The following is a 51,908-nucleotide window of genomic DNA, read 5'->3' on the forward strand; positions in this document are numbered from 1 at the left end:
CTTCTTCCAAATCTGCAAAATAATCTTGCCCTGTGTTCTAGTCTCTTTGTCATGTACAAGTTGCATGGTATTGGCTGTAGCTGAAGGACTACTGCACATTTATTTGTAGTTATTATTGATTAAGCTCTCCTCTTTAGTTGCTGGAAGGTGAATTATTGTGGAAAGCTTTAACATCTGTCTGTAACGTGTAATAAAACTCTTCCATTTGCAGAAATACCATGCAGGCTGCCACGTCATTCCCAGAAACTTTACCTGTTATCTAAAATTGTGAAGTATAGCAAGTGGGGAAAAACATCCTAAATCATCTCATTTGCTGAGAAAAGCAGTGATCTTAAGGTAATGAAGCTGTAGAAAACCACAGGAGGGTCATCGCAGTGACTTCTACAGCTTTCGGCAAAACAATCTGGATAGAAATAAATTGTCTGTGTGCGTTTATTTCAAGCAGATGCTGGATGAAAGATGCCCTTGTGCTTCCTTTATCCGGTTCCACTGAGCCTTTAGCAGAGCAGCCTTCCCCACCTCATGGGAGGAAAAGAACGAGCTCGAATCACGAAGCTATTCCTGCCTCCCTGCCTAGGCTAGCAGACTCCACTGTTTCATTTTTCCATTGAACTGTCCATCAGTTTTTTGAGTCACACCATTTCCCTTGTCTTCCCAAATTCCTCCCTTCCCTGTTCCTCCCTTCTCCCTTGTCATCTGGGTCATTCCAGTAACTTTTTTTTACACCACTGATTCTTCTTCGTCTATCCTTCAGTCCTCAATCCCAAACTCCCAGTGTGATGTCTCACCACTGAGCCCTCTGGATTTTGCAGGAGCTACCTAAAGCATGGTAGCTTGGGGGGATTCAAGGGAAAAATGTCCCTTGATGAATCATCTAGGACTGGTTTTTAGAATGAGTAATGAAAGGGCATTTGGGGTCAAATGGTATCAGTACAAGGAATGAGTAACTACTGTCTTTAATGGAAATCACAGACCTTTGGTAGTCAAAAACTAGTAAGTCAAGGTAGAAAGGCTTCTCTCATATCTAGGTCTGGTTTGTTCTTTCATTTTCCTCCATGCCTTTCTCAAATTGTGCTGTCACAGGCATGATCCAGGAGGCTACAGCACCCCTGCTCTGCCCCTGCTCGGCTGCATGTCTCAACACTGCAGTACAAAGAGGGCTTCTTATGGGTACCAAGCAATCCATCCCTTTCCTCATTCGTGGGTTTGAACTGTGCTTGACTGCTCGCAGCAGCCAGCTCATACAAACAGGGCGAATAGCTCTCATTGTAGTGGCCGTTCTCATGGCAGGGAAGTCATTTTGCTCCTGGAAATCACCACTGCTGCTTGCACAATCCCTGGCACCCACAGTGCGTAATGACGTGCCATGCGCCACCTCTTGCGGAAGTACTAGGGGACAGCTATGCAGCAAGTCTGGAAGCCGAGGGCAGCCCTTCCTCACTGGGATGACTGCGGCTCCCCAGCCGGCCCAACGCTGGCTTGTGCACTTGGGGTGCACAATTCACCTCCATGGTCATTCAGGGGACCGTCATCTTTGGAAAAGACTTTCAGAAATGGCTAGACAGCTCTGTGTGTTTCAAGGCTGCTGAGCACTTTATTTCAAAGGATTTTTATTGAGCTCCCATGGAAAAGACTGTCTGAAATAACAGTATAAAGTGCTGTCATGTACGTATGTCTCTAGCATCTCTGTAGCAGCATGTCCAATTGAAGGTGTTCCAGGAAAACTCAGTGAGGATTACTAGAGGTGTGGAGAATGCAAGCAGCATAAGGCATAAACACAGATGGAGTGTGTGGCTAAAAGATGATTACAGGCTTCTTTGAGAGCTGGCTACAGTTACTACATAAAATGCCCTCGAAAGGAGGAAAAGGACAGAGCACTGACCTACAGCTTCAAACTGTGCATTCTGCACCGGCCAGTTGCTTTGCTTGTCTGGGCTTTGAATTTACAATAGGAAAATATGGGCTATGATACTGGGCTTCTTATTTGTGAAGCACTTGAGGATTTAGTCAGAAATTGTTATTACTATTATTACTAGTATTACTATTGTTATTATTGTTATTATTATTAAAGTAGATTTCTTCAGTAACAGGCATTTCTTAAATGCTAATAATGTTTTCACCTGTAATATCAATGTTGTTTAGATTAATCTCTGTACTCTTTAAGGTTGCAGCTGTAGTGCGGAAATACTTTCTAAGTCTCCTCAGGCCATGTAACGCAAAACTTATGCTGTCTACCATAAAGACTGGGGAGAAGGGAACAAACACAACTTTTTTAGAGGAATCTTTTTTTTTTTTGTACTGATGTTTTACGTTATTGGGAAACCAGCCGTGTTAATGTGATGCTGCTCCTTGGTGCTAATGCAGTGACGCTCATCTGGAATGGTTCTTATGTAGCGTATTTAGTTGCTTTTGGAAATTGTGCTTGATCCCTGACAGTGAAATAGGTGCTGAAATGCTGTTAAAAATCTAGCCACCACACCACGGTCTCTGCCTCAATGCTCAGCTTCAAAAAATTCATGTATATCACCTCTCAGGTCCATTGCAAGACCACTTGAACAGAGATTGTTTCACGCTGTGCACACAAATCAAGCAGCACCGAAGGGTTATACCGCGGTCAGTGCAATTATAACATAAAAATAACAAAATGTGCCAGGATGGAAGGGAAGGAGGACTGTCCAGGACAGAGGGGTGGTAGTAACTGAAAGGAAACTTGGGCTGGCAAAGCTAAGGGAAATTTCTTGCAACTTAAGATCAGTTAGCTCATGGGTCTCTTCTATTGGTCTGATTGGAAACCCCTTCGCTGGAGTTAATAGAGAAATCTGCTGAGTTCCAGGCAGGCCACTTGCTGCCTTTGCCATGTACTGGAATGATCAGCTCATCTGGCACCCAATTAAAAAACATGAAAGAGCAGAGAAAATGAGCACCATAGACCGAGGCACAGCACAGCCTGCTGTTATGTAGTTCGGAGAGCTAAGCTGGATTAGTGCAAAGAGGGTGAGATGCAAAACTTCAGCCCCAGGGTGCATCCATCCCTTGACACTTCACTTTGAGACATGTCAGATCTGACCAGAATATTTCTGATAAAAATATTTTTCCTCTGGAAGGAAATTTTGCTTGAATGAACTGAAAACTCTTGGAGGAATGGCACTGCCTTTGTCAAGAATAATCATCCATAGGTTTCATTTCAATGATGTTTGATTGTCCCATTTCAACTTAATTTGACTTAATTTTAAACTAATCTAATCAAGATTTTTTCTCTGTCTTGGTCAAAATTATAAAGAAGCACCTCGACTCTTCTGAAGTAAAATCTTAAACAAATTAAGGAATTCTATTTAAGAAAAAGTTTTCAGCTTTTCATTCTGTACTGAAAGAAAACAAAGTGAAACATCTGAACATTGCCCACAGAAAGGAAATTCCAAGTATCATCTCAGTTTAGCAGTGACAAAATAAAACCTATGGCTGTCATAGCATGAGACGGTTCCCAGGAGAAAAAGAGCCCTTTTTGTAATACAAACAGTATTTTGTGCACAATATGCACAAGCACGTTTCCAGAGTTGTCTACTATGTCTTGATTTCATTGCTCAGAAACAGTTGTTGCATTATTTTCCTGTGCATTATCTTTATTTATCTTATTTATTTAGAAAAGAGATGTGCTAAAAATAGAAGCAGGATGTTAAGCTGTTCCATGGTAAATTTGATATGAATATGGTGCAATCAACAGAATGTTTGTGAGATGAACCCAATGGTACAGTCATGTCTACGTTGCTGTGATGTGAACGCCTTAACTTCTAAGTATTAACCACTTCTCATCTGGCCTTCCATTACTTCTTCCAGAAAAGCCTAGATTAGAAATGACTAAATGCAGAAATGTGAAAGCTTGGGTCTGAGATAAGGCTTAGGCATTCTCCACACACATCAGATTTTGCAGAGGTGGATTGCTTTACCTTTTGATACTTCCCCCTATACCATTTCAAGCAGATCTGCTCTCCTTGGCAAGCTACAAGAGCTCGAAGGCTCCTCCAGTATGTGCTCGCAGCAAGCAAAGCTGGGGACAATGTCCGGACCCAAGGTCTGCAGCCTGAGAGCTACACAACTTGCTGTCTCAGCGCGTCTGCTGATACCAAGAGGTGTTGGTCTTTGTGTAGTGGTCCTCCACAGGGCTTTTGCTGAGAAATCTAAGAGAAAAAACTGTCCTTTTCTGCTCGTGCGTGGTGTTGGCCTCCTTCTTTTACAGCTGGCAGCCTGCGCCACTGCTAAGGAAGCCCGGGAGTGCCAAGACCTCTTGGTTGCACTCTTGCATTGAAGCAAGTCACATCTGATCACTCCAGCTTTGAGACCATTTGAGATTTTGGTATGGTGTTTCAGGTCAGCATCACAGCACCCTTCAACTGCCTCCGTACAGGTGCCACGAGTTCACGTCAACACTCCTCCCCCACCATTCAGCACCATCAGAGGGGTGGGTTATGTCTGAGCTGAATCAGAAGCTTTAGTGCCTCAAAAATGTCCCTGTGGTCAATTTGAGCAACCTGAACTTTACAGGGAGGACACTTCATGACAGCCACCCATTGCACATTTCCTGAGGGAAATGCTTTGGAGACAAAGCTGATGAGCACAGTGCGCTAGGACTTCGTCTGGCCCCTAGGGAGGACTTGGTCCATGATTAACAAGTATCAGAGAATTGATTAAGTCAGAAAATGTTTAATTGTAATTTTATTTTTTCTTTTGGTCAAAAGACTACATTTAGTTTTCTTACTTTGCTGATGGAGCAGAGCCTGGGAAGGAGGAGCAACTCTGTTTAATTCATAAAAGTCTTCAGCCATGATGGCAAAATTCCCAAGGAGGAGAGGAAAGTTCCAGAAATATGGCAAAGCTTTATGTTCTTGCACTATTATTCACATTTCCAGTGAAAAATACCTGCTTCCATCTCTCTAGATAGTTTGCGTAAAGATGCAGCTGGGTGGGGGTGGGGGGGAGAAAAAGTAGAAATCTGGAAGCCCATGCATGTCACCACATGGGATGAAAGTCTCATTGCTTGCCTCAACACACCCTCTGCAAAGTGTTTCCTCCCCTCCACCGCATCTGGAGGCGGCCGAGAAGGCCACCTCCACACACAAAAACTGCTCTGCATCTCCTTGACAGAAGAGGTACCAAGGAATGACGTGGGCGTTGCAGCTGCAGGGAGCTTCGTAGCTGCCAAAGGAAAAAGGGATCTAAAATAAACTTGTTTCCACATACTTGTGCTTGAAGGCATTGCAGCGAGAGAGAATGTTCTCTGTAATCCCGGGGGGGTGACACTGTTCTTTTGGCCCAGGGAGAGGAAAACACCAACAGCCAGGGAAGATGAATTCAAACTCATACTCTGTGGGCAGCTGGCAGTGTTGTCAGGTTTGTGGCAATGCCAGTAAAATATGAGTGCCTGATCCCAATCCAGTGAAATAAGTGGAGGGTGTTCTACAGCTTTTGATGAACATTTGACTCAGGCCTCATTACATGAAATTAGGTGTGGATGACAAAACAAGATGGTTTCTTTATATCTTGATAAAAGTCGGGAGGAGAGTAGCCAGCAGACCAAGGGGCGTTTTTAGACCCCCCCGTTTGGTGAGAGTGAGACTGTATCTGGAATATGGTGTCCATTTTTGGCTCAGGAGAATAGAATAAAACAGAATAGAATAGAATAGAATAGAAATTTCAGTTGGAAGGGACCTACAAGGATCATCTAGTCCAACCGCCTCATCACTTCAGGACTGACCAAAAGTTAAAGCAAATTATTAAGAGCATTGTCCAAATGCCTCTTAAACACTGACAGTCATGAGGCATCGACCGCCTCTTTAGGAAGCCTGTGCCAGTGTTTGACCACACTCTCTGTAAAGAAATGCTTCCTATTGTCAAGTCTAAACCTCCCCTGATGCAGCTTTGAACCATTCCCACGCATCCTATCACTGCATGCCAGGGAGAAGAGATCCGCACCTCCCTCTCCACTTCCTATGGGGACTATGAAGATGCTCAGGGTCCTGGGCAGCATGACCTGTGAGGAGAGGTGGAGGAAGCTGAGTTGGTTTAGTTTGGCAAAGGGGAGCCAAAAAGCCTTGGTAATGCCAGGTAATATACCCAGGGGCTATTCACAGCCATCAACTGCATTTTAGGAACTTGATGATGGATGTCAGGATGATCTTTTTCACTCAGAGGGTGATACAGCACAGGAATAAGCCATCGGAGAGGTGCCTGAAGCCCTTCCCTGGGAAGCTGTCAAGGCTTGGCTAGAGAAAGCCATGGTGAACCTGATCTAGTGCCAGTGACAGTCTCGCTTTGAGCAGGAGGGTGGGCTAGAGATCCCCAAAGATCCAGTTCAGCCAGTATACATACATATATATAACTCTTTCAGCCAAGGACTCAGATTAATTAAAGACGGGAATGTTATTAATAATCATTTAAGTAGCACCTCTGTAGTATCAAGTTGCTCACGTCTCAGATATTGTGCAAAGTGAAAAACAATCCTTGGTTATGCAGCCAAATTCCTGCTGTTTCCTGAGCTAACTTCCTCCAGCTTTGCTTAGCTTAACTGTGAGAAGTGACCAGCAAAACAACGCTTTTTCAACACATAGTTCCGTTTATTGGTTCGGGATGGGTCCGATTATCACTGCATAAAAGTTTGTATAACAGATAACTTGCTTTATCTGAGATTTTCTGGGGAGATGTTTTGGTGTCTTTTGAGATACAACGGTAATGATAACAATTGCTCCGTGTAAGAGGAGAGATGGCCACAGGCCATTAAGAGAGAGCAAGGACGAGAATGAAGCAATACTAGTCAGCAGGGCAGGCAGCAATACGCAATGTTATATACGTCATTGTTTCATTTTTCTAATTCTGAAATGATGACCATGAGCAGAGATGGAGAAAGCAGAAGGAAGAGTAACAGCAGCTGCTGTGAGTCACCAGAAACAGGGATTTAGTGGAACCCTGCCTGCACAGCTTGCTAGCAGACTTGCAGAGACCCACTGGTACATGCAGAGGACCTCCAGAGACCAAGTGAGGTTTCTCTGCCTTTGGTAGTGTGTGTTGGGCAGAGCTGCTGAGAAGGCGAGGTTTACCTCACCCTCCTTTTGAACTCTTTTGGGTCAAGGGAGATATTCACTGTGTGGATGCTGAGCTACACTCAGCCTTCCCCAAGGGTGGTACAGGTCCAGAGAGGCAGGAGGCTTCACCTAGCTTGTGGGCTGTGTGATGGCAATTGGACTTCCCTGCCGTAGGAGCCCACATACCAGATATGGCTGGCAGCAGCCCAGGCACATGAGAGTGGGGACCTGGAAGGATCCCAGGAAACATGTGGGAATGGGTTGTCACCAGCAGCACAGTGAAGCTGTAGGAGAGCGGGGTTCACTGGGGCAGGGGAAGCCCAGTCCTTCCTGCAGTGCTTCCAGATCTGTGGTTGCCCACAAATCAAGGTCCCTTCAGCAGGAAAGCAAGCGTGGAAAAGGCTGGCCGTTTCTGGCAGCTCAGCAGCGGCACTAGGGCCAGGTGAGGCAGCAAAACCCTGTCTCCAGAGCTGAAATACCCTTTTGCTTTTTCCCCCTCCTTTTTGGTGGGTGCAGTGTGAGGGCATGCTGAGCTATGTCGCGCTGCTTAGGATGGCTCTGGACCGAAGGGCCGTGCCAAGTGATATATTTAACTATGTTCAGCCTTTCTTTTCAGCCTTTCTTTTCTTAAAGTTTTTCTCCCCACAGCAAATCTTCCCTTCCTGCCAAAAACAGGCTAATTGTTTGCTGGATTGGCCCAAGTTCTGGATTCATTCAGATCCCTGGCAAGATCCCATTCATTTTGCAAAGTCTGGTAGTGTCTGGTCAAATGTCATCTTTCTGATTAAAGAGCCCAATGTCTGTGTGTTGCAGAAAGAGATCAAGAGCAGCAGGAAGCATGTGCAGGGCTCCTTAATGTACACAGCGCAGATTTAGGCGCAAATGAAAAAACTATGCTCAGAAATGTAATAGGACCTTGAGGTCTTGCACTGATGTTAACGCAAATATTAACGTAAAGCAATGTCAAGTGGGTTGTTGGCTATTCCTCTGCATTTTTTATTAAAGTCAAGATTCTTCTTTATTTAATATTTCAAGCCCTTTGAAAAGAGGAGGCACTGTGGTTGTGGTGGAAGGTGGCAGAAGTTAGATGCTGTACCTCACAGGCATGTCTAAACACATGTGAAATGGGAATGAGCAAGATCTGCACCGTGAGGACGTCACTGTGCTGTTAGGAGATTATGTAAGTCGGTTTATTTGATCCTGAGCCAGAAGCCAGGCATAAAAGGGGAGCGTGGAAAATGTCAGGCAAATTGTTTTAGCTCCTGGGCTTGAGGTCTTCCCCCTGGTGCTTCTCACACCCCTTTCTTTGTAATGGAGCTCCTTGCTCAGTTTCGGAAGAAAGTGGCAAAGATGGTATCACTGCCTCTTCCGTCACAGAATAAAGCCTGAAGAAGAGTGAACACATTTAACCGACCTTTTAGCAGAATGAATAGCAATTGCTGGCTCATGTCTCATAAGATACCCTCATTCTCTAGTCACTTTTTGCTTTAAGCGGAGTAGTACCTGGTAATGTCAAATGTCACTACAGGGCTCTTCATTGCCTGCGTTCAAACACATCTTCCACTTGCACAAGACTTGGTCATAGGCCTCTTTTCATCACTGAGATGATCAGAGATTTTGGACAGATTTACAGGATCCTCTCCTGCATGGTGTGCAAGTTGCCACAAAAGCCTTGCTGTTGAATTGTGACAGGCTCTGATCGCCTCGATGCCTGATAAAATGTCTATAAAATGACTGCTCAGTGGTCTGCCTGGAGTGGTTTCCTCCCATTCCTCACCCAAATGATTCGCTGTATGAATCAGAGCCTGGGTTTTTTGTTGGTTTATCTGGAAACCTTGCATTGGTAAATAAAGATTTGCCACTTAACCTTGTGGCTTCATTTGACCCACTGTGTCTGTCGGCATGTACAGGGAACAGGGTACAAAAAGCTCTTTCCTTGCCACTGTGGAGAACCACGACAGCAATAGGAGAAATGCCAGCAGTCCCAAAGAAATTCTCTGCGTGGTGTCATCTGGCTCATCAGGGGAAGGGAAAGGCACAGTTCTAGGGGTTTTCCCCTCCTCACCATGGCCTTGGTATGTCCAGGCCTGACTGTACTGAAAATCAGGCTGTATGACTTCATTAGTGCCTTGCCACAAACAAACGATGTGCTGAGCTTGTGTCGCAGCCGAGAATCGGCTAGGAAAGTTGCTCTTCTAGATTCGACTGCAGCCTGGGTTGGGATGGCTTCGCACGGCGCTGTGGCAGCTCTGCTGCTGGGGCACCAACTCGGGGAGGCTGGGGACTTTGTGCGAGAGAGCGTGAAAATCAAAATGGTTCTTGAACTGGGAGACTGTGCTTGATGTCTGGTAACTGTGAAGGGAGGGGCGCTTTTCCTTTTTCGTAATAAGAAGGAAAACCAAAGGGCAAGGAAAGTAATGAGAGTAATGCTTGTAATGAAGCATATGAATAAATGCATAAATGTTGTTTGCAAGGTTTAGGGCATTCAGCAGCTCCAGGGGAAGTTGATGAGAGTGCTTATGATTGCTTAAGACCTGTGATTAATTTTTCTTAATATTTTCTAGAAAATAATTAAAAGAAGATTTGAAAGATTTCCCATTATATGATACAGATAATTATTTTCCAGCATAAGGTTAGATTTTTTTGGCCATTCCTTCTATCTCATTATATTGAGTCCTAACTTCTGATACCCCACATGTCAAGATTAAATTATTTCAAGTAAACGGAAATATTCTGAATATCAGAAACCACGATTAAATAGCAACACTTGGAACAGAGGAATGCACTGCAATTTAACTTTCAGCCTAAGAAGAATAGTAGACATTAGCAGAATTAAACTTTTTTCTTTACAAAACTTTTCCTTATGATTTGTTCCTTGGAAGACATCTCTTTATGCATTGAAGCACATAATCCAATATGTGATGTACGATTGAAATGTCTCCAAACTATCTTAAGTCAAAGCTGCCATACTGGATTGGTTCTGCTTTCGTAGTACAGTATTTGGATCCTGATCAATGATACTGGGGAACTGCCTTATACCACTTTAGTCCCAGGGGCTGTATCCCATGGGGCTGGTTCGTACATATGCAATAGTGAAACTTGCCTTTTAAAGCCTTCTATGTCTTCTACAAATGCGTCTGTCATTGTTATAAGTTTCTCTGTTGATGTCATTGCTGTAATTTTGGAGCATCTATCTGATGATGCAGAACTAAAGTAATGTTAGGTATGTTTTATTGTGGATCAGGAAACAAACCTCAGACAGGATATGGGCAAATGTTCTCAGAGATGGTAGCTCGTTTTGTGCAAGTGCTTTTGGAGGGTGATGAGGGCAAGGATACACCTCAAGCCGGGCTTGTGAAAATGGAGACCGCCTAAAATGGTTGCCCTTGACTTGCCAGAGCTTGCAGAGGATGCGTTTACATGCTGAATGTGGATTTTGACTGGATCCTGAGTCCAGCTTTTCTGTTCCGTGTTGTCAGTGCATAGTCTGAGAAAAACCAGAAACAAGCAACAGTGTGAGATTTGGTAAGGGCTGGGAAGGAAAAGTGAGCCTTAACATGGGTCAGGAAAACATCTGCCTACAGGTGAACCTGGCTAGCCACACTGCCTGCCTTGTAACAGCATCACTGGTCCCAGAATCCTTCCTGGGATGGCCGCAGCCTCGCGCCGGGTGTGGGATTTGTCATACCCTGACCCCTCCGCGGGTGTTGTGCCGCCAGCATCCAACGCTGCGATTGCCCGATGCCAGCACCATGCCCAAGAGAAACCCTGCCCTCAGGTTGGTGGAGGCACAACCATACCAAATCAGTGGCAGAGCTGGGAATGAACAGGAATATGATATTTTTAAAAAGCTGCTATTCATATATCAGTGAATTTCTAAGAAAGCTGTACATTCACTGTTTTGGACTCCTCAGAAAACCCCAGCCAAAATCCATCCTGAGCTCTGGCAAGTTAAAAGATCATTCTTTTCAACTTGCAAAAACAATTTTCTTCTTTCTTTAACTCCCACAAGAGTTTCTCCTAAGAAGAGGAAGCAGGCAGTTGTGTCCCAGTGCCCTTCTACTAAAGAGTTTCTGTCTGCCTCCATTTTTGAGACAGGGTACCTCTCAGTTGCGTGACGCTCCCCGAGCAGCCGGAGCGGAAGGCAGCAGAGCCTGTAACTGGCACAAAGCACATCAGCGTAGGAGAGAAACGTACTCGAGGAAATGGAAAGAGGAAGCGCTGGTCAATATCTTGCACTTTCTGCCTTTCTGTGTGGTGAAAGAGAATAGCAAAGAAAAGGCCTAGCATGGCCTTTCCAGGCATGTCTTTGTTTTTAAGAGAGGAGTAAGAGCCTGATGTCAAGAAGACAGTGAGGCATAGCTGGAAAATAAGTATGTGAATGAGGGTGAGTACTCTCAGTGCTGCTTAGCTGACTGATGCTGTTCCAGGCGCTCTTCCAAGGGGATGATTCGCAAAATCCGGAAGGGATGGGTACCGCCTCCTCTGGGGAGTTACACAGCGATGGATTTTCCAAAAGACTCCAACTATGGACTGTAATGCTGATCTGGGTTGAAAATTGCTCCTGTGTGTTGCAAGTATTTGTAGCTCTCCAGGACTCTCTTCAAAGCTTCTCCCATCACCTTCAAGACCCCAAACCAAATAACTGAAACCCATTTACTAGATCTCTGATACAGGGTTAAGGCATTCTGGTTCCCTTGCGTGAGATCGGTCATTTTTGCACCACCAACCCTTCCAGCAGAGGAGTTGTATTGGGCCATCCCGAGCAGCGGCTCCCAGATTCGGTCTTCAGCACTTAGCTCCTTGCTTAGTGTTTTGGGGATTTTCAGAAATAACCTGTTGTTAGCAAGGAAGCATCTACTCTGCAGCCAAGGAGAGGGACACCCCAACAGATGTTATTAATTAGCCACAATCAATTTCTTGTATTAACTAACAGAAATCTGAGCAGCGGGGCTGTGTGGTTGGTGGTAACGGGGAGCGTAGCATAGGGGACGGGGGCCGTCTGCTGGGGCACTCCTCCGTCAGAGGGGACCTGGTGTAAGGCTTTGCAGCCGCGTTCTCCTGCCTCTGGGAAGAGCCAGATCCCCTGGATATTTTGTGTTAGTGTCTTGGTCTTTCTGTGGTTTTGATGAGAAATTCCAGCCTGGTCTTAGCAACTTCTGCTGATATGCGTTTCAGTGAAACCAGTACTTTCCAGAAAAAGAGAGAAAAAATGTGGCTTTGTTGAAAAAATGATGGCTTGCACTTTCTGGGACATTGGTTTTCCTTGTGGGGCTAAGCCCTGCGAGCTTTGGGAAAAAAGAAAAAAAAAATTATTTGTTTCTTTTATGCGATATTCCCTTTTGTCTTTAACATAATTATTCATTTTGATTCTCTAGTGGGCAATTGCTAATGTAAAGTTGAGAAACAGATCTTTTTCTTCCCCTTTGGAGCCTGTTCTTTCAGAAAAAAAAATAGCATTATGAATGATATGAGTTTACATATTCAGTAATACAGGTCCCCATCAAACAGGGACGCATATTCGATCTGAGTAGGCTCAGAATGTTTTAGAATCCTGGAGGATAAATCAACTGTAGCATATGAACTTCTAAAAATTGTTAAGGAAAAAACTTCCTTGCTGTTAGAAGCTAGAATTTTTGCTAATGAATGGGAGTAGATGTGAGTTTTATTTCCTGGATTATGTGTTGTAGTTACTGTTGTTCAACACATTCATTTTGTCCATTTGACAGGATTTGGGTTGTATGGTAAAAACAGATAGTTTCTAAGAAACATTTATGATGTATAAAACCAGATTAGCTCAATTATCTCGTAAGTTAAGTAGGAAAGTGTATGACTTGGCTTTTTTTCACACTGAGTTTCACTGTTTTCTCTTTCATTCTTTAGTTTTTTCTGTGTACAGTTTAGTTACAAATCCCTGTATTTACCCACTTTCCTTTGTTTTTCTGGATGGCTCAGATAGCAACAGGAGAGAAAACAGGTGAAATGGAGTATAAATAGAACAGAATCAGCTATGACACCTCAAGTGAGGGATGCGCGAGTCATTTCTGCTTTGGGAACACATTAAGGAAAGCCAGGCAACGGTGTGTCACTCTGAGATAAAGGGCATAAATTAAAAACCAGCAAAAAGACTGATTTTTTCCCCCTCACATTTCTGAATAATTAGCCTGTGGTTATGGCACTTCAGGAGGTTTGTGAGTTACAAGATTTTAATGTGGTCTTTCAGAGTGATGGGGTGTTGATATACCTACAGCATGTTAAGAATAACTGAAAAATCCCATTTCAGAGGTCCAGGTGATCTCCAGCAGTTGCTGGTGGGACAGGATGGTACGTAGGGACACGGTCTTGCCCTTTTACCTGGCGTAGCCATGCTGGCTGCTGCTCTTGGTTTTGACTCAGGCCAGCAAGTTTTGCTTTCCTCTGCAATACATAAACTGTCTTTACTTCACCTTTTAAAAGGATCAGTCTTCTAGCTAGCAGTGCTGCTAATGAAGTGTATACTTGACAATTAATAACATCCTAGTGAATCTGCTACAATAAATCATATTTTTGTTTCATTACAGTCCTACTGATGGTAAATCTCAGACTTCAGTAAAACAAAAAAAATTACCTTTTGAATTGTACATGGCATGTACCCCATGGGGTAGATTATTTATAAAGCTATTTTCTAATTTCTTTATCTTTTACAATAAGGAAGTGACTTTGTCTTATCTGCACAGAATTTAATATAAGAGGTCTTGTAGAATGAGTCATGTCTATTGTGTTTGCTTATGCAAACTTATAGTTGCTATAGTTTTCTTTATTAGTTTTATTTAAAGTTTTTTTAAAAATCAGCTTAAGAATTTTTTTTATCTTTGGCTCTTCAATTCCTGTTATCCTTTGAGTGACTTTTTATGTAATACCTAAACAAAATGCACGCTGAAGTCCTTGTTGCGTATTGAGTTTTACAACCTTTAAATTGAATTGAAGTTATTTGAAGCCTAAAAACCCCCTAATTTGTATGGTAATGAAGGATCAAAGTCTAAGGAAAAGCTCAAGTGACTCATTCAAAATATTGACACTGGACAAATGTACATTACTGAATTGTTCATATAATTCCATGACCCAGAATTGCTTAGGCACCTAAACTCATGCACTATGTCTGTTCCTGCTTAAAAACACTCACGTATTTAAGTGGCCACATATTTTTAGAGCCTCTTGGTTGCAATTAAACACCTGCTTGAAGTGAGGTCTGATACTGAAGTGTTCCTCTGAGTCAGAGCAAAAGTACTGAGCACTTTCCAGGCCTGAATTCCAAAACTTTAATTAGCATTCAACTAAAATGTTTAAATCATTAAATCTTCATACAGACATTTTAATCTCATCTGAGAAAAACAAAAACCTGCCAAGCACTGAAAGATCCTGCTAACTTTCTGCAAACTTCTCTGCATCTGTGAAATGCAGCTCTGTTGTTACATTTTCAGGGCCAGATCTGCCTCTCATCACCGCCCTATAACATGAAGAGCACTGTAATACTTTCAGTTGTCTTTACTCAGATGCCACTGACTCAAGACAAGCACAGAGTCAGACCCAGCCTCTTGCTCCAGTAATTGCTGCACAACCTCATCCCACTGCTGCCGGTCTGAAGGGTGCATCGAGGGACTGGCCAACCAGCCCCCATTCACTCTAAGCTGTATTTCAGCTCACAACATATTTAAACCAGCCAAAAGTTCATAAACACTTCCCTAGCCTCACCACCTTGGTCAGTAAAAGGCCAACTAGACCCGTGCATGCATGTTCCTACGGCTGTTACAGGGGTCCACGCTCCTGGAGAAGGGCAGATGCTCGCTGCAGCCCCCTGCCCGAGCAGGTAGTCCAAAGGGCTGCTGTGGGCCAGCATCAGGTGAACTCGCCCATCAGGAATAGGTTTGGGTTTGGCTAGGCTGCAGGATCAGGTCTGTACGCACATCTAGCTGGAGACATGCTCTGTGATGCGTCCGAAGATGATTAAAGACACACTCACCACTGTGTTATGAATCAGATGTGTTTATTCAGGAAAACACCCATGCCCCCAATATTTAAACTGCAATAATTAACATAGAACAATTTCATTTTACATGATATAATTATTTTGACATTTCATATGTGTCTATTGCTAAAGCCCCCAAAGAACTGTCTCACAACACAGTCAGGTTTATACATGAAAAAAATACCCTTTAAATATAAAGGCTCTGCTATACTGCACACAATTCTGCTTGCCAGAGGCAAAAGTCCGGCTCTTCTGCCACTGTCAAGCTTGAGGAACTTGGTTGAAGCCCCTGGAATTACATTCATATAAAGTATTAAAAAATTGCATAAAATTCTCATTTTTAAGCATTAAACTTACTCTTCCTCTAAAGCATAAGCTGTAGAAATACCTATTTTCAGATTGTTGCATATGCCAATATTCACTCACATCCTTGAAGTTAGAGCTTCTGCAGAGCTCATTTAACTGTTCACATAGGTGGGGTTTTTTTCCAATTCTTCACACTTCTTTGGTTTCCTTCCTTTTTTCCCCTTTACTTTATATTTTATTTGCTTTTTCCCATCCACTTTTATGCAAAAATAGAGACTGAAAAATAAAAGCAAAGAGAGGAAGAAGCAGAATAATAGAAAAACAAGGAAATGAAAAATATGTAAACTAAAGGAATGAAAAATTTGTCAAATATTTACTGAACAGTTTTAGATGAGAAAACAGTCATTTCAAAACCTAAGTACTGAATTGGTGCCTAATTCCAAAATGTTGCTCTCCCTCTATCAGTTCTGGACAAGTCCAAGAAATAGTTGCTGGTGGGAACGAAAATGACCTAAGCAGGCACATCGTATTCTTTTGCATCCATAAATCTAACAGCTTGCTCAGTTGGTATTTGTGTTTTACCTTACAAACGTATTCTGCTGGAGAGCCGTGGGCTTTCCATGAGCCTCACACAGCCTCAAAGCACAGGCAGCACTCCATGTGAAGCTGTAGAAAGTGTCCATAAATTATCAGTAGAAAGTGTCCATAAATTATAAATCCGCAGATTAAATAATCTTTTATTTATCTTGAATTGAATGAAGCTGTTGAGACCAAGGACCCGGTGACCGGACTGAGTAAAGACTGATTGAGCAGTTGACTTATCTAGGCAGCTATTTTGGGTGCTCTGACTCACCTCCTGCAGGTTCTTGCTTCATACTGGCTATAGAGGGAAATAAAGATCCTAAATTTAGACGCTGTGGACATGGCTGAAGGGAAATGGTGTGCCAATACTGCAGGATACGGCATCTCAGGAAAAACTGATGACTTCACCCATGGTGTACAACATCCTCGTCTTACAACAGAGGAGGGTGGTTGCTGCCTGCAGCGAGCCCTTTGCAGCCCGGGGGGATGCTGAGCGTGGAGGGGTTGAAGGCTCTGGCCCTGATGCAAACGGCAGGCTCTGGGGGCTCTCCACCTTCACTCTCCTTGGAAGCACCTGAATTTCAGAACGTGCTGTGCTGTCCTTCTTTGGTCTCTACCCTCCTCCACCCCAAATCTTCAAGCTCCTGGGATCAGTACTGAAAACGGGAATCGGGAATTTAAACCACTTCAGCTGAGCTCCCCTGGGGGCTGGGGCACTGCTGCAGAATGCACTCTTCCAAAACATTTTTCCCAGACTCTGTGTCCTCACAGTCCATCATACTTTCTTGAAATTGAGCCTGCTGTAACCATAAAAAGCCGAGGCTGGAAGAGGTTTTGAGGTCACTGAGTGTAACTCCTGCTGTCACAAGTGTTGCTCATCAGAATTTGCATTTTTACAGTTATTCCTCCTAAAGAAGCTGCCTTTGCTTTGAGGTTTTCCCTTGCTGTTCACACCAAACACAAGTTGTATAACTTCCATTTTTTAAAGTCCTGTCAGTAAGGCTCAGTTAGAGGTCTCAAAAAGCAAAGGCTTCTTATTTATTTTGCTTTTTGGTTGGTTATTCGTGTTGAGTGGTCCCTTTCTTACTTTAACTGCAGGATAGGGTGCTTGAAAACCAGAGCTGCTTCTAATTTTTGTATCTAATAGCATTATGAAGCATAATAATATTAATTTAAGAGCATAAGCAAGTGGCTGAGGCTTTTGCAGAATGCTGTTTGCTCTCCAAAGGAATTTGGGTGCGTAAGAGGAGTGCAGGAGCGCAGTGCATTTTTAGGTAGTATGGGACTGCTGTGCATTTTTAGGTAGCACACAGCCCCTGGTTGGCCCATGGCACAGTAAAGGATTTCTCTCTAAAGTGACTATGGTATTTCCTCCCTCTGGGAAGTGCTGAAGAAAATAAAATGGAACAAAACCAGAAGTGAAGTGAAAGCAAAACTCCCAAGTCCCTCAGTAAGCACTTGTGTAGCCTAAATAATGAATCTGTGTCAGATAAGCCATCACCTAATTTTCAGATCTGAGCTTTGAGGAGTTTGGGTTCGGGCCAACTTCACGGGAGGTGAAGTCTAATTGCAATCCTGGATTCAAAGGCTTCATAGCTTTAGGTGAAGTTCAGATCCAACTCTGTAATCTCTGATACTAAACTCGATCTGATTTTGGTTTGCTGCCCCCGAGTGAGCTCGGATGGAAGTGTATTGCATTGACTTGACTTCTGTTTAAGTCCCTATTAAAATTTTCTATAGCAATTAACAACAGCCAGAATTAAGCCAATAATACGCATTTTTTCCTGTCAACCAAGATTATGAATAATGGCATATATTAACTCCCACAGATGCTCCTTAGCCAAGCAGAAAACAGTGTAAGAGTGCAACTTTTTCGGTGTCTGAGAAGGGCCAAGAAACCTCAAGAGAGCAGACTTGCTTGTGAGATTGCTGGTGCTTCCTGTTTCTGGTTAAGTTAGCAATAGAGCATACGCACAGAAAGCCACACGTTTGCCACATCTGAGGACGAGGGGAGGAATTTTCAAAATTTCTCCGTGACTTCAGTGCTTTCAGTAGTCCCCCCTTTCTCATGGACTGAGCCCTGTGGTGGGGAACCAGAGCAGGGTTTGTAGGTCCGAGGTGCTCCTCAGAAGAGTGAGGACCCTCCTGCAGAAACGCTCGTCTGCTGCAAACGGTGAAGCTGAGACCGTGGGAACGGGTTGTTCCCCAAAGTGCGTTGCTGTCGATGTTGCTGAAAAGACGCGGCGTTGTGCAAAGGACTTCTTTTTTAGTACAGGATTGTTGTAAAAAATGACCTGCTTCAAAAAACTAGGAAATAAGAGAAGGAAAAAGGATGAAAGAGTGAAGTGACTTGGAGTCTGCAAGAAAGCGTGGAGGTTGCTGCTTGGCTCAGGGCCTTGTTTCGGTGAAAGCTATTTAACATTTTTATAACTGATGGCAAAATTGCACAGTATTAACGGGCTCTCTTTATGGCTATTATTCATTCTTATTTCTCAGAAGCAACAGAGTAGAGGCCAGATTGCTTTATCCTGTGCTATTAAAAAGCCTGGGGCTTAGAAGCTTAGCACTGCTTTGTCAGGATTTTCTCCATCTGGCAAAATAATAGAATAAAATCATCCTATGCAGAGAGCTGCTTTATTTTTTTAAAGAATGGTCTTTCTCTTTCAACTGAAAGCCTTCAGGAAAAGGGGCGGGGGGGTGGGTACGTGTGAGTAAATGCATATTTTCGTTCATTAGCTGCCTTTTCTATATTCAGGAGCTATGATTCCTGACTGCCAGGCATGCTTAAACTTCTCTGGGCATTAGTCCTGCGTATCAAGGTGGAGGCAGATAGAGGTTAAAAACGCTATTCAGAGACATGAGAGATTTATAGGGTCCAGAGGGGTGAGGAGATCCCAGTGGAGGTTACAATGTCATAGGCAGGGTAGGATGACTGTTATAAAAATAAATTTCTTTTCTTTAAGGGGAAAAGAAAGAAAGAAAACATGGATTTAGTTTTCTTATTTTTTTTCCCAATCATTAATAGCAAAAGGAATTTTTGTTTTCATAAATGTTTATCAAAACAGAAAGGAGGTGTCTCTAGCAATGAATCATATCAATTGCTCATGACCCTTTGAAAGTTTCTTGTGTATTTTGAAGTCGGCCTGGTCAATGGGACAAAACCTCACCAATACGTACCATCAGTTTCTGGTGACGTAACACAAGTAAAAAATTACTACTATTAGGAGTATTTTGAGTGTGCTTACACAAACTAAGCTACATCAGTTGACAACATCAACTAAGCTTGAATAATAAAACACTGGATTTCTGAAGCCAGAAACTAAATCTATGACTAAATGTTTTGATGTGAACAGTTCATGAAGCTCTAGTCATGTAAGGGAAAGAAGGTACAGGTACGCAAGGGGAAAAACTCGAATACCAGTGAAAGTAGACCTTATCAGGATCTCAGGGATGAAGGGAAAAGAGGAAAGAGGGAACTAGTACCAGCTTTTGTAACTTTTTGGTCCCTTCCCTCCCCACACTGTAAGAACTAAATTCAAATAAATGCCTGCGTTACTGGAATTCATAGAAAAAGAGGGCCTGAGATTACTCTTTTAGCCTTCATTACCTAAGCTTTACAGTAAGCCAAAGAAGCTCAGATAACATCTATCCTCAGGACTGCCGAAACACCACAGCTCTCAGCTGAGGGCCAGGTCTGAAATTGTCTTTGAGAAAGTCTGGACCTCAGGTCTAAATCTTGGATTTTCAGAAAGTGCAGGCATTAGAGGTGTTTTTACACACCAGTGTGGTCTGGTGTCACGCAGGGTACTGTCAAACAGGCAGGACAGAATTCGAGGAAAATGTATCATAATGAACTTCGTTATGTGGCTAGATTTGCAACTAGATTGCTATTTTAATATTTGTTATGAAAAGGTCTAGAAACTCCAAGTGAGAACAGAGGCTGAGCACTGTGCATATACAAAGTCTCTGCCCCAAAGAGCTTAATATTTAAATAGAAAAGATGGATAAATAGTGGAAAGGAAGACACTTGGAAGTAAATTGCATAAAGTCTATAGCAGAATGCAGCACAGAAATATCCTGTAAGACCCATATCTCCTATGTCCTGTCCCAGAGTTTTAGCTACCACCCCGAGAGTCAATAATTTCATCATCTTTGCTTTTTTACGATCTATCTATAAACCTACTCCAGAGCTGTGGTTGCATGCTCCAGTTGTAGAGAAAGCCTTAATTACAAGCTTTGACTGTTAGTTTTTTGGAAGGACCACGTCAAAATACTACTCCATAAAATTCAGTTAAAAAGATTTCCCCATCTCCTGAGCACAGGCACCTTGCCAGTGGTCCATTAGCCAGAAAGTCTCAATATTGGGTATTCTTCCCATAATCTGGTTACATTTTAATCTGTGTTTACAGAGTATTGCTTTGAGGAACCATTGGCAGATCTGTGGGTTATAAACTGGATAGTCCAACAACAATCCTACCCTGAGCCAAACCAGAGGAATCTGTCAGGTGTGGGTCTCGCAGTGTTTTATATCTCATTCTGGGACACTCACAAAGTTCCTTGTTTACACTAGCAATGAGGTAAGATAGGAAATTTAAAACAAGGTGTTGCCTAGTAAGAGCAGGCTACTGTCGTTCAGAGAAAGATAAGTCTGGGCAGCAGTGGGAAGTCAGAGAGCTGCTCACATTTCATCGCTGTACCACAAGACCCCAAGAACGTTTTCATTGGGAAGAGAAATTTCATTCAAGAATTTAGGATGATTAAGTGTTACTGATATTCGGTCCTTCACATTCAGGTATGTCAAATGGAGCTGGAACAAGGTCTTAAAAGTCTTTTCTTGGCACGTTTCTGATGCGCACCATGTAGATAATGTTTGCCTGTTGACTTTGTCATTCACAAGGAGCTCTATCTTGAGGTCGGTGGGGCTGTTTGAACAGTTGGGAAAATGAAAGTTCAAGTGGCAATAGATCAAGTAGAGGCCTGGTTGCATTATCACCAGCTCTTCGCTCTTGCACTGGATGTCTTCACAAATACCCTTCTCGACCAAGCTCAGTTTTGAACTGTTTACTGGGTTGGACACTAGAAAGGAAAGCAAACAAATTTTAAAATGAGCCGCTGAGCTCTAGTGACCTGAATTCAGTCTTATGTGACTTGCAGCAGTGTATTCCCTGGCAAATGGAGATACCTGTTCTGTGGTTTTCCTGCAGGAAGCTCCAAGAAAAGGCCCTGGCCAGACGGCTGGGAGTTCACGCATGGAAGTGGGGTGTTAAAAAGTTCCAAGGACTTACACAGCCCTTGGGAAACCCAAGACAGGGAGATGCAGTGAAAATGGCCTTCTGCAATATTTGAAGGGAAATAGTGGAGATGTATATTCACGTGTTTGTGTGCAGAAGGTATCTCTTCATTTTTTTTTCTTATCAAGTTAAAAAAAAAAGTTTATGTGCTCAGATAGGGGGTTTACCAAACACACCCACATTTCAGGAAAGCCAAGGATTTTTTTTCCTATAAAATGCCCATTTGGTCAAAAAGCTATTTGCCAGTAAAACCAGTTTGAATAACATGAACAGCCTGCTCTTCAGCCAGCTCTGCAATCTCTTGCCCTCCACTGGGCTCCCCACTGACCTCTCATGTACGCAGCGGCTCTCTTGGTCGGGATATTCTGTAGGATTCTTAAATGGTCTTCAGAGGTGTTCCCTGAAGGAAACAACAGATTAAGTGACCACTCCTGATTTTTTTGTACTGTAAAATGCTGTCAGCATTTGGCACCTCACTTATTTGCTATAACTGCGCTATGGACAAACTCCACAGCAGCAGCTCCAAAGCAACAACCAGCAGCAGCTAGAACAGCACGTAGGAGAGCTGGTTCTTACTCCTTGGCTGGTAATAGCTGATCTGCGCAGGGAATTCATAGCAGTGTAACTCGACCGGTAAATTTATAACAGTCTGGTAGACTGCAGCGATCAGTCCAAAAAATTGTATTTCTTGTTCTCCTTCTTACAAATAGAAATTATGTGCAGGTAAGCTTAATTTAAACAAATTATTTCTCTGGTGCAATTCCAGAAAGAAGCTTTTAAACATTTAACTGGAACACGCTTCTGCAAATGGCTCTTTGGGTGCTTTCGAAATGCCGCTCTGTTCTCTCACGGTTAAAATGGGGAGGTCAAGTCGCCAGGACTTGAGGTGAGGTCGCCGGCTGCTCAGGCCGCCAGCCGCCGGGCAGAGGAGCCGGGGCAGCCTGGCTCCTGCGGGCGCGCCTTCCTGCCGAGCCCTCACGGCAGGGACGGGGCAGGGACGGGGCAGGCGCAGCGCCGGCACCTCGGTTCGGTGCAAAAGGCAGCCGTGTGTCACGGGAATGCCCCCGAAATCCAAAGGGCCGGGCCGGGGAGGCGCCGGGGCTGCCCCGCCGCAGAGCGCCCGGCGGCGGCGGCGGCCGCGCGGGGACGGCTCCCTCCCACGGCGGCGCGGGGACGGCTCCCTCCCGCGGCCGCGCGGGGACGGCTCCCTCCCACGGCGGCGCGGGGACGGCTCCCTCCCACGGCCGCGCGGGACGGCTCCCTCCCACGGCCGCGCCCGGGACTGCGGGCGGCGCCGGGCGGCTCCGCATCCCGGGACGGCATCCCAGCTCCTGCATCCCGGCGCCGCATCCCAATATTCCAGCTCCTGCATCCCAGCACTGCATCCCGGTGTCCCAGCTCCTGCATCCCGGCACCGCCTCCCGGTGTCCCAACTCCTGCATCGCGGGGCTGCATCCCAGTATCCTAGCTCCTGCATCCCGGCACCGCCTCCCGGTGTCCCAGCTCCTGCATCCCAGCACTGCATCCCAGTATCCCAGCTCCTGCATCCCGGCACCGCCTCCCGGTGTCCCAGCTCCTGCATCCCAGCACTGCATCCCGGTATCCCAGCTCCTGCATCCCGGCACCACATCCCAATATTCCATCTCCTGCATCCCAGCACTGCATCCCGGTGTCCCACCTCCTGCATCCTGGCACCACATCCCAGTATCCCAGCTCCTGCATCCTGGACCCTGCACCCCACCGCTTCCCCTTGCATTTCACCTCCTTTCCAGCCACATTTCACCTTCCCACCTGCTCTGTGTAAGCTTTTGCTCCTCTCGCCTTACTGGGCATTCAGTGAATGGCACTGATTGTTCCTCCTTCATTTTGTGATTGCATAGAGCAGAGTTTGTGCTGCCCTGTGCAGCCCACAGGCATATGAATACACAAACAAGATATAGATTCAGGAAAATAGTCTATATCCCAGTGGCTGCAACCGGACAGGTGAATGATTGTTTCTCATTGCATTGGCTCTCCTTTACATCTCCTGGCCCTGCTGCAGCTGTGGAAGGGATGTGTGTAGGAGCTCAGATGGGAGATTGGGAATTTCCTGTGTTTTATTCTACAGCTGAATACCAGGAATAAAGTATGAAGGAGTTTCAGTAAAGCCTTACCAAATTATACTCCGCTCTCCCAGGGTACACAAATCACCTAAGTTTTCCTGTGACTCGGTTTATAAAATTGATATAGGAGTCACCCACCCTACAAGGGTCTCTGAAGGACAGGTTAATACACAAAACTAAGTTCTACTAAATCTTGATGCTACTCCATGACATCAGATGACATATTTCTTGTTCCTTACATGAACAAGAAGGACTCTACTAAATGCAGAGTGAGACAAGGATCTTAAGTTTCATAGGATTCCTGAAAATAAAGGTACAAAAAAGAGATTCAAATCTCCAGACGCTGGCAGTATCTGCGTGGCCTGATTTTTAAGAGGTACTTGGTCAGGAGGATGGATAAATCAGGGAGAAGCTGGTCCCACACACAAGTGGTTGGTGATTTGTAACATTGCACCCTTTGCACTCACTGTTGGAGAAGGAGGCTGTGGATATCTTGAAAGAATTGCAATCTTTCTCTGATTTCAGTAGTTGAAACACTTTTGAGGGAAGCAGGTACTCACAGTGCTCCAAGAATGAGCAAGTCATGTACCAAAGTCCCTTGGCCACGCTGGAAATCCCCAAAGAAAAACCAAAGCCTACTTTCCTGATGTTAGTCATGTCAATATAGTGTTCTGGTGAGTGCACAGATGGTATAGAGATGTGGAGATATGGCATAGGATAGGAGAAAACCCTTCTGGCCCTTATTTCAAACGAAAGCTGTTACGGTGGTAGCAACAGTCTCTGGTAATGCATAGTCAGCACCCTGAGCCCACTCGTGTTACAAGTGTCCTGCAAGAAGGGAGAGTATTCTTACAGAAACTCGGTGGCATTTAGGGGGTTTACCCTATAAAGCAGAAAATCCCCTGCTGCTCAAGCAGACTTTGGAAGCTGCAGCCCTGCAACATCTGCTAGGCAAGCAAAGTGCTGTGCCTGCACACAAACAGCCTGGCGCTGCCCGGAGCCCGATCAGTCATGAGCTGTCTCAGGGTATTTGTGGCATCTCTGAAGAGCTACCCCTCCCTGATCTAGCTGCACTTTGCAAAGCTGTACTTACATTTATTGATGTCAGCAAGTTTTGTGTGTGTGTGTGTTTAAACCATTTATTTGGTGATATCAGCTGTGTTTCTGAGAAGGCAAGTTATGGAAAAAAAATTGTTTTATAGAGACGTTTCCGGTTCTTGCTCTGCTGAGGCAGTTTATAACTGTTTTCTAGTTTTATTTCTCAAGTTAATTCTTTTATCTGAGACATTTCAGTGCAAGCCAGGAGAGACTGAAATTACTAGAGTTTCAGGACTGATCGATGGATATGTTCAATCACATCACCTAACTGGCTTTGCACTAGTAACAGTGTAAATCAGAAGTAATCCCACTGACGTCAATAGGATTATATGAGCTTAAAAATACTGTGAGAAGCAGGAAAAGCAAAGCCACACTTGGGACTAAGTACGAAGGAGACCACACTGGTTTCATCGTCTACTGTGATGTACAGACGCTGTAGATCAGGCTGCTTTAAGGAAGCCTGCTGATAAGGAAGGAGACTTAGTAGGAAGCCATTTAGGCTATTTTGTCCTAAAGAAGCCATCAGGAAATAATTCACTTTTGTCTTCCTGACCCCTTTTACCCTAGGATGAGCACCCAGCCCTGAGGAAAAGGGCCAGACTACTTTCGTGAGCTTAATGCAGCTTTTTCCCATGGAGCCAAAGGGGATGCACTGCAGGACTGGGAAATGGGACTCAGAGGAGCCGCAGCCTCACCGACACTCCCGTGATTTCCACCTGAGGTGCAAAATGGAAAGAGTCTCATCAAAATACAATAGGACCCTGTCCAGCCAGGAGGAACCCAAGGGCTGTGGGACACGTGGACATATGGGCTGCTGCCAGCCAGGTCCAGGGAGATTTGACTCTGCCTAGGGAACTCTCCTCACTGCTGGCTGCCTCAGTTTCCCCACCTCTGAGATGGGTATAACAGGAGCACGGACAAAGGGCAGTGAAACCAAGAGCTGAAAGTGGCATGCCAGAGTGCGAAGTGTTGCTACCCAGACATGGAATGCCCCTCAGATGGGGTTTCTGGAGCTTGTCCTAGTATCAGTCACCTCTTACAGTGAGATTCCTCTGCCATGTGTATGGCATTACAACTAGCTGGAGGCTGAGTATGGACAGGCACAAGAGCAGGTCAAATACCTGAACTTATTTTACGAAGTAAAGAAGTATGGGCAGGCAACAAACAGCTTTCAATTCCTCCGTACCCCTCACCAATTTAAGTGCTTATAAAATTACATCTCTGTCAGCATGCTAGGGTTAACAGAACTTGCCTAAGTTTATTTCTCAGCAGCCGCTATCTGAAGTCCCCATAGCTATCTTTAACTCTCTCCTTCCAGTTAAGCGTCCTGCAAAGAGCTGCCGGCTGGCGCTGATGGACTCTCCCAGCTGAGAGACGCTGTGCCAAGTGCCAGCTGGGTGACGGCCTCTCCCGGGCGCTGCGGCAGAGCTGGGCTCTGCCCGTGGCTGTGCCTGTCGCACATGCACTGAGTGCCTTTGGTCCTCAAGAGCCCAAGGACTGTCACTCTGGTCCTGTGCATTGAAAGGGGACTGAACTCAGCTGCCAATTTTGCCTCCTTCCAAAAACGTAAACTTTAGAAGTATCCCTTTCTTTCCTCCAAATTTAGGAAGAACCTCTTATGAACTCGTCACTGCACACCTGACTACTGGAAAACTTGCAGGGCTTAAGGCCAAAACTGTTCAAGTCTCTAGCCTGCTCGTCAGTATAGCATAGATCATGTAATTTCATGAGCTATTCATATGTATATACAAATATATTCATCTATAACTTACATTTTAAGCATTGGAGAGATGGAAGATCTAACATTCAGCATTTTGTAGCAATACCAATCATCTCATTATCAATTAAATAAGCAACCAGGCCCCGTTATGACTAACTGGAATCTGTCTAGCTGCAGTTTCCTCCGGATGCTTGCCTAGGAGGATGCCTGTGCACTCTTTCTAGCATTTGCAAGCCCAGGCTTGCCAAAATTTTTCAAACTGAGAAACACAGCTCATCTGCCCTGACCTCCCAAGAGCAGACAGAACCGTATACAGTTTCACATATATGCACACAAACACATACATGTACTGAAGCTGAGAAGGCAAAAATCTATACGGTCTAAATGTGAAATATCCATTTCTGAAGAACCCACCATCATGGGATTTGTGACTAACAACCCAGCAATTTCATTAGTGTTGCACTGGGACAATTCCAGGCTGGAAGAGACCAGATGTAGTTGCAGAAGTCCAAACCGCAACCAGAGATATTGCTGCAAATCTGGAAAGGCTTGTTTGCTTCACTGGCTTCAGCCTGATTTACTCGAGGGTAGCAAGGGTGTGAATGTCACCTGTATTATATTAATTTCTTGGAGCCAGATTTTTATTTGGGAACGTATTTCCCATTGAAAATGTGAACAGGGTGCTAGATTTCCTTTCCTGGTCTGTCCATCAACTGCTAATGGATTTTACTGCCAGACAAAAATACCTATAAATAGCGTGTGCACACGTATGTATCTGCAGGCTGTTCCTTTTATAAGTGAGAAGAGATTTTGGTATCATGTCTTTGCAGTTCAAAATAACAAGAAAAGCCATCAGTCCAGAATTACAACGTTTATGGGGAAATGAGGCTCAGAGAGGACAGCAAGGAGATGATGAGGGCTGAACCTCTCCAGAGGCTGGCAGGTCATAAATTTCTCTGTGATTTAGTTTTCCCTCTAAAAAATGAACCTAACAATAATACCTCTCTGGCCCATATTAATATATGATTTAATACTTATGAAATGTGGATGAGTTTCCACAGAGAAATATTTCCACAGAAAGAACATTTCACAAACGTTTAGGTCATGATGAATTTAATTCTTTCCCCCTGTTGCTCCGGTACTCCACCGACAATGGCACAGAGGATTTGAGGAGATTGATATCGTTTTTCACACAAACATTTAATTAGCTGACATTGCATTGCTCTCAGCTACTGCTTGCGGATTCCTGCAAACCCATCCATTGAGGACTGACAGCTGAGTCAGGAATGTAAACCTTCTATAAATCTGCTTTAGTGTCCACTGGTGTTTAGCTAATAATAGAACATAATCTCATTGGAAATCTAAATGAAATCATTGTGGTTTTCCTGCTTTAATATTACGAGATTAATTCAGAGATGTAGCTGTGTCTGGACCACTGTCCATTTGCATTACAATACAGTCTCTGCCTGAGTGTACCCCAGCTGTTCCCACTCGCACAGTCCTGCATCCCCCACTAGCATCTCCGAGATGTTTTGCACAAGCAAGTACCGACACAGGGCTGGAGCAAGGCTGAGCACCCAGCTGGCAACTTGGCAATGCTCATTTTTTGCTTGCTTGCCCATTTTTACAATGCAGGGCTTCAAAGCCCTGGTTTGAACAAGGTGGGTACAAAATACATCCAAATTACACTGTCAACATCTGGGCTGCCTGAGAGGCAGACACAGATCCAAATCTAAATCCACAGCAACTTCAGCTTCACCACAGTCCCCGTCCTGCAATGTTTCTTATGCTTCTGTTTCTTGCTGCTCTGCAGCTGCTGGATGGGACCTTGCAGCCGCCGTCGCCACAACTCCCTGCTTAGAAGTCAGCAAGCGATGCCTGGCAGCATATGAGGGAGCTCTCTGCCGAGGGGGCCTCAGTATATTACCCGCTGGGATATATTAATCAATTAGCCCTGCTTTATGCATTTTAAGAGAAAAATAAAAGGCCGTTGTCATTCGCTCACACTTTAATGCTCTGTTACCCTGCCAGAGACATACAATAGAGACTGATAAGCAATGAGGGGTAGCTGATAGAGCATTTACACCCATTGCAAACAGCTTTCAGCAACTCTTCCTGCCTTGTGGGGTTTCTCTGTCATTCCCTCCTTTGTCTTTCACTAATGGCATCATCTCAGATTTAGCAACAGAATTCAGAGCAAGAGGGTGCCTGCAATTGATATTGACCCAAAGACAGAAAGGTTTCTGGCTAATGAAACGGCATCTTGTACATTCCTGGAGAGAGCGCATTCCTCCTGCCTGGCACTTGCAAGTTATTGATGAGGAGAAAAAGCAATTGGCACAGGTTGCCAGATATGAAATAAATAAATATATATATATTGCAGTGCACTTTTGGATTAGTGAGACCTCTCCTTCCTGCCCTGGGAATGCCAGTATCGCTCGTGCTTTGCTTTGAAAAATACTGACCTACAGATACAGTCTGTGTGGCTCCTCCTCTGTCAATCACCGGACTCCACGCAGACAGCATTCACTACCTCTTCCTAACTGGCAGTAACACTCAGCCATGAAAACAGTTCTGGTGACTTCTCTGAGGCTACACTGCTCTACAAGAACGGAGGTTCTGCTCTGGGGCCGCACCGCCTCGCAGCCGCTGGGGACTCTCCATCGTCACAGGGGACAGCGGGCAGCGAGGCTGATGCTTTGCAGCCCACTGGGTTTGCAAAGCTCCTTTTTGGGCACCTTTTGGGACACACTGGAGTGGGGCTGTGATGTGACTGTCTGAACGCCCTTATTCAAATCTGCCTTCTATGTTCACACCCTGCTTTGTTTCTGAGGAACTTCAGGTACAAAATAAAGCACTAGAAGACTTAGAAAGACTTAAAAAGACGTAAGGAGCTACTTAGGTTTATAGAGAGAAAGCAACATGTGCTTAGGATGTCCTAGGGACATCCTAAGGGGAAAAGAAAATCCCTCCAGGTTACAGGAATTTTAAAACACAAAAAATGATGGTCAGGCAAGATGTGAAGTTCTCAGAAAGGACACAGTGACTTGCAGGGACTACTTTGAGACCTGTGGGCTATGAAACAAGCCCAATATGGAAGAGTCCCGGATTAAAAAATTATCCAAGGTAGAGCATGCGTTGCCCAAATGCTGCATTATGTCACCTGTGTGCAAAAACGCAGCTGCAGAAAAGCTGTTTACGTGATTAGGACTCTGGACCTTGAACTTCAATTACTTCAATTTCCCATTCTGCCATTGCTTCTAGATGAACACTGTGCTTCATTTTTCCCATCTGTAGAGTGGGAGGCAATGGTATCTCCTATCCTCCAGGACTGAGTATGAACTTGTATTTCCAAGAAGTCAAAATACTTGGTGCTAAGGGCCGTGTAACCAGGGAGGCAATGTCAATGAAATAAATAGTGCTCCTCCAGATTTACGCTAAGGAAAAGCAGAATCTTGGCACACTGTCTCTACTAGTCTAGTTAGACATTTTTTTCCCATTTTGGGCTCCCTGTGCTCATCCTCTGCCTGTTTTAATTCCTTGCTCTGTGCCTCTTGCTGCTGTTCTCCAATTGTCCCTTCTAGACCTACCCGTTCCCTCCTCCCTTTTCCCCACAGACCAGTAGGAAACACCACTGCTTGTCCTGGTTTCGGGTGGGATAGAGTTAATTTTCTTCTTAGTAGCTGGTACAGTGCTGTGTTTTGGATTTAGTGTGAGAATAATGTTGATAACACGCTGATGTTTCAGTTGTTGCTAAGTAGCGCTTATCTTAAGCCAAGGCTTTTTCAGTTTCCCATGCTCTGCCAGCAAGCAGGTGTGCAAGGAGCTGGGAGGGAGCACGGCCAGGGCAGCTGACCCCAACTAGCCAAAGGGATATTCCACACCATGGAACGTCATGCCCAATATATAAACTGGGGGAAGTTGGCCGGGAGGGGCGGATCGCTGCTTGGGCATCGGTCAGCGGGTGGTGAGCAATTGCATTGTGCATCACTTGTCTTTTCTTGGGTTTTATTTCTTTTTTCCTTTTTTTTTTTTTGTTATATTCCTTTTCATTACAATTAGTATTATTATATTTTATTATTATTTTTATTGTTAGTATTATATTTTATTTTACTTTAGTTATTAAACTATTCTTATGTCAACCCACAAGTTTTACTTTTTTCCTGTTCTCCTCCTCATCCCACTGGGAGAGGGGAGGAATGAGCGAGCGGCTGCATGGTGCTTAGTTGCTGGCTAGGGTTAAACTATGACACTGCTCCAGGCCAGAAGAGTACAGGAGGAGTTTCAGTGGTTCTGAAATACCTGCCAACACATTTGCACCCACGCCTTGTGAAGATGGGGACATTATGCCCACATGTGCAAAAGCCAGCCCTTACAATAAGACCTAATAGTCAGACTGATGTTCACCTCTTCTGGCAAAAAGGCTCTCTTGCAAAGACACCTCAGGGCAGATTCAGACATACTTGTTATTTCCTCAGCCATGCACTGGTTTCCGGAGGTACTGTGTAATTTGAAAGCTTTTTTCTTCTTCTTCTTCTTCTCCCCCCCCCCCGCCCCCCAACTACCTTGGCTTTTCACCAAGAAGAGACTTTATAGGAAATGTTAAGGTGTGCACAACTGGCTTATTTGTGATTTGGCAATATTTGTGTTACAGATGAGACAAATCGCGTGTATTGTTTAGGTGTCTTACCTGTCCTGATAGGTTTTGCAATGCCTTCCGTGGCAGAATCAGCTGCCTGAAAGAGAAGCAAGAGAAGGGATGGTTATTCTGGGAGCGGGGCATATCCATGTTCAAGTACAACCCTGCTTTAAGAGTGGATCTTAAAAGGTTCTATTGCATGCCATGAAGGCAATACGGAGCCTGACGTGCAGGGAGCCAGCACCAGGTCCTACAGAGCATATGGCTCCTATAGAGCCTCACAGGTCAGTGAGGGATTGCTGTGGAGCAAACAGCTCCGGCAAGCTCTCTGCACTCATCCAAATGTCCTCAGTCATCCCTCATCACAGCCTTTTTTTTCTAATGTAGAAAATCTACATTTCTGACAGAGCTGCTCTCCATGCGGTAAGAAATGCGTGTGGTTTTTGTTGGGGCTGTTTTGGCAGCACAAGCCCTGAAAACCTCACTCGGTGGCTTGCAAAGCTTGGAGAGAGTAGGGCAGAGTGGGACTGGACACCCTTGAGAGCCAGTGTCTGTCCCTGGGAAGCCAGTAGCTGGATGAAAATAAAAGCTGTAGAGCCCCAACACAGGTCTGAGAGTGACAGTGTTGTCCTGCTTCACCTCTCCTCCTCCTTCTTGCTGGGTTGTAAAACCAAGGGTCAAAATGGCACGGGAAATTGTCCTCAATCAGCATGGCCTGAGAACTTCTCAGGAAACAAGCTCCAAGTGTGAAATATGGTAGGCTTCATCTGTGGTCTTGCTTCTGTTTTATCACACCTCTCTGCCATCCAAACATACAACCCCGAAGCCTGTGCTTGCTTGCATATTACTTCCACACAAGTCAAGTCACTGACAGCTCATAAACGCCCAGCAATGCCCTCGAGGAGCAAAGAAATTCTCCCAACAGCTGAGGAAAGATGCTGAGAGTACCTCAGTGCTTGAAACTCTGTGTCACGTCCCTTCGCTCACACACACCGGACAGTCCCACAGTGATTTCATTATCAGGGAATGGCTTTTGCTCAGGCTAGCCTAAACCAGCTCCTCTTATCTGGATACCAATTACCTGGGCTAATTGTGCAGGCTAACCAGGCCAGGCCCAATTTAGCATAGAATCATGGAATCATAGAATATCTGGAGTTGGAAGGGACCCATAAGGATCATCAAGTCCAACTCTCTGCTCCTCACAGGACTACCTAAAACTAAACTATATGATTAAAAAAGCATCATTCAGACACTCCTTGAAATCTGGCAGGCTTGGTGCCGCGACCACTTCCCTGGGGAGCCTATTCCAGTGACCGACCAGGAGGCCCAACAAGAAGAAAGTTGGGAAGCTGGTAGCAGCTTTAGCAGAACATCTAGTATCTCCTGGGAGAAATGAGGCACACCATGGATGTGGTGGGAGACAACTTCATCCATAGTGGTCTTAAAACATAAGCACTTTATTTCTGTGTGTAAATAGGATAACGTGTGGTGTGGGGAGAAGGAAGATGGTTGGACAGTGAGAGAAGTCATGTTGTATCTGTTTGTGGTACTTAATGTTCTAGCCTTAAATGTTTAAGAATACTTTTAATTAGACTTTGGCCTAACATGACCATGTTTTCAACCATGGCTGAAGCGTAGAGCTGCATCTGCTCCCGGCAAAGCAACGTTGTGCTTCCATCTAACACCAAAATGCTGTGTCCTGCAGATAGAGATGGCATAGGTGCTTCATAATTTGGGTATCTGTAGTACATGATTTGTTCATTTTCTCTCCCCACACCTATGTAAGACAGGGGAGAAGTTATCTGTGGAGACAGTATTTCTCCAGGTAATCTTCCTGAGCTGTACAGGAAGGCTGCTGGGTTAGGAGAAGAATGGGAACCTAGAGCTGTAGTTTGAAAAAACAGGCAATTCCAAGCTTTTTAGTCCCCTGCATGACATCCTCCCTTGCCAACTCTCACGGATCCTATGCACCCCTATCATCAAATGTGGGACTGAGAACAGTCTCGGCTGAAAACACTCCCAAAGACCATCTGCCAGAGCCTCTCAGCTCCCGTCTTGGACCCTTGCACTGGGCTGTCCCTCTCACATGCACCCAGGGTGCAGGGAAGCATTACTTTCCAATGCAATATATGAGCATTTCTGCCCTCTACGGAGAATTAAGGGCATTTTTGAATGAGAGAAAAGGGATGCTCTGTCTCCAACTAGATTATGCTAAATGAAATCAGGCAGCAGATCCACTGCTGCCTGTAGAGAAGTGTTTGGTAAAATGATTGAGACGTTATCATCAGTGGGATGTTCACCTTGCAGCCCTCCCTCAGAGATGGCGTGCAGGACAAGGCTGATGGCTCGCAGCTTGCTTTGTAGTCAGGCCAACAGAAACAAAATTAAAATGTACTAATGTATTGTATTCTCACCTGGGAAGTCTCCCAGTGGGTGAAAACAGCAGATACTAATGCAATTTATTTTAGTGACAATTGAGTAGATATTCAAATAAAACTTTAGAGCTTGCTTTGAAATATTACTGGCATTACTTCTTTCTTTTCTAACAGCAAAAATATTGCATGTAATGCTGTAATTTGGAATGCAAAGAGGCCCACAGTAGGAGCCCAAAGAGATTAAATTCTACAGTGCCAGCTCAGGAAGAATTCATGACAATGAATTTCAGCCTGTCTGGAGTGATCTGGGTGCTGATGATGAAGGATCTCAGTCTTTACTCAGCAAGCAGAATAATTTGGGTTTGCTTCATTAGAGAAAATGACAATCAGGTGCCAGTGAAAGTCATTTCTTTCTTCTTTCTCTTAATCATTTTACAAGAAATTTTCCCAGGCTGAGGCAGACTGGTGCTGCTAGACAGTCATTCTAATGTGTCAGAACTGACTATTCATTGAACCAGAGGTCTCTGAAGTGTGTATCTGCCTCCTGACAGTCCAAGAAAACACACCTCCAAACCACAGTCCCCCAGAAATTGGCGTGGGATCAGCTGAATTAGGTCCAGGGCTCTTCCAAGAGCATGTCCGCGCAGCAGCTCTGCAGGGATGAGCTCTTTGGACTGCTGTCCTTGAAGGAAGTTTTGCAATTTGAAAAAAAGCCTCAAGGCTCCGTGTTTCTGCTCAGCCTCAAACCATCTTTACCCGTCTCTGGCTGAGGGGGAGGGAAGGCAGTGGCACCTTAGGTTGGTGGCCCTCAGTCGCCAAGAGACAAATGTAGAAACTAGACATGAAAACTCCAGAAAGCGGAGCGCCGTCCCCGCAGCTGATCTGATAATGAGCATCACAGGAAACAGAGCCCTGTGTGAAATTCAGTTTTTCCAGTACTGACAAAACCTATTAAAGTGACACCTCTAGACAGCAGGTGAATGTTACTGTACAGAACACCGATGGGAAGAGTTGGAACAGTGCAGTTTTCTTCTAAAACGCCTCAGTGGTTTTCCTGTGGTGTTCAACGAGTGGGAAATCTGCTTTCAGGGGCAATTTTCAGTGTTTTTTTCTTTTTTTTCTTTTAATTTCTATCAGGGTTGCCCGCCAGAGGGGGCCAATAGGCACAGATCGGGGCAGCCCGTGGCAAGATCATTTTTAAGCAGACGTAAATCACCAAACGGGTAGTGCAGGAACGTGCTAGGTGCTGCAGGAGCAATTTCTGGGTATGGCAGTCCCACTGCTAAAGGAGTTTTACATTTTTGACTCGAGCAGCCTTGAAGACTAGATCAGCAAATATCAATGACTGCACTGACTTTTAGCATTTGCCACACTGGTGCCTTAACGGTGCTGAACAGATTTGCCCACGCAGTCTGGAGGTTAAAAATATGAAGTCTACAAAATCCAGAGCAGTGACGGACTGTCCCAGATTACGGACTTTGGACGTTCACACAGAATTTGTTCATAGAGGTAGGTGGCCTAGGTGTCTGATACAGCATACCTTGCAGTACAGCATAAGATTTGCTAGGGTCTCTGTGTCTTAAAATTACATTTGTCTAGTCCTTTCTGTCTCATACTCTTTCACCGATTTTACATATATCTCTCTATATACATAAATATCTACATAGATGTGTATATATACTTATAACCAGCAGCAGTGAAATGCAGCAGGCAGAAGGGTGGAGGTTTTAGCACTCTTATAACAGTGTTAAGAAGAAAAATGAAGGCTGCAGACCACCATACAGCGACGATTCTTATTCCAGAGAAAAATAAAGTCACTTGTGAAAGATCGAGACAAGTGAATGGCCTGAAGCCGAGAGTTTCTGCAGATGAAAGCTGAAGAAATGAACTGACTTCAGCACTGCACGTAGTTAGTTCCAAAAATCATAGCTTAGTTCCAGAAAATGACACTTCCCAGGTCTGACACTAATGGCCTGTGTCACCCTTCTTGAAAATAAGGCGTAAAGGAAATTTCTCAGGGCGTTGGAAAATGCGAGGCGGGGGGGCAGATAATGTGTATTAGAAGTGCTGTTAGATGATACAGAGAAACAGCTTTGGAATCATAGTCGCTTTTTTGTTTTGGTCTTTCATGTTGAATTTCCCTTATTCAGAGCACCTAGATTTTGGGTGATGCAAATGCCTTGTGTCTACACAGTTTGATTTTCCCTTTCCAATGCATCTTCCTTCATCTTAAACTAGGCAAGTGTAAATTCATCAAAAGGAAGACAAGTAGCCAACTTTCATGTACCTGCAATGGGGCTAGGGGACTGTGTGATCTGCTTGCCACCAGAAGGCTCCTCTTAATGCAGTGGTACCCAAGGCATGGGTCATAAGGCCTGCATTGTCCCTAAAACCCTCTAACACTCCTTTGAACAGAGGAAAATAAAAGTTTCTATCATCTCAGCTCAGCATAGGGAGAGCATTAAGTTGCCACCATTGCCCCTGTGGTCAAGGACCACTCACATAATCCAGCTGACAACATCCGGAGAGAAAAACAGATCTTCCCAAGAGGCTGATCACACAAAATGTTGGTCCTCTCTTCAGACGTTACAAAGAAAATAATTAAGCCAATTGATGATGCTCTAATCCCTACAGCAACGGGACTCAATATCCGCAGGCCTCCAAGTACAAGAACCCCCAGACACCCTGTCCTGGAGCTGCTGAAGTCAGTACTACAAGATGCTCAGCCCAACCACAACTGTATTTACCAAAGGAGTTTGTGCCTAGCCTTACGCTGACAGCGTGACCATGAGCTAAAGTGTTTTTCGAGCAAGCCCTGGAGTTTCTTGAGGAACCTGTCTCACAGAATAAACACTTGTTTCCTGGTCTGGAAATTCAAGACCAGTCACGGATGGAGAATGACTATGCTGCTTCTGAACTTTCGGCTCCCTGAGAGCAAGAATACAAGTTATGCTTTTACTGCCAAATTCCTCTCACCATGTAAAATTGCTGCCCAATTTTATTTGTGTTTCTCACACACTTCAGCTTCCTACTTTCTCCTTCAGCCAAGCTCATTTCCAAAGCAGCTGCAATAATGTCATTACTCTTTTAAATGATAACTTTGACTCTTTCAGTAATATTGTTCCTCTGGCAACTAGTATAACTCCATTTATCCTGATGGAGAGGTAATTTAATGCTTACTTTCATAGTAAGTACAAATGAAAACCTCATTATATTGGAAAGCTGTGGCAATTCTGTAATTATCCAGGCTGTTATTTTAAAGATCTCCCTTAACGTCCCACTATTTATCACTTGAAAACCCCCATGTCTCATTCTAACTGTGCCCAAACTACTTCTGTTTTCGAAGAATGCTGATTTCAGGTAAATTACTCTTCTCTGGTGCAACTTAAAGAAGTATCAGTCAAGCCTTCATGGTTTAATTTCTGGGTAATGTGCATACACAGACACACAAACTGCACAGGGTAAATTTAGTAAGAGAAGCTATTGAGCTGAAAGATCATATTTTGTTTTCCATGGCCAACTTCCTCCAGCAGCCCCGCACTGGTGCTTTCATTCTATGAATAGTAGTGGAGGTACTTCAGCACTTAGTTTTTTGCAATAAGATTTCAAAGCCTGTAAAACTTCTAACCTGGCATTTTACCCTGGTAAAGTTCATGGCAATGTTCCTGGTAAGGTTAGAAATGCAGTTTTTATATTCACACCACCTGTACCTCTGCCCTGGCTGTAATTGTCTCACTGATTCCCCATTCAACCCCAGATCCACTTAAGAGCAATCCTTTTTATTTTAAGAAGGAAAAAATGTCTGTAGGCAGAGGGAACAGTTGGTTTTGTGAGACCTTGCCTCACTTATATCCTCAGTCATCTTTGCTATAGCTCTACTTTTGCATTAAAAATCACACCCAAGAACAGGACAAAAAAGAGAGCAGCAGTGAGCTACTTTGCCCCTATCCACTGCTCTGGGTAGTTCAAGAGAGCTCTGCTTCACCACATCACGGTGCGTCCCAGCAGACAGCACCACACAGTGTCACACATAGAGAAGTCTTGTGGTATGTCCATTACTGAAATTTATCAATATTTCAGAGGAATACATGTGGACGCTACCAGACCAGACCATCTCAGACAGTGGTCGCTCTCCAAAGAAGCGGCAGGAGACACAAGTAAAACCAGGCAGCAGACACTAAGGCACTGATCTATCTTCTCTCCACCTCTCCTCCTAACTAGGCAGGACAGAGGGTGGCTTGCATCTTGGATTATGAGCTTTCCACTTCCATTCACAGAGTAGAAATTGCGTGCTAGAAATTAATGTTGCCCATGGAGAAAGGTCTTCTTTTTTTGAAAGTTCTTTTCTCTCCCTCTTTGTTTCATCCTTCTCTCCCCTAATTCACGTGTGTGCATTTATAACAGTTTTTCTTGCCACAGAATAATTTTTGTAAAGCAGTAGGAGAAAGAAAAAGAGAGAAAGAGAGAAAGAGAGAAAGAGAGAAAGAGAAAGAAAGAGGAAGCCAATGAATAAAGTAAATTTCTTACCGTCCTCTGAACGACTAAGACCATGATGGTGGCTAACGCAAAGACGAGTAATGCAACAAGGGTAGCAATGATGAAATACAAACATGTTTTGTTAGTGGCTCCAAGCCTCCTTGAAACAGTGTCTTCATTCACATGCATGGCTGATTCATGGGAGTCCTTCGCCTGAAAAGGTGTTTGTTCTTGTGCTGAGCACATTCTTATATAGCTCTCAGGGTACTGCTCTGTATCTCCCCTTGATCAGGTTCAAGTTGCAGCCCATCTCTGTTCCTGGCAGGATTTTCCCCCTTCATCCTGGCTCATGTGATCTGGAAAAAAAACTTCATCACTTGTAGTACAAAGAAAGAGGGACCTGGGGGCGTGAAGCAGGACGCAGCTGTGAAGAGGGGAAGGAGCTTCATGTTCTTGATCAGGGATTTCGCGACGACAGTCTGGTGTGCTGCATCGGAGGTTTCTGATGTCAGAAGGTGAATAGTTACCAAGATCAGTCGTCCCCCGCCCCACCACTGGCTTTCTGTGAAACAGAGAGCTATGCAAATTCTGTTTCATTTTATACTCTGTGCAGCTACAGTTCAGTACAGTAAATCGCCCCGGAGCTCTGCCTTCCTGTTGCACGGAGTAACCTCTTCTTATTCCCAGTAGCGTCCCAGAGCTGCGATCTCCAGAGCTCTGTGTTCAGAGGTGACCTAGGCTTTGAGTTTGGTGACTGCTGCTCTTGCCTGTGAAGGTCTGGAGATGTTGGGTGACATTTTCATTGAAGTATTTCATAGAAACGTGTCAGGAAGACGTCTTTGACGCAGGCTGCAAGTTCTAGGCAGAGGCATGGAAAGAAAGCGGTCATACCAAAGTAGCTGAAAGCATGATGTTAGGATGTGCCCACAGAAGGTGTCTGTATTCACCTCCCTGCCCTGGCTTATTTGCAGCTAGCGAATTAATGCTCGTTTCTGTCCTGTCCACAAGCCTCTCCTCTGTCCTAGCCTGGGACTATCACCCAGCCACGGGACTTCTCACAGAACTCAAATGAGATTTCTTTAACTGGAAACATTCCTACTTCATTCCAGTGGGGAAGGACCAGTCATTCCTAACCCTGCATTTTTTATGAGATGACTCCTTGCTTTCTGGCCAGGCCAACTCAAAAGACACTTGGGTGTTTCTGGAAATTTTCACAGTTAGATGTGTGTCCTCTTTTGATTCATATCTGTGCAAGCCAGTTAACTTGTGTAACATGATCAAAATGACTAGGAGTGTTATTTGTCTCAGCTATTCCCAGTCGGTAGTAGAAGGACATCAGAGAGGCCAAACAGGACCTTACCAATGGTCCATCCAGCTCAACATCTGGCGTTCAGTAGAGAGCAACAAGAGATGCCTTGGGAAGAATATCAGAACAGAAAAAGCAGGTATTTATTGAGTGTAATTCTCTCCAGTTTTCTCTGATTTGGGCTTGTGGGACTCCCAAACAAGAGGTAGTACCTTTCTATTTTAATCCAATTTTTCTTTACACCCCTGACATTAGAGTCCTGGCATCTTACTATTATTACTACTATCTTTAATAAAATCACTAGAGCACAGCACTACAAAGGCTTCTATAGATTTCCAAAGTAGTGTTTTTCAGAGCATCTCTTATCACCGTGGAAACAGGTACAATCTATTTTAATCAGAGACAAAGGGAAGCAGCCTCCTCTCCTTAAGGATGAGACAATAGTCTCACTTGGTCAGGCCTTCCTCAGGAAATCTGTCGCTCAAGCCTGATGGGTTGGATGAGGTGGATCGTCACCCGCTGGGTCCTGCCTGGTGGATGCAAAGCTTCTGGACAGCCGCTAGCAGCAGTGGTTCTCACTCACCCTGGTTTGTACTGGAAATTAATCTTGATTTGCAAGGGAAAGATTTACGCAGTCTTGCCTGTGAAAGTTCATTTGACCCCTTAAAGCAGCCCGTCCTGCAGAGCAGCAAACCCACCCTTTGGGAAGCAGAACACGGAGATCCCCTAACACCGTCATTGCTCCCCAACCCTCCTTCACAATGTGACAATTCTGAAATGTGGGAAAATCCAAATTACAAAGATCTTGCAGTGACTGGCAGCATCTACTATTCTTGAAAAGACAGTTCAGCATCTCTTGCTTATGGCTGAGCAGATACATACCTCACCAAGGAAGATGATTTTCAAGAGAATAATGGTGGTGTAGTTTTAAGGATGTCACATCATGTTTGGTGTCATGAGGAGGGCACGGTCCTCTGTGAGCTTGTAGGCTTTTATAGTTGCACATGGATGTGCACGGTCAGCTCTTCAAACTGTAAAACACTTGTGCTAAACTTAGTTACAAGTAGACAACCAGGTACTGTAGTGGTGAAGATTACAAAAGAAAAAGAGATCAGTGAAGGCCAGTGAGGGAAAACAGGACAAAGTAATCCCTTGTGTAAACAAGTGCAATCCAGATTAAATTTGGCCTGTTACTTTCTAAGTTAGATTTGGTTAGCCCACTAGTACAGCGTTGGAAACCCACAGAGTTTAGTGAGTTGGAAATGCTGAAATCTGCTGGGAAGGTCACATAATAATATATAGGAGCACAGAGCATCCACTCATGCAGTGATATCATGCTATACAGTGTTCCAAGACAGCAAAGGCAAACACCTAAGATTGCCCAAGGTAACAGCAGGATCTATGAATGATTCCCCTTTTGTGATGGGTGAAATATCTTGAAATGTAGAAGTGAAGTACTGCTCAGCTAAGACAGCTATACTGTTAAGGCAGCCAGGAATTTTTCAACAGGATAACACTGCAGAATGAGTGGATACTTCTGTAGCAGTAAATAAACCACTGCACCTCCCTCTTAAATAGGTGTTCTTGGGGTACTGTGGCTGTATATCCTGACTTGTAGGTGGTGATGCACTTTCAAACATAACTTTAGTGCAATGCTCTGTTACCCTCTAGTTCCTAACAATGTCACTCTACAAACCCTGTCACACTATCCTCTGCCTGATTATGCCTGATTTCCAGAGCACAGTTCACTGCTTGCATGCCTTCTGACCAACGTTGCATCAATTCTCACAAGCTCCAGTTCAAGAGGCTAAATAGCAGGTGCTTGCCCTGTGTTTGCATTAGCACATGCTGCATCCTCTGCAGCAAAGAGCAAGCTTTGCATAGAAAGACAAAGAGGGAGAAAACAAGTGAACCACAAAACCAGCAGTTCTAATTATTTCTTGGTAGATATTGCAAGTGACTCTCTTTAGCAGAAAAATACAAAATATCCCAGCCCCTTGTTAATATTTATTTATCTATTCCTCTGCTGAAAGGAAATAAACTTGCTGAGAACTGAAAACCCATCCACATGGTCAATGGAAATTCACCCTTGACAGAAGTCTGTGAGAACTGAAAACCTTTCTGAAAGGTATTAATGGCCAAGTCTTCAAAGATGCGTAGGTACCCAGCTGCCACTGAAATCCAGGGGTGTGAAGTGTATAGGTGCCTTTAGAAGTTTCTGTTTTTATCCTCGATGGGAACTGGGTCCATTTCTCATCAAAACCATCATTCGTGTTTACATCCATGTAGTTTACTACCAGAACCTCATCCTTAGCTTTTCAAGATCTAAGAGAGCTCAGAGAAGATGCACCATAATGTATATTTTATTACCCTGAGTGATTCTTAGTACCCTCCTAATTAAGGGTCTTAGGTAGCAAAGATGCTATTGGGCTTCTTATCTTCAAAGAGAGACCCCATTAAATATAGGGTTATTTAACTTCAGCTGAGTTGCACCTGAGTGCACACATATAAACATGTGAGCACATGCAGACGCTTGTAAATCATTTGATATGGAAACGCAAAATCAGTAAATTGAGGTTACTGCAAAATGCCATTAGCACTCAAGGTATGAATCACCTTGCTGTCGGAGGTTTTTGAGTTTCCTCCGATGAATCACTGTCTCGTATTGCACTTCGGAGTTACGTTTGTACTCTGCATCTCAGCCCGAGCCAAGGGAGATGGATGCCTGGGCCAGGGTTGACAAAGTTGTTTGGGGTTTTTTTTAATTATATTTATTAGAATCTCTGTCCATTCATGTAGTCCTAATCCAAGGTTAGTCACAGAATGAAGTAAATGACACTCCAGTATCACACTCCTAACACTGTTGTGATGATATTGTTGGCTGTCACCATAAAACGGTCTTTTGAGGGAGATGCTGCATATCTCTCATCCAAGCCTTCTGCTCCTGCAACATATTGGAAGGTTTCCAAGAATAGCAATGTTCTTTTCTCATTTTGTTTCTCAAATAAAATTACAGAATAAAAATAGACATCCGATGGGAGGAAAATAACAGAAAAAAAGAAAGGTTAGAGCTGCCGTTGCACAGTATTATCTCCTTGGGAAGCTACATAGCATTTATTCGTGCTGTGCAACTCTCTTCCTTGTTCAAAAGAATTATAGCACTCAGCTTTGTAAGGCAATAGAAAAACAGGTATATTAAATTAGCTGAAAATTGGCTATAGGGGGAAAAACACCTTTTTATACTGTAGGTGATATGCACCATCCATCTCTTTTGAAGTACAGGTAGAAACCGGAGGCATTAGGATAGATAATAAAATGCAATAATAAAGCAGTACAAATGGAACAGTTATAAAAGTGAAATAACTTCCACAGATTTGTCAGAGAGTGCATTTGCTCAGTAGGAGTTATTGTCTGCCCAAACAATTCTCCCCATGTAGCATCCTCCCCAAAGAAGGGAGCTGCCTGCTTTGCTGGAAAATCTTTGGTATCTTTCAGCAGCATTTGCTGATAAGAGTCAATCCAAGTGGAAAAGCTCTTTTCTGGTTATTAAACCCCTCTGTAGTCTGATTAATGACTTGGGAGTAAGATGAAGAAGATAATGCATGAATCGCAAAGCTGGAAGAAATGGGATAATTAATAACATAGCTTAAATTAAAAAAAAAAGCAGAGTTATTTAGAATGTGATTTTCAGGCACGTCTAGAGATTTCAGATACCTGAAATTCCAGTTATTCTGTTACAAAACACCAGAAGGATCTTCATTTCCAGCATGGTTCTCATCATTTCTTGAAAACCAGGCTATTTCTGTGTGATTCAAGCAGCATAATAAAAAAATGAGCCACCCAGAAGTATATTCAGACTCTGGTGCCTGCTCTGGGGTCTAAATTCAAAAGAAAGAGGATTGTATCAATTTCAAGTTCATTAAGAGAGAGAAAAAAGACATTTACACTTGCTGGTCTGAGTATGGTTCTTAAAGTCTCTGGACACACCTGAAAATCTTGGCCTGAGCAAATCCATGAGGTGATTTTGGGTCAGCAGGAGGAAGTTCTAATAAATGGGTTTGGCTGGCAGGAAGAAATAACCGTCGGCACTGAAAACCACTGAAATGAAGGGAACGGCTCCGTTTTATTGTGCTGGACTTTGGATGAGGTCTGCAGAGAACACACTGTGACCACGTGTTGTATGAGGGGAAGTGGCACTGAAACCAGCTGTATCCAGATACACCCAGGGTTGGCAGACAAATGCAGCGCTGCAATCAAGGCATCGTAGAAAAGGATCTGACACTCAACGTGCGTAAGAGATTCACCGATTTTAAGTCAGAAAGGGGCCTTTAGGTCATATAATCTGCTATGCAATTCAGAAAAAGGGCATACAGTTTTACCTGGAAAACCTGGAAAATAATAATGCTGATGAGCCAGGCAAAGAAATACCAGGTGAGGTCTGAGTTGTGGGACAGGATCAGACTTGAGCAGCGTTTTGCATCTGCATGCGGCTCTCCCACCCCACTTAAGGAAGAGTATGAGGCATGAAGACACCTGGGGATGCAAATGAGCAGTGGTTTCGGAAATGACGACAGTGCCTCTTAGATGGAAAGGGGAACTCAGGTGTCTTTGGAGACATAGCTATAAGAGTCTAGGTTAGCAAAGGCATTGCTCTGGAAATGTTAGGCTGTAATATATACATCACAGGAAGAACAGGAATGTAGGGTGAAAGTATATTTATAATTCTGGCAAGCTGAAAGGCTTCAGTAGTTCACCTTTCTCAAAATAATAAAACTCCATCACTCTTCTTCTCTGGGAAGAAACTGTGAAGTTGTTTATTTTTTCCATCCCTATAGTGCAAGGAATGAAGGAGCTTGCAAAATTTCCACTGTAACATATGTGATAGAGTTAACTGTTTTAGGTACCAGAGCTACCTTACGTCACCTCACAGTCTGAGATGGGTTTATCCTCACAGCACCTATTTAAGGTGGGTCAATGTTGGTGTTTCTCCTCTATCTCCCTGTTAAAGACAAGTAATGAAGCATCAGAAGCTGAAAGTGCCTCTGTACGGGCTTGGTGGTTAAATACAGCTGTGCACTCAAGTCTGAGGACCCTCTTCAAGGTGTTGGTGCCCACAAAGATTCCACGAAGAGGTCCCCAGGCCTCTACAGAGTTGATGTGACATGGCTTAGGAGCCTGAGCATGCACAGGAAAGCTGCAGCCAAGGGCATCTTAGCTTAAGTGATCTGTCAAAATCCACACAAAAAATCGATGGGAAAAGAAGGAAGTAAACCCTGTGTCCTCAGGGAGATAGGAGCTTTCTCTCCAGATGTGGAATTGGTAGAAATCCTAAGAATGAGGCAAGACCAATGTTTCAAAAAGCCTTAAATGGTGAAAGTAATCTGGAGGTTTTTATTCATGGCAATTAGCACAAGGTCAGCTTGAAGCTACGGGTAGCTTCTGGTTACGAGCCGGGGCCTGGGACACCTGCAAGCAGTACCTGCCTTCTAGTCTCCCATAACTATAGTTAAAGACAAAAATCACCATAGGAAAAGCTACAAGTTCCCTTCTCGGAGCAGTGTAGCACTTGGCTGCAATCAACATCTCTAAACAGAGCTGTTCAGATCCCAGCCCTATGCAATTTACAATTATGCTAATTTACAGTTGTGCTAATTTACAGTTCTGCTAATTTACAGCTCTGGATGAACATTTTTCTGCAGTGAATTTTCAGAGTTGCTTGGCTTCTCACAAGCTCTACTCACTGACAAGGGGCAAGATTTTCATAAATGTGTTGGATAAAATACTTCTCGGCTCCCCAGGCCAGTTCTGAAGGCAGGCATCGGTGTAAGCTAGACCATGCTTTCTTGGTAAGTGATTCATCCTGGCTTAAAACAGTTGAGTTAGGTGGGATAAATCAGTTTGGTAACGTTTGTGTCCCCAGCCCATATCACGGAGGGATTATAGAAACAGCCTAGACAAGTTGTTTGGTCTAGATAACTTTCAGATAGCTAAAGGCAGGGAAAACGACTGGGGGAGTTTGTGATTTAGGGGCAGGAGCCTCATTAGCAGGCGGCGGGCTGGGAGGGTAATTGTTGCGGTTCTTGGGAAAAACCGCACCCACCTTTTGACATCACCCTTCTGAGGGTGGCAGCCACCAAATAAACGTAATGCACTGTGTTTGGGAATGAAATGATAAAAGGCTATCATCAAGCAGGGATGACCCAGCGACTGAGAGCTATCATCTCAGTCGGGTGCATCCAGGGAGGAGCGGTAACAGCGGGGTAAGGAAATCGAGGCATCACTGTGTCACACGACAGCCGTGACTGCCAGGGCATGATCACCTCTGGAAAAACTGGCTGTTCATTTACGTAAGCCAGAGAAAACGTATAAGTCACGGGAGAACGAAAAAGCAAAATCAAAATATCCAGCCTTTTGTGACAGTCCTTCTTTGTCCCTGCAAAGGTAATTGTCAGGCAAAATACTGCATCTGCCAGTATTTTCACTAAAACAGTTACCCTAAAAATACCCAAAGCTTTTCTCAAAGCTGTATTTCTTATCCACAAGAAGGACATATCCACCATGGATCCTGTTTTGTTTGCCTTCTGTGGAATTAAATTTGGTGTTTCTGTCTTTGATTCCAATCACAGCGTACAAAAGCTCTGTGCATTCCCATTGATATTCATATCATTTCTACTTCAGCTTCTCTTGAATTAATGTAGCCCAGGAACCTTAGCAATGTCAGTCTCAATTTATGCAGGCTTATGCTGAAAAATTTAATCTTGCTCGTTCTTGAATTCCGCCCCCTCCCCAATTTCCTTTATTTCTTTCTTTTATGCCTTTATGCAAATGTCTTAGTACTTCCTTGGGCATATGACACACAGCAGGTTTTGCTGATGGAAAAGCAGATTTTTCACCCTGCCCAGAAGAGCTGGACACTGAGACGCCCGAAGGACAATCAAGAGAACCCATCAACACGAACCACTGCACCAAATAGCAAGTGTTTTTCTGGCAATACTACTTCTCCGTACTTTTTCCCCAGACTTTTCCACCCTGGAGGCCTGCCAGCCTACACGTGGATTTCTAGCTGATGAGAGCAAAGCAGAAGGAATGCCACAAGGCGAGGCTCAGCCATGCCTTCAAAGGTGCTACCTTGAAAACAGCAGCCCTTGGGTACCTGTGTGTTCCCAGAGCAACTTGCCAATTCACAGGCACCAAAGAGTCATGGGGTCCACCAGCCAGCAGCCATGGTTCAGTGAGTCAGCAGCAAACACCACGCAGAGCAACTCCAAGCGGTGCTAAACTCAGTTAGCAAACCTGACCTGCGGTTTCATGCAAACCCTTTTTCCTTCTTTTAGACTATATGGGTTCATGCCCCCTAAATTCTGCTCTCAGTTTCAGGTATGAATGAATTCAAAATCTTTAGGTAAAATTCAGCTAGAAGAAACTACCTAGTTTGGACTAGTTTCAGTACAAACCTAAGCAAAACCACAGAATTGCTCATGGTTTCCAGACCAAACCATACATTTCACCTAGATTTTTGGGGTTTCATTATGAAAGTTTCATGGAGTCTGAAAAAAAAAAAAAAGCATGAAGTTTAAGCACTTTGAATTGCTATCTATACACTTTTGTCTACTGGGAATAAAATGGTTGACAATGCAAGTCTTTGCTATCAGATGCCTGATTGAAAAGAGACAGTTCTCTGCACCGTGTGAACCCCCAGTGTGTTTTAAGTGCAAATAGATTAGTTTATTGGCCCTCCTTGGCTCCTGAGCTTTGGACATGGTTTTGGCCCTTGTACTGGTCTTGTTAGTATAGTTTCAGCCTTGAATACATACCTGGAAAACAAAAATCAAGGATTCTCTTTGTTGTGGTGGGAAATCTATGAATGGTGCAGGCATGGCATAGACAAAGAGACTGGGAAAATGCTAAGACTCTAGTGTTGTTCTCTTTTATTGATTAACAGCAGCTTCTTTCAGTAGAGAATAAAACTCGGATCATTTCTAAGTCAGGCCAGGGAACTCATCAAGCACTTGGTAGCTCAGGCTGCTCACATGCATGTGAGTGTGGTGCAGCAAGGGCTGTGCACATGAAAGATAGCTTCAGTCTTGAATTCATGACAGTCAGATAGTAGATAAATGAAAATAGGAGTGAGATGAAGGATGGGCAGTACTAGAGATGTATTATACTGTAGAAAATTTGTCTTGAAATATAATGCATTTTTAGTGATATATAAGCAAATGTGTGTATTTTTGCTGGCTGCATTTCCGAAGGCTGTGTCTCACCTACTGAGCCAATTCTGTCATCCAGGATACATCAGTACTAATTCTTTTGCTGAATTCCTTAGAAATTACTTTATTGAGCACAACTGAACCAGGAAACTCAACTAGACTGGAAGCTTTCGTTTTAAAAGACAGCTAGCTTCCATTTCAAAGACTTCATGTCATGATGGACCTGCCATTTCTTTCAAGGAGTCATGCCAATGTTTAACGAACTTCAGTCTCACAGATTTGCTTCTCTTTTCTATTGGATTGGCAGACAGACAGAAAGATAGAAAAGAGGAAAGCCTTGTGGGGGTTTTTTTACCTCATCTGTCATTAACTCTCGTTTCCACTGGTCAAAACTTTCCTTTTCTTAACTTAAATTCACATGGACCCAGGTTCAAATTTCCTTCTTTCCTCAGTTTGAATAAATAAATCAATCAAATTGCTCAAATTTCTCTCAGTGAAGGTATTTTCTAGACCCCAAATCATTTGCTCACTCCTGCCACTGCAACCGTTTAGCAGGGAAAATTTGTAACAAAGTATGTTTCTCAGAACATGCAGGATGGGAAACTGCAAACTGCAGCTTCAAACAGTGCTTCGAATGAAAAAAAGCACAGCAGACAATTGAAAGTTAGAGGCACCCACTCAAATGCAAAAATATCCCATTTCTCTGTGGCCACTGTTAAATATAATGAGGCAGTTTCAGGATGTGTCTTGACAAGCTGGTTGGTTTGGTTTTGTTTTGTTTTGTTTTAGCTATTTTCTAGAGAAGGTTGGCCCCTGGGTAAAACTCAGACTGAAAGGAAACCTGGTTTCATGCCTGGTCTCTGCCGCAGCCGTCCTGCCTGACCGGTGCCATGTCACCGCTGTGTCCCACTTTCCCCAGCGGCTCTGGGAGGAAAGCGGCACGCTCACCCGGGTGGGAGCTGTGCAAACATACGGCCTCGCCATCTGTCAGCATCCTTTGAAAGTGGAGGATAATTTTAGACAAGATAGTAACGACTTTGCCTGGAGTTTCTTAGGCCAAAAGCCCAAGGGAAGAGGGTGGGAGGGGAGCGGATGACCGCTCTGCAAGAAAAGCCACCAACGCATGCTCTGCACTTGTCCGCTGCTTCTGTGAACGCTTTGGGAAGAGAAATGTTTGAACCTGGCACTGAGTAGAAGGACTTGCTAATGCCTTTGGGTCTATTGCAATATACCTAACTCCAGCCTTTTCCACCCCAGAGCTCAAATCCTTTTACAAGAAAGATCTGCCTGATTTCTACCATTTTACAGACAGAGAAACTGAGGCAGAGGATGGAGAAGTGACTAACGGAGCAGAGACATCCCACGTCTTTCCAAAGCCTTTGCCAGATGCATTGGACAAGTGAGATCCATGGAGCTGCAGTGGGTTTCTACCCTGAACTCAGACAGTTTGCAGAAACAGGATCATGGGCCAAAGAAAAGCTCCACGAGAACTTGTGACAGTGGGTTGTCCCTGCTGTCCCGGCTGAGCCCGAGCAGTCTCTTCACATGCAGCTGGGCAAGGCAAGGAATGAGGGAAGGAGTTTGGTGAAGATAATGAGAAAGAGGAGGTGGTGGTGTAGGTTGTGAGAGAAGATGAAACAGCTTTGACACAAGCAAAGGAAACTTCACGTTTGGAATTTCAAAAAATCGACTCAACATTTCTGCCGTAGCAGATAAACATCTATCTGTTTTATTACTGGGAATCATCTTTTTCTGTTTATAAATAGAAAAAGCATGTTACCTCATGTTATTTCCTCTGGGGTTTTTTGGGGCGTAGATATATGTGGGTGGTAAACAGCTTGCAAAGAAGTTGTTGTTATTATTAGTCAATATGAAGAACAGGAGGGCAGGGGCTGAGGCTGTGATGTACCAGGTACTGGCTAGCCACAAGCCAAATATAGGTCGTTCACTCATCTACAGTGAAGGAGGGACAGCACAGCTGAACCGCTAATCTGTGGCTGTGATTATTGTTGCTTTGCGATGCTATCTGTATTCCTATAAGCATTTTTCTTGCCAAAAGACAACTTAGGCAGAGATACAAAGACCTTAAAGTCTAAACACTAGCAACGAGACATAAAAGCATCGATAAGCAGCTAGACAGAGTTATCAGTGCACTTGTTTAGGAAAGCTTTTTAGCCTTGACAAAGCCTTGCTTGTGTTGTGGCAACAGCTAGCAATGGAAACATGCAGTATTGGTGGCTGTACAAACACGTTACAAGGCAGCCTTGTGAATTTGCAGTCTGAACAGGCGATGCAAAGTCTGATAGGAAGCAAAAGCACGGGGCGCCGGTTATCTGGTCTTTAAGGCTCCGTCTTCCAGCCTGAAGGGCATGAACTGCCCTTGCTTGCCTGGAGCATCCCCAGGGGTGGGCAGCAAAGCCCTTCAGTGCTGGTGCGCGAAGGCTGGTCCTGCAGGGAGCAGGTCTGGCTTTGGGCAGAGAGAAAGGGAGGACCGGCAGGAGCAGGGACTCTGGAGTTGGGGCTCCTGGGGCACCCACAGGCATTTCTGCATGCCCAGGTGGGCTCCAGGCATGGGAGAGAGCCTCAGCAAGTGATAGCTGGTAGATATGTGCCGGTAGGTTCACCAAAACCAAGGTAAATTTAATCCTATGGGTGCCATAGCATATTTGGGGTTTACTGTGGATATATCTGGCCAGTGCAGGCTTTAGAGTGGCCTTCAGGGCAACTTTAACTATCAGGGTAGCACTAGCCTGAAGGACATGACCTGTGACAGTCACACTGCAGGTCTGTGTCAGCTCCCACACCGGGGCTCTGGTCTTCTGAGACCGAGTCCAAAATGGCATGCAACCAGTTGGAAATATTGCAGTGGATTCCCCTCCTTTCAAAAATGCTGTTTCGTTAAAAGCAACACCTTTTTTGGAAAGATGGCCATTCTGATAAAACTTTTCAGAAAATTAAAGAAACCTTTACATTTTAGTGAGCTTGAAAGACGCAAGTTCAGCGTTTTGGGAATAGAATGATTTCATTTTTCTGTAAAAATGACATTTTGTTTTGGAATACTTCACTTGATACTATTTTATTTATTCAATATATTTATTCAGCTTGAAACTACAGGAAAAATTAAGCCCTTGATCTCCGTTTGCTACACTTTGGTGGTGGAGAAAGGGACTTGTTCTTTGTGATTTTTTTTTTTTCTGAAGAGAAGTTATTCTTAAATTGCAGCATTGCAACCCAAATACAAAAGCTAGTTCCTGATGAAATATTTGCATGACCAGAGGTTCTCCAGTGATAGCAAACTCTGTCAGCACTTTTATTCAGTAATTCAGGAAGACTTCCCTTACTGCCAATCATCTAATGAATTTCATAACGCTTTGAAAAATGATTGATTTGATTTGCTTCCCGAAGAGACAGCTCAGTGCAATAAGGATTGGATGATGGTGCACAAAGACATGGGGAGAGGGGTCAGGGAGTAGCAGACAGGCACGGTAGGTGGAATATAGGAATAGCCGGAGAAGTAAGGAGCTGTAGCAATAGGTGAGGGACTAGGTGGCTGAAAGATTAAGTTTGTGGGTCCACGGGAACGGAAAGGATGTTCTTCGTGAAGACAAGTCTGCCATGACACAGCTTAGAGCCAGGGCTCCCTACTTCTGCCACCACTACCTCTCACTTGGGAACATTGTCAAATGCACTGGAAAAGGAATGTAGGGCCACCAAAGGGTCATGACTATTCACAATGCAGCCACACATCACGGACACACTGCTGCCCTGTCAGTGATTCCATTCAAGCAACAAGAGACTGGGCTGCCTTGTTAGCAAGGGAGCAGCTTCTGCCCTTCTTGATGCAGCACCTGAGAGTGGCAGAGGGCTGGAGGAGGGAGCTGGGGTGACAGGATAGCCATGAGGTGCCCGGGATGAGTGTCAAGGTAGGGGTATGGGGGCCAACCAGGGATGAAGAGACTGTATGGATATGGTCTGGAACTGGGCAGGACATTTACACATATGATTGGGGGACTGAAGAGGAACAGAGAATAAGAGGTGACTGGGGATAAAGGCAGCGCAGTGGGGACAGCAGAGGCTGTGTGCCCCGAGCTGATGCCAGGGTGATGCACAGGCGCTGGACGGTACAACCGGTGGCGAGTCACTATGTAGGCAGAGGATGTGGTGTATGGCTCAGAGGAGCGGGGAAGACCCAGCCCCACCGCTGCTGCTCACCCCTCCGCTTTGGAGAAGAGTGAGCAGCAGCGGGGGGAGACGGCCGAGGGCGCAGCTTGGCCAGGCTTCACGGGACCTCGGCATGAGGAGCAGGTGCCCATCTTTGCAGGCAACTGCCACTGGGCATGGAGACAGGCAGAGTTCGGGCAGCTCCTCCGGTGAGTACTCCAGCAGAGCAGCAGACAGACACTGGTGACTGCGCTTTATTTCCTTGGGAAATTGTTGGTTTGGGGACCATTTTTCTGATTAAAACCAGCGGTTGGGACAGCAGTTCTCCACATGAAGGGGAATTTTCTATAGGCCACCTTTGAGACTTTTTACCTCTCTTTTTTTATTAAGTTAAAATCTAAATATTTAGCCTGACCTACAGCTGACTGTGCAGCGTAAAGGAAGGGAAACCAGCCAGGTGGAAAGCGAAATGACAGAGGACACGATGGACCCGCAAATCAAAGTACATCCCAATCACAAGGAGACTGCAAAGTCTGATAAGTTTAACCCTGGTAAACAGTTCGCTGA

The 51,908-nt window shown here is 44.4% G+C and overlaps 1 protein-coding gene across 1 annotated transcript; it reads right to left on the reverse strand.

The window, feature by feature from the left end:
* Positions 1-20,644: 20,644 nt before the first annotated feature.
* TNFSF8 (TNF superfamily member 8) lies at positions 20,645-37,913 on the reverse strand. Its single transcript, XM_050908126.1, has 4 exons — positions 37,719-37,913; positions 30,868-30,913; positions 21,586-21,657; positions 20,645-21,042 (listed from the first exon to the last, which is right to left on the reverse strand). Exons 1-4 carry the CDS (start codon positions 37,911-37,913, stop codon positions 20,645-20,647), a joined length of 711 nt encoding a protein of 236 aa, XP_050764083.1.
* Between the last annotated feature and the right edge of the window lie 13,995 nt (positions 37,914-51,908).

The sequence above is a fragment of the Gymnogyps californianus genome, chromosome 18, assembly GCF_018139145.2.
Source record: "Gymnogyps californianus isolate 813 chromosome 18, ASM1813914v2, whole genome shotgun sequence".
In the NCBI taxonomy this organism is placed as follows: domain Eukaryota; kingdom Metazoa; phylum Chordata; class Aves; order Accipitriformes; family Cathartidae; genus Gymnogyps; species Gymnogyps californianus.

Bases quoted from the DNA above. Each gene is read 5' to 3' on its own strand.
- TNFSF8 (XM_050908126.1), bottom strand. From the start codon at position 37,913: ATGTGCTCAGCACAAGAACAAACACCTTTTCAGGCGAAGGACTCCCAT. The intron at 30,914-37,718 runs GTAAGAAATTTA...CTTCTCTTTCAG, and splicing joins TCTTAGTCGTTCAGAGGACG to GCAGCTGATTCTGCCACGGA. The intron at 21,658-30,867 runs GTAAGACACCTA...TGTTTCCTTCAG, and splicing joins TGCAAAACCTATCAGGACAG to GGAACACCTCTGAAGACCAT.